This window comes from Equus caballus, chromosome 7 (genome assembly GCF_041296265.1).
Source record: "Equus caballus isolate H_3958 breed thoroughbred chromosome 7, TB-T2T, whole genome shotgun sequence".
Classification (NCBI taxonomy): domain Eukaryota; kingdom Metazoa; phylum Chordata; class Mammalia; order Perissodactyla; family Equidae; genus Equus; species Equus caballus.
In genome coordinates, this window is record NC_091690.1 from 77,443,008 (window position 1) to 77,515,096 (window position 72,089).

The following is a 72,089-nucleotide window of genomic DNA, read 5'->3' on the forward strand; positions in this document are numbered from 1 at the left end:
TACTTTTGCCTCCAGAGAGAGGGACAGTTCCCGGCAGACACTAATTAGACAGAACTCCTTTGATTTTAAAGCAGAACATCAAAAGGAATGAAGAGAGGAATTGGGGAAGGGAGAGGGTAAAGCCTATTATCTTTTGCTGACCCAGCAATTCCCAGGGCCATTTGGGAAGAAGGTTGAGGGCTAAGAGAAAACAAAGTGAACAAGACTGGAAGTGTGGGATCAAGGATATACATATGTGGGAATGAATGTGTCATTTTAACAGATACATCAAACTAGATTCTGATGATTGAAAAATATTTTCAGTTCTGGGTTCATACTATCCACTCAGGCCCCATTCCAGAGACATCTCTCTAATACTGTATTCAACCTTCCAAAATTGTTACCCTGGGGGACAGATTTGTTCTTTTTTCAGAGATTGAGGAACCAAATATGGTATCATAGCATTACAAGGCTCAGAGAAATCCTGAGAGACTGTCAAACCAATGCTCTTTAGCTAGTAGTACAGGATAGGTGAATAAGCGTTGGGTTTAAAATCAAATAGAATCTGCATCTAGATTGGGAGTTTTACCACCTGTGATTTTGGAATTTTCTCAACTTTTTTTCTTCTCATTTTCCTCACTTGTGAAGTCATTGAAGACATACCTCCCAGGGTAATTTTAATAATCAAGTGAGATAATCCTCCTAATATATTTTAGCAAAGTGCCTGGCAAGTATTGTAAATTCATTCGGTACGCTGAAAACATGTTTACATTTTACCAGCTAGCTAAACAGATGCAAAATAGTGAAGTTTAAATACCGATGAAACAGAATTACACTCATGGGATGACACCTGAGCAGAACATCTGTATGAAGTAGACAGATCTAGGGACCACACACAGCGTGATTTTAAACACTCCAGAAATGCTGACCTCAAACATTTTACAAGCATCTCTCACTGCAACAGGCAACTCATTTTCACAGTCTTCTTTGGACTTGCCTTTAAAATTCAGCAAGAGAGGAGTCCTGAGAACACTTTACTTTCACGTGAATGAAGTTAATCCTAACCTACACTCTCAAAATATTCTGCACACTGCTCTGTCTTTATTATCATTTTGTCTTATAATTGTCTTGAGAACAAGAATAATACTTAATCTCTGTGTCCACTGTATTTAAGAGTAAATAAAAGGTAAATAAGAAGAAAAGAATGAATAAACAGCACCTGGTGTGGAGGTTGGGAACATTATCTGGGCAACCGGGCAAAGAGACTCAGAGAGGACCAATTTCACCACCTCCACGCTGCTGAAATCAGAGGACCTATTTTTATCACAATCCTCAATTGCAAGGATATTGCCTCACAGCTAGTTGTTCATAACTCATTCTACTTTATAAGATTTTTTCATTCAAAACTTAGAAATATTCCATTAATGAACAGAAAAAAAAATTGTAAAAGATTAAAATAAATTTATTTTCTGTATGTAACATACAAAATCTCCATTTAAGCAAAATAATCTGCTAGAAGCCATAAATTGAACCCAGTTAAGCTGAGTTTTTCTTCCATTGTCAGTACAGTCAGAAGCTAATTTTGATCCTGACTTTTTAGATGATGAAAGGAATCTATAGAAACAAAATCCACAAGATGACACCTCACAGAAATGGCTCCACTGGGGTTTCAAACTTCCTCCTACAGTGTTTTGTTAGGTCTCCCAGCTGGCGGCTCTGGCTGTCCCTGCCCCTCAGCCTCCTCTTCCTTCTGGTCAGAAGGGCTAACACTATTCTGATCACCATCCAGCTGGAGGCCTCTGCACCAGCCCCTGTACTAGCTGCTCAGCCTCCTTTCCCTGCTAGATATGGTGCTCTGTTTCACCATATTCCAAAAGTCTTGGCCATCTTCTGGTTTGACCTCAGGTGCATCAGCTTCTTTGCCTGCTTCCTTCAGATGTACATCACGAATTGCTTCTTTGCTTTGGAGTCTTGCACATTCATGGTCATAGCCGATGACCACTATGCAGTCATCCGTCACCCATTTAGGTAATCATCTAACCTCACTGACCAATTTGTAGCCAAGGCTGCCATTTTTATTTTCGCCAGAAATGCACTTCTTACCATGTCCATTCCCATCCTCTCTGCCTGACTTTATTATTGTGGGATAAATGTCATTGAGAACTGCATCTGCACCAACATCAGTCTCCAGGCTCTCCTGTGATGATGTCACCATCAGTCGCCTCCTCCAGTTTGCTGGAGGCTAGACTTTGCTACAATCTGACTTCATCTTCATCTTTCTCTCCTCCACCCTCATACTGTAAGCTATGCTAACGCAAAGCAGAGGGTGCTGTGGCCAAGGCCCTAAGCACATGTGGCTCCCACTTCATCCTTATCCTGTTCTTCAGCACCATCCTTCTGGTCTTCATCCTCACTCATGTGGCAAAGAAGAAAGTCTCCCCTGATGTGCCAGTCTTGCTCAATGTCCTCCACCATGTCATCCTTGCAGCCCTCAACCCCGTTGTTTATGGAGTGCGAACCCAAGAGATGAAGCAATGAATCCAGAGGTTACTGAAGAAAGGGTAATAATAAGGATAACTGGATCTCTGAACTCCTAAAATAGAATGACTTCTAAAACAGTTAACAGGAAATTGGTTGTAAACCCATAGCTCAGAGACATATGTTCAAGGAGAAAAGTAAAATTAACTCAAGCAATTTCTTGTCTCTCCTTTCTCTTCAAATCCCTATGTTCTCTCCCCAAAATCTGACATTTCTGTGACCTTTAAAAAAAATTTTTATGATTCTATTTTTATGATTCTATCTAAAATGTGAGAACTCAGAGAACAAATCTACAGTGGAGAAATAAATCCTACTTAATAATGTATTTACTATTTCTGTATACGTAATTTTTTATAAAACAGAACTTCTTTACATGTGTCATGTTCTTCTAGAATCAACTCTCTTGCTCTCAAATGACTAACTTCTGTTTGTCCCATTCTGTCTGTATTAAGAATTACACCTCTTAGAAATGTAAGGAAAAAACTGTAGCTTTTTTCTTGTTACTCTTTTTACATACATGGTTAGATGCCTCTCTTTTCCATAGATTCTCTATGACCCTTAAATATCCTAAGCATGCTGCTCTTAAAGCATCAATAAAACTTTCCTATACTCATTGATGTTTCCTATTTGTCTTCCAAAATTTCTACGCTCCATCTTCCAACAATGGAATCTTATCTTTTTATGATAGCACAGAAAAAATACCATGTACCTGTTGACATAATAGGCCCTCAATAAAACCAGTTCAGATATGTGAGACTGACAGATTGTTGAAAGCATCACGATGCCTTGACTAACATAATATAGCGTCTCCATATCTTGCTCTACTATAAACCACCGGTACTCCTGCTTAACACTCAGTAAAAAGTTGAACAGGGGCTGGCCCGGAGGTGCAGCGGTTAAGTGCACACGTTCCGCTTTGGCGGCCCGGGGTTCGCTGGTTTGGATCCCGGCTGCGGACATGGCACCACTTGGCACACCATGCTGTGGTAAGCGTCCCACGTATAAAGTGGAGGAGGATGGGCACAGATGTTAGCTCACGGCCAGTCTTCCTCAGAAAAAAGAGGAGGATTGGCAGCAGTTAGCTCAGGGCTAATGTTCCTCAAAAAAAATAAAATAAAAATAAATTTAAAAGTTGAAGAAAGGAGAATGGAAAAAAAAAAAAACAATCTGGTGCTGAAGAAGAGAAAAACAACCTAGTGGGAGAACAATAAATAGAAAAGATACCTGTGCAATATCTTATTTACATGTGTATTTGGTAACTGACTGCTTTAAAAAAACAAAACAAAACTGCATTTCCCAGGAAAAGGAGAAAAAATAAGGAAATGAGCCTTCTAAGAGAGGGAAAGAATTGAAGGAATACTTAAACATGCCCCAGGATATGATGCTACCCAGCCTGGAGCTTAAATTCTCTTTGAGTATCTTCTTAACTCTCCAGAATCCTGCTGGTGAAGACGTTGCCAGGTTCTGCTGAATTATCCTCTGAAGGAAAGGAAAAATCATGTCTTGTAGATGGATTTGGGGGCCTGTTGTTGGAGCTCCCTGGACACAAAAATATCTCCCAATAAAGGTTTGGAACTGTTTTGGCTTTTGGTTTCTGTTTTTTTTCAAATACATAGAGTGGGCTTCTCATCAGGATTTTCTTTTATCTAGACCACTGGTTCTCAAATGTGAGTGTGCAGGGGCCGGCCCAGTTGCATGGTGGTTAGGTTCACATGCTCTGCTTCATGGGTTCGGATCCTGAATGCAGACCTACACACGGATCATCAAGCCATGTTGTGGCAGTGTCTGACATGCAAAATAGAGGAAGATTGGTACAGATGTTAGCTCAGGGCCAATCTTCCTCACCAAAAAAAAAAAAAAAAAAGTGAGTGTGCATCAGAATCACCTGGAGAACTTGTTGAAACACAGACAACTGAGCCCAATCTCCAGAACTTCCAATTCTGTAGGTCTGGGGAGAAGCCCAAGAATTCACCTTTTTAACAAATTCCTAGGTAATGCTGATGCTGTTTTTCCAGGAACAGTACTATGAGAATGACAGAGCTCCACTCAGTTGTGATCACTGACCTAACCACTGATTTAGACTATCCCTAATCAAGATTGCTGCCTCAATTCGGACAGCCCTCACTGTAGCTCTGCTCAGCTTCAGACATCAAAATGACTGCTTCTCCCATTTTCTTCAGTTATTTAAGCACAATTCTGACCAGTCTCTGGCCTCCCACTTTGAAAAGTATCCTTCACCATGGACCCTTTGGGAATTGTGTTGGCTCCTTTCTCATGGTTTTCTCTCTCTGCCTGGATCTATAGTTCTTAGTCATCTCTCCTGGAAAGACTAAAGCTCATTAAGGTCAAGGATAAGGTAGTCTTCATTTTTCTTTGTGACAGGTGGTACAAATCCAGATACTTACAATATGTCTCTAATAATCAAGGAAGGAGTATTCTCCAGTCAGCCTTCCTGCATAGACAGACCTGAGCAGACCTTCCATGAGCTCAGCTGACGCACATTCTAATGTGCTCACACTCTTCTGACATCAGTGATCTTCAGGGTCTTCACATACTAGCACCTGAGGGTACAATAACACTCTCTGAAATAAACAAAGAACTCAGTTTTAGTCAGGGACCAAATTCAAAGTGTCACTTATGCTTGGCTTTCCAATGTACTGTTTCCAAAATTAATTTCGGGGAAAGTCTGCTCCAAACAGCAGTTTTGACCATCCAGCTGCTTTCAGGCAATGAGTGACTCCCCAAATTCTCACTGGACTTCTGCTTGTGGCTTTGGCCCCGGACGTCTTTATGAAGATGCTCTGTCTATAATGGTCATTCTCCTGTGGCTAGAATATGAAGAGTCAGGAATCCTATTCCCATGGGCTCCTGTTTCCCTACAGATACATACACAGTTCCCATGTAAAAAGAGATTTCTGTATTTAAACTCATATGAAGTGAAAGAGTCACGATCATCTTATAGTTTCTCTTGAGATATCTGACAATTGTATAAACTGAGATATATTATTTGTAGTAGAAAGGAATATCACTCAGAAACATAGAAGATGTATCTAAGAGACCCTTTGAGAAGACAAATGCCATTAGATTTACGAAATGACTTCATCTTACATATTAGCTGTATTCTTGAAAAATTGTTTTTAACATAAGTACTTTATGATAATTTATTTATCATTAATTTTTGTTAAGTTTTAGAAATATCTTTACACAAGTTAAATATGACACTTAAAGGAAAACAATTACATGGAATCCTGAACATTCATTATATACATTTAATTGACTGTAGTAAGTCAAGGGTACACATTTTTATTTCAAAGATTATCACCGAAATAATAGCGAAAAGATTGTATAAAAATTTGATTAATCCAAAATAAGACAAGAAAGTGAGAAGAAGGAATATAAGATATGTGAGTTACAAATAAGACGACGGCAGCTATAAAGCAATCAGTAATTGCGTGTACGTAAATAGACCAAGTATTCCAAGTAAAAGACTAAGACTACCAGATTGAATATATTCATGTTGCTTATAAAAGATACATTTTAAATATCAGAACCCAGAATAGTTGAAAAGGAAATAATAGGGAAAAATATACCATAAAAAACCTAGAATGTCAGACCAGAAGAATGTCAGGTAGCTATATTAAATTGATTAATCCCTAGATTCAGTGCAACCCTAGTCAAAATCCCAGCAGTTTCTTTCCTTTTGGAAATTGACTGTAAAACTTCATATTGGTATTGAATAGGGAAAGAATAGAAAAGGCAGTCTTCAAGATGAACAACATTGAAGGACTTACATTTTGCCAGATTTCAAAATACGCATAACACTACAAGAATGTACTTTGTACATTCTTAATTCTTACTTAAGAATTAAGACAATGTGCTATTGGCACAAGGATAGACAATCTAACTAATTAAACACAATATAGAGTCCAGAAACATATCCAGACATATATGGCCACTTGATTGATGATAAAAGCAAATCAACAATGCAGGTCCCTAGGGGGAAATGGTCATTTTAATAAATGTTGCTGGATCAGTTGGATCCCCACATAGAAGTAAAAAGACCCTTCGCTCCTACCTCCAACTATATACAAAGATCAATCCAGATGAATTTTCCTTCTAATTGTTGAAAGTGAAAGTTAGTGCCTGGAAGAGAGTCTGGAGGGCATTTAATTTTGGGGTATGAGGAATATCCATGAGGGAGATAAAGGTGAGCAGCTACTTCATGGGCTCCTGAAACACAAAATTATCTCCAAGGGACAAAATTACAAGTGAAGATGTGGGTATAGATTGCACAATGAGGGAAGGGATTTCCTGAGGGAGGGGCAGAATTGACTAGTTGGCCATAAAAGAACACTTGGTGAAATGTTGAAGAGCCCAAATGAACTCAAACTGGTGCTTTATTTCTTTTTGGGTGATTCCTTGACTATCCATCAGTCTGAGTTGCTAACTCAGCCATGTTTTCCCCCAAAGCTTAGGCCAAGTGTTACCTCTTATGGAGGGCTGTTTCTGCCCACAGTTTCATTATCACCACAGCTGTGAGGGAGGAGTAGAGTCTTAAATTATCTCATTAGGAAAGTAAGTTCTTCTCTCTTTTCTCAAATGTCTGCATGTCGGTGTTGATTTCAGACTAACCCTAATCTTAATCCTGCCTCAGATAGCCCAGCTCTAGACACAACTCTACTCAGGTTTAGACATTAAGTTGGCTACTGTTCTCATTACACAGCCTCTCTCAGTCCCTGTTCCCAAAAAGTTGGACACACTCTTCCTCCAATCTATGCTTAGAGTTGTATAGTTATCCCTTCCACAATTTTATCTTTCTATCTGGAGTTGTAGTTCCTAGTGTAACTTGGTAATATCAAAGCTTATGAGGGAAAATGACACAGTCTTATACATTTTTGAACCCTCATCATTTGGTACAGGAAAAAGAAAAGCCTGATACCTATATCTCTAAGTAAAAGTTAAATAATAATCTTCTTCTCCAAGGCTCTCCATTCAGCCTCCCTTGTAGATGCAGACCAGGGCTGCAGTTTACATGTTTTGGGCTGACCTACAGACATTCCAACAAAATTACATCCTTCTGATCTCTGTCTCTTTGGGTCCTGAAAGACCAACATCTAGGGGATGCGGTCTCATTCTCTTATATATGCAAGGAATGAAAACCCTAACAAAAAGTGTTACCCTAACACAAAAAGTGTTACTTTTGCTAAGCTTTTAAATGAATTTTTCAAGGTACCTATGTAAAGTTTCCTCCAAGCTAATATCTTATTTAGTTAGTAGTCTGCAGCCAGTATGTGACTCTTCAACTTCTCATCACCTTATATTCATGGCTGGGATCCAGAAAATTGCTAAAATCATAATGTTCCCTCTCCTGTAGGTCAAAAGATACAACGATGCTTTAGGTTTCCTGTCCTTACGGTCACCACTCCCTGAAGTTTTACATCCTTGCACAAACATACCCACCTGCTTAAACTTACACAGATACCTACACAAACCTACACTCTTCCAAAGGTGAAGGAGAGATATATGCATTTAAATACAAAGAGGAAGAGACAATAGAGGCTTATAGCACTTTTCCCAGAGCATTTTAAAATTCTATGCTTTGAAATGTTTGTTTGTAATAGAAATAGATATTTAGGATGATATTCCATTATGACATATACTCCTCTCACTTTTCATTTTACTATGTACTCATTCCACGTATTATTTCATTCTCTCATTTTACTGCATTCTACATTTTATTAATCTATCGCATAAGCATTTGGTAAACATCTTTTATGTTTGTTTTTCTGCTTGATTGAGTAGAAAATGCAACAATGAGTGAACAAATACTAACCTAATAGAGCTTATAAGATGAAGGAGAAAGCACATTAGAGGGAAGTGGAAACTATTTGGAAGGAGAGTGAGCAATACCTCTTTCAGAGCTACCAAGCTCTCATGGTATTAAAAACGGAATATTGTTAAAATTAGTGAAGCTTATACTGGAATTCTAATTCACCAGATATTTTTTCTACATAGGCCCAAGGAAAAAATTACAGACAATTAAAGGGAACTTTTTAAAACTCCCAAACAGAAACAGAGATTTTCTCTCCCAAGTGCTAGAGGTATTCCTCTTCAATAGAATAATTAAAGCAAATCTTGGATGCCTATTTATCAAATATTCTTCAGCAGGGATTCCAAAAGGAATCTAGCTTTGATGAGTTTAAAATCTCCATAGATATAAAAGTCTAGGTATCCAGAAATAATAAAAGTAGTGGCCCATATGTACAGTCTACCAAGTACTTTTGTGTTCTCAAGAGGTGAATTGGAGAGAATTTGAAACTTTCTAATTTCAAAAAAATGAAACAGCGAGGCTGGCCCCGTGGCCGAGTGATTAAGTTCGCGCGCTCCGCTGCAGGCGGCCCAGTGTTTCGTTAGTTCAAATCCTGGGCGCGGACATGGCACTGCTCATCAGACCACGCTGAGGCAGCGTCCCACATGCCACAACTAGAAGAACCCACAACGAAGAATACACAACTATGTACCGGGGGGCTTTGGGGAGAAAAGGAAAAAATAAAATTAAAAAAAAAATGAAATAGCAATAGTAACATGACAAATTGTAGAGATATGTTTATTGAATTTATCAGCACATGTCCCTCATTAGCTGACTTGAGATCCCTTTTTTTTCTGTTCTCTGTTCATAGACAGCCTATAATCATTCATTACGTAGAGCAGTGCTGTTATTCTGAATCCATTCCAACCAACTGCCAACATCTGAAATGAGGCAGCAGGACTAAGATTTTAATAGATGATGTAGAACAAGGAACAAATGAGAGTGTCACAGCATAACACGATGAGCTTCAAATAGGAAAGGATTCTATAAAAGAGTGATGCACAATAATCAAGAAATTGCACTGGGGACTGAGAATGACATATAGGGCAGGACAGGGCATCTCTGAAATGCGTGGTATGTAAAATAACGAAGAGCATCTTCTTCTGAAGACATTAGAGAAAGCAGTGTGCATAGGAAAATAATAAAAATGAGTTCTCATTTATAAATTGCCAGCATGTTTTAGGCTCTGGCTGAAAAACTTTCCATAAACTAGGTCATCCAACAATCAGAAATATCACAAAACAAGAAGGCAATTGTCACTCTTCTGAAATGAAAAAACTAGATATGAGGCTTTTGAGATAAGGAGTCTTAGGTTCTATGATATATAAAATCACATTGAACTGTGAGTTATGTAAGGCTTTGTGTAAGGCGCTTTGGAGAATATATTATGTTAACAACTTGATTTGTCCCTTAAGAAGTTTTCAGAGGAAATTAGAAACAATATGTGAATGTATGAATTATTCACTTTTATTCAACAAAAGCAAGTGCAATGCGTAAAGAATTGTATTGGCAGCTCTGTATAAAATTGAGAAGATGAATAAAACTCTTGACCAAACTCAGAGGAATTTATAATCTAGTATCAGAGGGAGATATACACATGGCTTAAAATAGATTAATTCTATGAGATGAATAAAGGAAGGCACTGTGGGGTAGGTGAAGTTTAAATTAAGACTTGTGGGATGCGCATAGTTTGTTAAATGAAGACGCTGGTGTTAGTTTTTCTATGTGGAAGAAGATAATTGGCCATAGACTTAAAGAAAAAATATCAGATGACATAATCTGAAAATAATGAGCTAGGAGAAACTGGAATGATAAGTAAATGGGAAAGTGAGATATTTTGTACTTTGGTTAGGACCAGTCTTTGAAGTTGTGAAACAAAGAAGAAAGAGTAGATCAAAGCTACTACTTTGAAAGGCAATACTATAGAAATGAGAAATTATTTTATAAGTCCCCAAGAATGGCTAGCTTCATCATAGATCAGCTATATTAAGCAACATCCTCAAATGACATAAAATATTCGAAGCTCTCAGTTATTATCCAAAAAGTCACCTTGTTACCAATGTAAATTAATCCCAGGAAATATTGGCTAAGACTTGAGTCCCCATCACTTTCAGGAACGAAATAGCAAAGAGTTAAATACACTTATCCTTGTTTGACTAACCCACTAATTCTGATGCCTGGATCCTCTGGGAAGGTATGCTGACACCAGCACAGGATATGAGGACTGACACAACAAGGCTGAAAGTAGGATGAGAAAGTCAATTTAACTGTATATCTAAGATAAGCAGGAGAGAGTGGGGATGCAGATAGTGTCTGAAATCTGACAGAAAAGTCGTGTAGCATAGGATGAAGTCAGAAGTTGGTAAAGCACATCTGAAAAAGGGCACACATTTTCACTTAAAACAAAGCGCACATGCAAATGAATCATTTTAAATGTTTTTTAAATTCATTAGAAAAAAGGAAAGAATTACAGGAAAATCATACTCCAGAGAAGTGGCATTAGATAAAGATATTAACAAGATCTGAGGGCTAGAGGAGGCTGTAGAAGACACACATCATTCACTCAACAGTGAGAATCAAAGTTCTGGAGCCAACTTCGATACCTCCACAAAAGACCCATTCATGGCACAAAACCAGTTTTAACTGTGTCAGGTAGGATCAAGAGATCTAATAAATATCTAAGTATTAACAATTGAGAGGCATTGGAAATCATTGGCATAGCATGTATTCTTTATTTGAACAACTATATCACTCTAATAAAGCTCCTGTAATTATGGTTTGACAAGTCTCTCTCACATAGATGAGGCCAAGGGAAACTTCGAGGTAACTCCAGGATTCAAAAAACTAGCGTTCCATTCAGTGCAATAGAAAACAGGAGCCAAGATATAGATAGCCCCATAATCAATTGAAACATTGGAGAAAGCAAAATCCAAACTTATCTTGCCATAACTATTTAAATTTACTATGCATGTGAAAATTATTCTCCATTACTAATTTCTGTTGCCAAGATTGGCTCTCACAAATTTTACCACTTACAACCTTCTCAGAAGTTTCTAGATTCCCTGCTTTATCTCCTTGGTTCTCACACCATAAACAATGGGGTTCAGACTGGGGGGATGAGGTGGTGCAAGATATTGAGCAGGATGGGGACATCTGGCAGAATTCTCTTCCTGACCAGGTTAGTGATGACCAGAACCAGAGGACTGTGCTGAAGAAGAGGATGAGGATGAAGTGGGAACCACACATGCTCAGAATCTTGGCCACAACACCCTGAGCCTTGATCCTTAGCACAGCTTTCAGGATAAAGGAGTAGGAGAGATCAATAAGGATGAGGTCAGAGCCCAGTAGGGTCCAAACTGGTAGAGCTGACTGAAGGTGATGTCATCACAGGAGAGTTTGGACACAGGTTAGTGGAGATGCAGTTCTTGATAATATTTCTTTCACAGTATCTGAGTCAGGAAGAAAGCATTAGTATAGGAATAGTAAGAAGGCCATTGTGGGCCACAACAAAGATGGCAGCTCGAGCTACAAATTGGTCAGTGACAATGGAAGGATATCATAGTAGGTGACAGAGGGCCACATAGAGGTCATAGGCCAAGACCATGAATGTACAGGATTCCATGGTCAGGAAACTATTCATGTTGAACGTCTACAAGTAGATAGAGAAACTAATGGATTTGTTGTCAAACTAGAAGATGTCCAAGACCTTAGGAATAACAGTAAGGCAGAGTACAGTGTCCAGCAGGGAAAGGAGGCTGAGCAGGTAATACATGGACTCATGCAGAGAGGTCTCCAGCCAGATGGTGATCAGGAGGGCGGCATTAAATCCAATGGCCAAGAGGAAGAGAGACTGAGGGGCAAGGACAGCCAGTGCTGCCAATTCTGGTAGTTAGGGAAGTAGATCTGGAGGAGGAATTTGGAGACTGGAACAGTAGAGTAGTTTCTGGGTGATGCCATGTCAAGTATCCTGACCACAACTGACACCAGAAAACCTTGGAGGGTAAGACAAGAATAAGTCCGTTCAGACAATATGAATACACATGAGGAAGTAGCTTATTTTCTAAAGAACTATTGGAAAATAATAAAATTTAAGTGTCTGGTACTATTTTATGTACTTTATAAATGTAAACTCATCCATTTTGTTAATAATCCTATAAGTAGAATGATAGTAAGATGACTATTTGCCTGGGATAATTCTCGTTTATGTCCCTTTTACTCTTAATAGTTTCCACATTAAGTTGATCAGTTACATGATCATCCTCCTTACAAGAAAATACCATTGTTATCCCAATTTTACAGATGAGGAAACAAAGGCAAAGATAAGTAAAGTCATTTTTATTAAAATCACAGTGGTGAAGCCATAATCTGAAACTATCAAGTCTGAATCCAAGCTGAAGCTCTCAGCCGCTACCTGTTCTGCTTCTATAAACAAAAACACTTATGCAGGCCCTGCTGCTGGTGCAGGTAAGCCATAGGCCCCACACAAATGCCTGCACCCATCTTTTCTCCAAGAGACAACGTCACAGGCAAAGGAGAAATTGGGCCTAAGGGCATGTCTTGGGCAAGCAGTTAAGATGAGAACAAGAAATTTCAGGCATCAGTAATTTTGGTCTAACAGTATTATTCCAAGAGCGAGGGATAGCAGCAACTGTTGTCTTCATCTGACTTCACGTGGACTCTCCATCAGTCACAAACTCAAACTAAGTAAGCTCCCATGGGTTCCTAGCCCAGTACACCACAGCCAGTTATGAACAAATGTAAGACACTTATGAGGTACTTTTTTATGGTTGCCATGCTAAGGCTGATCTCAGAACATTGGCTGATATGCCACAGTGACACTTGTTTTTTTAATGCTCTTGAAGAAGTCCAACCTTAGCCAGTTTTTACCAACAGTGGCAACTAAGTCCTTAAAGAGCAGAAACCTGTTCCTCAAAGGTAAGAAGTAAGTGAATTTGAAAGCAGATTTGGAAGTTGGAAGAAACAAATTTGCCCTTCTATTTTGCCTAATACATTATCACTTTCCATATAATCTGTTGCAACACTTCCATTAGAAATACAACGCAAGCCACATAGATAATTTTAAATTTCTAGTAATCACCTGAAAATTAAAAAGAAATATGTGAAATTAATTTTAGTAATGTTATTTTACTCAATATATCCAAAATACTATCATTTTAATGTGTAATCAATGTAAAAAACCAGCAAAGACCTATTTAACAATTTTTTTTTGTACAGTCTTCAAATCAAGTGTGTATTTTACACTTAAAATCCATCTCAATTCTGACTAGCCGCATTACAAATGCTCAACAGCCACATGTGGCTACTGGCTGCTGTATTGCACAGCACAGGTCTAGAGTTTTGGAAAACTAAACATCCTCTTTTTTATTTTTCTTCATGTATGAGTTTACGCTTGGTGTTGGCAATCTGGCACCTTTGGCTCTTAGGTTGTGTATGGGAACTCCTTTCATTTGATTCTGTTTCTGGATCAGCTCAAAATTACAGTTTTTGCTTTCTTTTTCACTACTCTCCATCAAGCTTCCTTTAAATATTTCTTAGTGAAGTAATCTTTCAAACTTCAGGATGGGAATACCTCATTAAGGACAGAGATAATCAATCCATACCAAGTTCTCAACTTAGAGGTAGCACAGACACCTCCACCAGAGACTAGGACTTTCCAGCCACCCCAACCTCCTTGACTCAGACTAGACATTGTTCTTCCCCTCACTCCTACCTTAGACCAGTGAAGTTATTTATTCTTTTTAGAATCAATGTCACCATTCAATAGGAATGCCAAAATGTCCAGATATCTCCAAATGTGGTCATAGAAACACAATTCTTTCACATAAGATATATTTGGAGACTAGAACTAGGTTTTGTTAACAAAGAGTGGCAAGAGAGCTGAAGTTCAAAAGGTAGCATGTGAATTAGAAAACAACTATAGCTTCAGATATAAATCCAGATAAAAAACTGCTTATCCTGTTAGTCAGACCATACAAACTTACTTGTGGCCAGATTCCAGTTACCTTAAAGAAATAAATCTATTTCTATAAACTCATCTGCTTTGTTTCCAGGTGGTTACAGTGTTCTTTTTCCTATATCAATGAATCCAAAATAAAGAATTGAACCCTCCCCCCCCCCCCCCCAGTATGGAGTCTTCTAGGGGGCATGGTGGCTTGAGCAATGGAAAAGTTTTCTGTCCAAGCTCGAGAAAGAGGAAGGAGAACTGAAACAAGGCAGGATGAGACAGGAAGGCCAGCTGGGAGTAATCAAGGCAGCTGGGATTACTGTTCCTATCTCACTGGTGCTTCTTGGGCAATCTTCTCTAGTGGGGGCTCAGTTGCAGTTGAGAATATAAACTCCTAGTCTCCAGTTTCCACAGGCAATAATAAGATATAGATTTAATTCAAGAACACTCACCCTGAAAACCTCCATTTTCTAAATGGGTAGAACACAGCTTACACTAGAAAACCTTTGCTCCCATATGAAAGAAGTGATGTACCAGATTTGGGGAAATTGGTAGGCTCTGAACCTGCAGTACCAGACCTACTGTAGTCCTACCAGAAGAACTTCTTCTCCCTTCTTCTCTTGACTATCCGGATCCCCACATGCCTCATCATTCCCATCTTCATCGTTTTCTTGGCTCCAAAACAGACCTACCAGCCTGATGAGACAGGACTGCACTCTTGCTATTTACAGCTGTTTACTGAACCATCTGATCTAGTCTCCCAGAAGTTCCAGAGGTTATTTTCATGGCCCTAAGCTCCACTCTGTCCCTTACCTCCCCACAGCCCACAGGAGATAAGACCATTTTAGGCATCTGAACCTAGAGCATAAGGCCCATTCCTGGGAGTTAAGCGTTAGGTTGATGGGGGAAAGGAAAGGAGAGCGCATGAGCAGAGGAAATACAAAAGATGAAATTCAATATAGCAATAGTGGTGAACAGGGAGAAAGTTGAGGTAAACTGGAAAGACTTAGGGGGAAGGGCTACATAAAGAGCATATATGTTTGAAAAACAAGTGTTTCTAGACTTAGGACAGAGAGAAATTTATTTCAGACATTAAGAGTCCTCTTGGGAAAATTATGTTTAAATGAGGATTTAATATTATCCTTAAACTGGGATCGTTTCATTATAGCCAGTGTACGAAAAGCTGGGCCATGAAGCATAATATGCTATGGACATATTATTTTTCTTCATCACCCACAATGCAGTGGCTTAATTGGAAATAGGAATGGACATGTGAAACATTTGTTGTTAATGATAGGGCATGGTAAGAGCGTGAAAATCTGACTCACTCACTCATTGAGTATAGGCTTCATCCGAATATGTGCAGTGGTAAACAGAAATGCCTTAGAAAGCTTCTGGGTGCCAGAAATAGGAGTGAGGGAGTTGGAGAAGATGCTGTCTTTCTACCTCAGAAAGTCTGAGTTCCAGGATTGGGATTGCAATTGTGTTTCAGGTGATGGGGTATAGCTGAGCAAGATACTACCTCTGTTGCTTTGAATGTGTCTCTAAAGGGAACTTTGGATTGGATATCAACCTCATTTCATCTGGCCAAGCTAGTACTGACCATAAGTAATGCCTAAGGATAAAAATAATTCTGATATACTCTATTCTTCTAATGCTACCACCTTTTCATAAACAAAAGCAGAAATTCCAGGGAGGCTCCTTCTACTGCCTGGGTTATGTATTGTCAGTGTGCCAGAACCAAAGGCTTTCACTCAGGAAGAGGCAAAATTAGGAAGAATAACAAATCAAAGAAAGAAGAAATTGTGATAGACAGGAGAGAAGTAAACAAAAGTGAAGACACCAATGAATGATACCATAGCTCTTGTCTACTGAGAACACTTCAGAAGCAGAAGCAGAAGCAGAGAATAACAGCTTAGCAGCTTTTCTCACATGAAGCGCCAAGTCATAGCTGGTCCTGAGAGAAGCTGCAGGAGCTGTCCTATCCTAAGAAGGAAAATTGAACTATTGTAGGGACTCCATGAGATCTGAAGAAAGTATGTGATCAGCGTTGTGGGCTCTATTTATTTCCTACGTTGTTTTGCATGTAAACTGAGAGGTACATTCCTTTCTACTGCCCTGGGCAGCAGTTGCAAAGCAGTCTAGCATCTGCATGCTATGTGACCATAAATCAATAAGATAATTTACTAAGACAGCTGGTTGGGTGTGGTGAAAGCAGATTTTTATTTCATAATTGGTGTGTCAGACCCTGTCTTGCTCCCTTGACTACACCAGATAAGAATGTGGAGAGAATTTTGGTGGAAAGTGACAATAGAAGCCAGATAACCTGAAAGGCTGTGAGTACTGGGGTGATGTCATAGCCACATATCACCGGTGGCTGTCTTTTGGAGTTCCAGAAGATATGCTTCATAGGAAGCCTCATGGCATACCCAGACTGAAATGGATATGAATAGACTATGCCTAATCGACAGTTTTATTAGACATCCAATAGTTTGGGGTTCCAAAGTGTTAACTCTCACATAAATCAAAAAGATTTCTCAAGAAAATAAACCAGTAATAAAAATGACTGCAGGGATGGAGGAGGGCTAAAACGGAATGGATATCTTCTATGCCAAGGTAAATGGAGTGTGAGATGATGATCTGCCTTCTATTCGGAGGGCACAGGGGAAGCAGTGTGCTTAGAATAATAATTATAATAGCAACTCATTTAATGTCTATGTAATTTAATGTGTATACATTCGATGTCCTGAACAAAATTTTCATACTTAGTTTATTCACTCTTCAAAACAACAAGAAATAAGGAGAGGTTGGACAGATAGAAAATCTTAAAAGAGAGTAGGAGGAGCGGCAGAGCCAGAAGATGGCAAGTCTGCCACAGGTGCCAAAGAAGACAGTCAGGGATGTTCAGGGTAAAGCACTGGACTTCAAGAGCCAAAGACTTGGGATGAACATCTATACTTCAGTCCAAGCAACCCTTCACAACACAAAAGCCATGTAGGGATCTGCTCGGCTGAATCAGGAGACAGGAGAAGCATCTATATCCTTTGCAAATCAGGAGTCAGGCAGATCCTTTTAAGGACATCATATAAAGTTTGTTTCTTTAGTGCTCAAACACTCCCACTCTAATCCAGCTCCATTTGGCTAAGACTTGGCAAGATCATCAATTATGGATTTGGTCAGGGAAAACTCTCAAGTTTCCAATCTAGGAAAGAGAAGTTTTCTCTGAAGCAACAGTAAACAAGGATTCACAGAAGAATGTTTTCATTGTTGTCTAAATATTAAGAAGAAGGAGAATCAGAACTCATTCCAGGATTAAAAAGTGAAATTTCCTTTCCAACATACAAATAATTCCTGACTTTTGTTAATAATTCCAAAGGTGAGTCTGATCCTTTTTACCTCTTACAACCTCTTCAGTAGCTTCTGGATTCCCTGCTTGATCTCCTTGGTTCTCACACCATAAACAATGGGGTTCAGAGCTGGGGGGATGAGGTGGTGCAAGATGTTGAGCAGGATGGGGACATCTGGCGGAATTCTCTTCCTGGCCAGGTTAGTGATGACCAGAACCAGCAGGACTGTGCTGAAGAAGAGGATGAGGATGAAGTGGGAACCACATGTGCTCAGGGCCTTGGCCACAGCACCCTCAGCCTTGATCCTTAGCACAACTTTCAGAATAAAGGAATAGGAGACAACAATAAAAATTAGGTCAGAGCCCAGTAGGGTCCAGCCTACCACAAACTGGTAGAGCTGATTGAAGGTGATGTCATCACAGGAGAGTCTGGACACAGACAGGTTAGTGCAGATGCAGTTCTTGATGATGTTCTCTGCACAGTATCTGAGTCTGGAAGAAAGAATTGGAACAGGGAGAAAAAAGAGGCCATTGCGGGCCACAGCAAAGATGATAGTTCTAGCCACAAATTGGTCAGAGATGATGAATGGGTATTGTAATGGGTGGCAGATGGCCACATAGCGGTCATAGGCCATGACCATGAATGTGCAAGACTCCATAGCAAGGAAGCAATTCATGATGAACATCTGGAGGAAGCAGGCTGAGAAGCTGATGGACCTGAGGTCAAACCAGAAGATGGCCAGGACCTTGGGGATGACAGTGAGGCAGAGCACCATGTCCAGCAGAGAGAGGAGGCTGAGCAGATAGTACATAGGCTCGTGCAGAGAGGCCTCCAGCCAGATGGTGATCAGAAGGGTGGCATTGGCCCCCATGGCCAGAAGGAAGAGGAGGCTGAGAGGCAGGGACAGCCAGTGCTGCCAAGTCTGGTAGTTAGGGAAGCAGATGAGGAGGAATTCAGAGACTGGAGCAGTGGAGTAGTTGCTGGGAAATGCCATATAAAGTACCCTGTACAAGCTAGAAATCCAGAGTCTCTTAAAATGTAGTCCCTTAAAATGTAGAATATATCACTATCGAAACTATAATATATATAGTGAAGTGCTAGAACTCGGGTTTCCATTGGGACTCTTAATCTGTCCCAATGAAGTTTTCAAATCATCATCATCAATTAATCATTGCTGACATTTAACTTAACACTTACCACGTGCTAGGCATTATGCTGAATATTCATACCCATTATCTCATTTCACCCTTTTAAAAAAAAACACTTAAGAGCAGTCAATATTGTTATACTAATTTCACAGATAATGCAAAGGTACAGGTAAAGGGGAGCAGGATAATTTGATCAAAATTAAAGAGCCAGTAAGTGGTGAAGCCACAACTGAAAACTAGACAGTTTGACTCTAGAGTCTCTGCTTTTACCCACTATGCACAACTTAGCCTCACCAAGCAAGGTGACTTAACTAAGCCCTTCCTTCCTTCAGAGTGTAGAAGAGATAGCTATAGGGAAAGCTCTGTTTAGCTGACTCCATGGAAGTCCTAGAAAAGCCCTCTACTGCATACAATTGGACAAGGATTGACTTCAGGATTCCTTATTTTCACTCTTCAGGAAATATTGGATTAGAAATAGAGCAGCCCTTGACCCCAGCCGAAGGCCCTTAATTTCCTCCAGCCCCAACAGGAATTTCACCTTAAAACCATAATGCTTATCATTCTTTTACTGGATTATTTGCTGTTATTTCTCTTTGTGAAGGTTCAAAAGTGTTTTCTTTGGTTGAATCCTTTAGAATGGACTGTGAGTTTCCTATTCTGATGACAGAGACAGCCAATATTGAAGGGTACACCAGGAACTTTACCAAAGGTTAGGGTCAGAAACTAGCTAGTCAGTGAGTTTTAGATCTATAAACCTATACAGAATTTATTGACCTGGTAAGTAAAATTATCAGTGTTTCCTTGTGGTCAGGATCTAATTATCCTAGCATATGGAATCTATGTTATGCAAACTCATCTGCTTTGCTTCCAGTTGTTTCTTTTATTGGGTATCATCTTTTTACTCTCACTACTAAACAAAGAGCAGAGTAGCCAAATATAAACAAAGGTGACAATAATGGATGTCACAGCCAAAGAAGGAGGAAAGAGGCAGGGAGTCTCGGCAGGATAGCTAAGAGACATACAATCAGTGTAGCTGGGATTACTGATGCTGCTCACCTGTCCCATCTGATATGTCTCCTCCAGGAGGGTTGAAGTGTGTATGAGAAGGGATCAGACTCTAGCTGCCATCAAAGATAAGATACAAGGACTTTCACTTTGAATATCTCAGACTTTCCAAATACAGATTATACAATACACAGACACACACACACAGATACACACACACACACACACACACACACACACACATTCTACACATTGTTAGACTTAAAGCAAACCAAAGATTCAGAAGTTAAAACCAGGGTAGGGACAATTATGTTGTATATCGGTTCCGTCCTGTATTTCCATATTTAATTAGGAAAATTACCCTGAGTATGAATCAGAGAAACAAGAAGGATAGGAAACAAACCCACCTTTCTGAAAAGACTTCTCCTTTACAATAACCTCTAGTCTGGATCTTTAGAATGACTTGATCTATTTGAACAGGCAAGAAAATAGTCAGTAGCTTCTCATATCTGGTATTAATGTTGAGCATACTAATGTATAGCATGTATTAAACAAAAACCATTATCTTCTGAGAACATACAGATTAATAAAGTAAAATTAACTTACAAGCACTTATAGTGCAGTATAGTTGTGGCTCTAATAAAGATTACATTACAAACAGTGGGAAAGAGACAAAAGTAGACGAGGGCCCAGCCCAGTGGCGCAGAGGTTAAGTTCGCACGTTCCACTTCACGGCGGCCCAGGCTTCGCCGGTTCGGATCCCGGGTGCGTACATGGCACCACCTGGCATGCCATGCTGTGGCAGGTGTCCCACATATAAAGTAGAGGAAGACGGGCACGAGGTTAGCTCGGGGCCAGGCTTCCTCAGCAAAAAGAGGAGGACTGGCAGTAGTTAGCTCAGGGCTAATCTTCCTCAAAAAAAAGAAAGTACAGATGAATGGAGCAATGTGATATGGTTGAAAAGTTGGCCTCAGACAGAAATGAATTCCAAGTCTGCCTCTATACTCACTGTATAACCTTGTCAGTTATTTGAACTCTGTGGTAGCTCGTTTTCTAGTTTATGAAATAGAGAAATTATATCTAACTCCAGTGTTCTCGTGGGAAGGGAAAAGAGCTATAATTTCCTGAGGTCCTCTTAGGCATGGAGACATGACAAGCTGAGATCATCAGAGAAGGATACAAAAAAGAGGTAACATTCACCTGGAGGAGAAGGGGGACTGTCCTGGTAGTCCATGGTAAGAGAAGAAAGACTAGCCTAAGTGGATGTTCAGTAATGATCAATTATGAAGTGTTAGGGGCTGGTAGATCCTAAGTCTTTGGGGAAAGGAGGTAAGAGAGCATCAGGAGTCAAAGTTTAAAGATGTGCAGGGACAGCTTTGTGCGGTCCACCTGATAGTAGGTGTTATCATGTACACTGTTAAGAACCATAGAAGATTTGAAACAGGGAAGTGATGTGCTATTGATAGAACAAGTGGGAATCACACAGAAGGGATGGAGGGTTTTGGAGAGTCCTGAATAGTCCAAAGGAAAAGTTATTAAGATCTGAACAAAGGCCATGCAAGTGGACACAAAAGAATGTATTTGAGGGGTGGGGAGGACTACAGGATTTAGTGTAAGAAAGGATGAGGAAGCAGAGAGAGACTGGAGTCAAGAACGCCACTGAGGATCTTTTAACTGATACAGGGAAGAAATGTCCTTTTCAGACCTCCTTTACCACTGACATATTCTCCCAGGTAGTAATATACTTTCATCTCTGTTTTATAGTTGCTTTTAAATTCATTAATAGCTGGGACCATTTTCCTCTCTCTCTCTGTATTCTCCTCAGTGAAACTGAGGCCTCCTAACTGAGAAATGAAGAATCATTGTCCAACTGTGGCATCACTTTGATCTTTAATACTCCAATTCCATCAGTTTGTATTCACAGATTCATATTCATAAAGGGGTGGTCATAGTGGTTACTTGTTCTAAGTGCTAATGAACAAAACATGGTCTCTGACCATGAGATATTGACTCTGAAAAGGGCAGACAAGTCTTAAATAATCAAAATCACAACAGAAGATCCCAGCCAAGCTATGATTGCCTAGAAAAAGGAGTGATCATCTTGGCTTATAGATGAATTTAGACTAGTGCAGAAAAGATTCTAACATAGTCAGGCACAGAACCCTGGCCTCCTAGCCATGATATGGGTGGGGGTCTTTGAACCTACAGAGGTTTTGGGTGCACAAACCTTGTATGGCTGCAGAACAGCTCAGCATCAGTTCTGAAGGAAATAACAGCATTAGGTCTGTCCCTGTCACTCACGCTTATACCAGGATGTAAGCATCCTGGCAACTTCAGCATCTCCACCAGGCCCTACTGAAAGAGTTCCATCTCCTGTACCTACCAGTCTCCTGGACTCCCCTCCTTTCCTCGTTATCTCCTTCCTCATAACTTTTGTGGCCTCAACTTGAGACTCACCAATCAGAAGGCTGAACTGTGCTGTTTCTGGCTGTTGGAAAAAACACCTGAACTGGCCCATTCAAGGGCTCTAGAGACTGATTTTATGGGCTCTGGCTCCAATATGTCCCTTTGCTCCCCATTGCTCATGGAAGTTGGCATCCTTGTTGGGCGCCTGGGCCCTTGAGGCCCTCTGGTCTATTCCTCAAGACAGTATATTATAAAAGTCTTAATTCAGCATGTGGATAGAGTGAGGGCAGGAGAGTCAAAGGCTCATGGGGAGTCTAAATAAAGAAAAAGAAGCCCTGGGCAAAGAAGGGTAGGGAAATTGAGTGATGAGAATCTTCTCAGGAAAAATTTCTTTGGACACAGCTGTGGGGAAGAACAGAATAACCCATCCTCAGCACTTTAGATCTGTGGAGGGAGGTGACAGAGGAACATCCCAAACAATCAAAGGAGATGGATCTCACAGGAGCATGGGCCATAGGCAACTGAGTTGGGGGCAGGGAGTACTTTCCCTGTGAGCCCTTCTCAGTAGTGTGAGCATCATTGGTCTGGACCCAAGCAAATTCCTGGGAGTGGCCCTGTTTATGCTCATGGTCTCATGTCCAATTTTTACTTCCATGATTGTTCTTTGTCTAAACTCTGTTTCCTAAGTATGGCTGCAAAAAATGCTACTGTTAACAGTACTCACCTTCCACAGAGCAACACTTGGCATTGCTTCCTTGGGAACCAAGTGGGATTGTCACGAGTACAGCCACCATTCTGAACTGATGCACAAAAGGACCTAGAAAATAGCCTCTCTTATAAAGGTGTCTAGATTCTTATTAGGATAGGGATGCTCAGTCTAAATGTAGCATCTTTCGGGATTTGGGCACAGGAATCTTGGAAAGAGAAGACTAAGTGTAGTCTGGTTTTGGATCTCACACGTTCCTACCCACAACTGCTGGAAAAGGAGTCATCAGGGCAGAAATGTAGATGGAATGCAGTCTCGATCCCTCCATGCACTAACTCCTCTCTTGTCCCTACTGCTCCATTGCTATGTAGAGTCCTGAATGGAGCAAGAAAGCCCTTGGCAGCACCAAAAAGAGTTGATAGTCATGCTAAGCGAAGGCAACTATTTCATCCGTGAATCAAGGTTCAACGAAAGTATCTTGCTAAGAGCGTGTAGTCTACTCTGGGCAAAGAATCTTGGACCTTAGGGTTTCTTATAAATGAATAATCCCTCTCCACTCTCAAATCATAGGGATGTTGGGAAGAGACAATTGGACTTAAGTTCGAACCCTTGTCCTACCACTTCCTGCTTGCTTGCCCTTGGACAGCTTTCATAAGCTCTCAGAACCATGATTTCCTCATCTGAAATATGGGGATGATGAACCTTCTGACAGAGGGTTGCTGCAAAGATAAAATTACTTTTACATTTTCATTGAACAAACATTTTGATCCTACTTTGTACAAAGCACTATACTACATGTTAGAAATATAGTACATGAAAGAATGGTTTCTACCATCTTAGGTAGGGACCCCAAAACTTAACATAAAGTCACACCAAGGATTATGCTAGTAATAATAATAATAAATCTTCGTTGAGTTTTTAATGTGTCATATTGTTTCAATTATTACTTGATATTTCATTTAATTCTCATAACAACGTACAGAGATACATATTGTTATAGGCAATAACTATAGTTAACAATTCCTGATGAGGAATCAAAAAAATGCATGCTGTGGGTTGAAATGTGTCCCTTTAAAAATATATTGAAGCCCTAACCCCCAGGAACCTGCAAGTGTGAACTTCCTCAGAAATACAGTCTTTGAAGATGTAATCAAGTTGAGAGTTACCAGTTAAGACAAAGACTGATGAACTTTAGTTCAACCACGAGCTGAGAGCCTACCGCAAGTTTCCAGTTTAAAATGTGTGTGTGAAGGATGATTATCAGACTCTATTGATGGATCCAGGTTGATTTCTGTCTCCTCATGCCAGGAAATTGCCAAATTTTTCTCCATTTTATACTTATCTCTCTAGAATTAGCAAAAGTCCTCAGAGCAGAAGTAGTTTTAAATTGTGGGTTTCTCTCTGGTTCTACTTTCTCGTATATTTTGGGGGTTTTTTTAACTTTTTTTTTTTTTCCTTTTTAACTCTTCAATGCTTTTAAACAATGTTTCTATTTTATTAATTCTAGCAGGTTTTTTAATACAATTTAGCTAGGTTACAGTTTAAATATTGACAAATATTTAGAAATAGAAATTGAACTACATATATAACATATATGTTAAATGTATAATTTATCTATGTTTTATATATATATATGTATGTATATATATTTCCACAGCCCTCTGACATCTATTGTAGCTGTTGAGAAGTATCTTGTCAGTCAAATTGCTGTTCCTTTGTAGACAATGTACTATCTCTCTGGCTCTATTCAGAACTTTTTGTCTCTAGGGTTTTGGAATGTTAGAAAATGTATGAAGATTTTTCAGAAAAGTTATTCTGTTTTTGATTAATTAAACTTCTTGAATCTGAAGATAATTTAGTCATTATCCTTTTGAATATTTCTCCTCCCCCCCCCCCCATTTTCTATATTCCTTTGTACAAATCCAGTTTGGTATAGTATATTGGGCCTTCTTATTCAATTCTCTTTGTCTTTTCACCTCTATTTCATATTCCATTCTCTTTCAACTTATACTGCTTTCAGGTTAAGCTCTTCAACTTTAGCTTCATTTTACCAGTTCTCAATTTAGCTGTGCCAATATCTTGTAATCTGTTATTCTTTTCTTTATATCAGTGACTACATGTTTGTGATTTTCCAAAAAGTATAGTTATTGTTGTTTTTCAAATATACCTGGCTTTCTGATAGGTTATTGCTCCTTTCTCATGTTTTTGAGCTCCATCTTTTTTTCCTTTAACCATTTTAAACATAGCAATAATATAACTTACATCTGATAATTCAATTTTTCAAAGTCCTTGTATTTAATTATGCAGAATATTGCTTCTGTTTTGTCTTTTGGAGTGCAAGCTCATGATCAACAGAGTTATTTCTGTGAGATCACCTTATGGACACTTTATATTAATTTCTTCACTTGGGATATTCCAGCCCACATAGTATAAATGTCAAATCAAATATACCTGAGGAAAATTTGTTTTATTCTCTCTAAAGCCTAGTTGAAGACAAAATATGTGTGTGTAAGAGTGTGTGTGTGTGTGTGAGTGAGTGTGTGTATGTGTTTCTTGTCTGCTTCTTCACATAGGTTAAGGCCCTTCAAGATCCCTGGCCCTATGGGGATCTATGTGTCTTAATTCTACCTCCTATCCTTATGAGTATCCAAATTCTTGTGTTCTCCATTTGTATGATCATTTATAATGCAAACCCCTTTGTTGTAGAAACTGATAAATGTTCCCATTTCAGCAATAGATTCAAGGTCTATTTGTCACTCTTATTTTCATCTCCCAATCCTTTTGGACCATTAGCACGTTTCTTCACTTTACTTTAAACATGTGCATTTGAAGAGGTTTATTATATATTACTTTGTTATTTAGCACATGGAAGTCAGAAATGTTCTTCATAGGGAGGACAGGACTTATTTACTTACATAGTGGTATGGAATAAACTTTCAGTATGGATCATGAGAACATACCCTTAAATAACATATGTTTGCACTCTCAACCTTGTTATCTCTATTTAAGTAATTATTCACTCTCCTCTGGATCCAGCTGTACTGGGAATTAGGCCAGTTACCTGTCCTTTATCTACCTGAGTTCAAACATGTGCTGAGACTATTCAAAGCAATCAATTGATCCTGAAAGTCTGTGCTACTGGTGACCCATTTTGGAGGATGAGATTATGAAAAGACAAAGAAAAGGCCTGGAGTCACAGTCTAGAGCAGAAAAAATGTACCTGAGCTTCTTGTAAAAAGAATACAAGGAAGGAGAAACTGGAGGAAGGCACAGGTTAGATAGAGAAAAAAGGAGCAGAGAAAACCAGAAAGAAGGAAGGAAGGGAAAAAAAAGATCAGAAGGAAAGAGGAAGACAGTGCATAAGGAAGTAAAAATAACAAATATATTGGGTGATTGTATTTAATGTTTTTTGTTGTGGTTGTTTGGTGAGGAAGAGTTGCTCTGAGCTAACTTAATCTGTTGCCAATCTTCCCTCTTTTTGCTTGAGGAAGATTAGCCTTGAGCTAACGTTTGCGCCAAACTTGTCCCTTGTATGAGGGTTGCCACCACAGCATGGCTTGATGAATGGTGTAGACCCACAACCAGGATCCAAACCCATGAACCCAGGCCACTGAAGCAGAGTGCACTAGACTCAACCACTATGCCACAGGGCCAACCCCGTAGTTAATGTTCTATATATATAATTGATTTTAAAAATCAAACTGAAAATTGCTCTCATTCCTGTTTTTGAGACAGTGAAACTGAAATATGGAGAGTTTAAATTATCTGCCCAATTCATACAGCTGGCAACAGCTTAGCCAGGATACTAAACCTGAATTCCAAACTTAAAATCCAAGTGTCTTTATGCTGAAAGTGAGTGTCAGAAGGCTCTTTCTCAGGAATATTTAGACACATTGATCAGTCTGTCACTCTGTGGAGACTACGAAGAACAAGGTATGATGATCATTATAACATGTTTATTATTGTGGTGAATTATGCAATCCATCTGACTAAGAAAAAAAAGACTATGGTGCAAAAGGAAAGTGAAGTTGATGACAGTACAGTAAGGTACTATTTACCCCAAAACAGGAAAAAAATAAAGAGAAAGGTAATTTTATAGTCTCAGAAATATGTTCTATCTGATCTTATTTGGCTGGATAACTGTAGGAGTTCCTCAGTCTTCTCTTAAGTCAACAGTAAACCTGAGAGGTCAAGGAGACCGATCTCCCCCAGCTGTGAAGAAGCAAGACACATGGACCCACAAATATCCCCCCTTTGGCTAAATTTACAGAAAAATCAACATTTACTTTTACAGGAGTAATCATAGGTCTAAGAAAACTCTCAGCCTCTTTCTCAAACAGGACACAGTTCTTAATTCTGTTACAAACATCCAAGTAAATGCAATAAATTCAGTAACTTTATTCAGGAAATCCATAAAGATGTGTTCTCCCCTAGAATATTAGCTTATCTATTCCCTCTTCCCCACTATATCCTAATAACAGTAGCTCTTGACAGATCATAAGAACTCTGTATAAACTCAAAGGATGAACACAAAATGCATTGCTTGTCTAAATCAAATACCAGGCTCCTGACATCACCATAGTGGAATGTCACATCAGGTTTCAGGAATATGTTTGGAGAGTCCTGGCTAGGGGCTGGCTCTAAGTGGGATTCAAATCCCTGCACCTCAACAATTTAACTTCTACTCCTGAGATGCAGCTTACCAATGTTCCACCCAGCGGCCCTCTCTTTCTTCTACCACAGATGATGGGAAAGACTGGAAATATGGGTGGATCTAAAAGAGCCTTTTGCCTCTCATTTATGAGTTTAAAATCAAACCTGGTGATCTACTTAATAAAGCATCTGGAGGAGACGAGCAAGAAGCAGACCAGACTCTAGGACTAACAGTGTCTCAGAGACACTAGGAGAGCCACAAAAATCTCCAGAGTTTCTTCTACCACTTCTGCCTCTTCCTACTCCACAAATTGGTTTTCAGCTTGAGAATCAATGTATATAAATGACAGAGACAAGGCTAAGTTCACCAGAGTTTTCTTCCTCCTAGACATAAAAATGAATTTATATTTTCCAGGCTCACTTGCCTAGTAGGGCTTTAAGACTAAGTGTGGCCAAGGAAATGCATGCACCTCTTCCAAGAATGGCCTTTACAAGCTCCTAGATGTCATCTACACTCTCTCTTTTCCTCCTCCTCTGGCCAGATACAGATAACCCACTGGAAGACATTGAAGCCATAGAAATGGTAGAACCACACAATGGAAGGAGGCTAGAGCCCTGAATGACTGCGTGGAAGAGAGCTTACATGCATTGGACTGGATGTCACCAAAAAGTAAAATTCTATTATGTTAAATCACTGACAAATTGGAATTGTCTATTTCAACAGCTGGCAAGTTATCCTGACTAAGGCTGCAGACAGTGAGAAAATTGACATCCAATGCTAGACAGATCACATAACAAGGAGAGCTAGCATGCCTACTAAATGGTACCTCTAAGGAAAAGGGTTGGAACAATTCAAAATAATAGTGTGTGTTTGCAAGGGTTGGTTCCTTTGACAAGCCGTTATGAGAAATACATGATTTTAGAAGAAAGTTGGCTGGGTTTCAAGCAGAAATTAATGATAATAGAGAAAGTTCTTGTATAGGGAGTCTTGAAGAATTGTCCTACTGCTTTGGAGTTCAAAGGTTAAGAGAAAGTTTTAGAATGCCTGTGAGTAACAGAGACTCATAGAAACCAGCCCTGAGAAGAGACTAGATTGCATGGATACCTGTCCTATGAAGTCTGATAGCCTTGGACAGACACTATTACACAGATAAGGAGTGACGTGGGGAAAAAGTAAAGACATAAAGAAAAGAAAGAAATCTTAAGCTATGCCTGAGAAAATCCTTTGGATGTAATTACTAGTGCATGGAACTGACCTGCTACAAATAGATCAGACCTGTTAGGTTTTTGAGGGGGTTCATTGCCGAAGAAACATGAACTTGGATTTTAAAGAAAGGTTTTTTTTCCCTCCAGTAATTTTATTGAGATCATGATGGTTTATAACATTGTGTAATTTGGGGTGTATGTTACTATTTATCAGTCTCTGAATAGACTTCATTGTGCTCACCACCAGTAGTCTAATTGTTGTCTGTCACCGTACATATGTGTCCCTTTACCCCTTTTGACCACCACCCAACCCCATTCCCCTCTGGTAACCACTAATATGTTATCTTTATCCATGTATTTGTTATCTTCCACATATGAGTGAAATCATGCAGTATTTGTCTTTCTCTGTCTGGTTTATTTTGCTTAACATCAAACCCTCAAATTCCATCCATGTTGTTGTAAATGGGACGATTTTACTACTCAGCCATCAAAAAAAGACAAAGTTTCTGATTAAGAATTAAAACAATTCTTGATCCTAATATTTTACAACAGTAAGCAGGCTCCAAATGCAGTATCTGCAAAAGAAGCTACATTCTCCCACACCTGCTTCATATGTCTCCAGTCACATTGAAGAACGCACAAGCCCCCAAGGGGAGAACAAAGGCACATAGAAACAATGGCCAGGAGAGTTCCTCCAAGAGAACATAACTGGTGTCTAGCCAGGGAACTTCTCCCACTGTCAGGAGGTAAAAATATTGCAATGTCTGCCCCCCACGTATTCTAGCATTACCACTGACAGTTTACTGTTAAACGTATTCCACACTTCACTCCCAACTGGGAACCTTTGTGGCTGGTACCAAGATTCTGCTCCACCATTGACTATGTGGTGGGAGGAGAAAGATAACTGGTCCGAGAAGAACCCCATCATGACCTGATGAAGAGTACCACACACTCCTGGAGAACTTGGACTTTGTGCTGTGTACAGTGACTACACGAGAGTTGGGAAAAGGTTAAGTATGTTTTACATGCAAGAGTCTCTCTTATGTCATTTCTCTTAAGAAATGAATATTCAGTGACCCAGTCTCTCCTGTAGGCAGCTGGATCTATGTGAGGATTTTACCCAATGGAATAATAGAGAAAATGATGTAAATCTCTCCCCGATTGAGCTTCTCAAACCTCCTACAAGATCCTGCACATTCTCTGCCTTTGCTCCCCTGACAGCCAGATTCAGAAGCACCAGTGAAGCTCTCTAAGGGCCTAGAACCTGGAGGATTCACAAATGGAGGAAGCATGAGTCCTTAAATGTTGACATGAAGCAAAGCCCCCATGGATTAGAATGGGATGTGGATGAGAAGTAAACTTACATCGTGTTAAGTTGCTGTGCTCTCTTTGTTGTAGTAACTAACTTTATTTGCATCGACTCATTCAATATATGATAGGCTGTGATGTGAACTGCCTCTGCTATCTATAACCTAGGGTATGAAAAACTTCAGAAAACTACAAAACGATCCAGTGGAAGTCTACAAATGCAGCTCACCCTTAGACAATGCAATAGGAAAACTGGATTTGTATAGCAAATGCGCCTAATGTCTCACTCTTGACTCTGGTCACTGTTAGTTGAATGACCTTTAGTCATTTATCTGTTTGTTCAGTCCCCTAATCTGCAAAAATGGGAATAATAATAATTTGTGGACTGTTTTGAACATAATCTCTCTGAAAGTAGTTTCTCTCTTGGTAGCTATTTATACTAATCACTACTGTGTTAAACACACATAAAGCACTCAGTAACTAACTTCTGGTTGAGTAGACAAAGAAATGAATAAGTGTTATTATTACATATAACACTAAGCCAAATACTGCTAATGTAACATCTTATTAAATACTGAGACACATTCTACCCTTACGAATACCTGACACAAGTCGTTGATTTGAGATTGAGTCCTAAATGTCACTGAAGTAAAGAAAATCAGAGTATAAATCGTTATATCCCTTTTATTTCTAAATTAATCTTTCAAATCCCCATGTGCCCCATGAGCAGGAGGCACAATATGTTCTTCTTGAAACCGTCTACTACCCTCCTGCTAAGTGTTGGAGATCCCGGGGGTTTTCTGAATACGGAGTTGTCAGTCCCCTTTCAAACACCAAGCAGAGGCTGAGAACTGAATTCTCCCCGGTATTGCTGTTCCCCTTGACAGGCACAAGGTGGCACTGTTGACTTGCCAGCATTGAAGCGTTTATAAACCGGCAGTAATGCCGTGCTGTTTAGACTCCCTGGCTGCCCAGCCTTGATGTCCCACGCGGGGCCTTGGAACTCACAGCTCTCGTTGTTAACAACTACATGCTTAGAATATATCCCGAAGCACAATAACATATCACGGTGACTGTGTACTAAGAGGCTCCCAAACTCCACTTTATGATAGTGGAAAACGTAGTTTTCTTCCCTCAACAATATTTAGGTCTTTATTTGGGACATTGGCCACGAGCATAAATTCCCTTTTTACTCCAGCTAATTTAATTCCAGCGGACTTGGTGCTCTCTCTTGCCGCTCTGTTCCTGAATAGCAGTGCTCAATGCTTTCAGATCTTCGTTCTCAAAGGCTCTGTGTTCCTCATGCAAATTCCTCATGCAAATGTGACTAACTCTCAAACCAGGGAGTGAGGGGAGTGGCTGTTGGTAGGCCCTTCTCATGTTCTCAACACACCCTCTTCCGGTACAGGTGGATGACAGTTAGCCCATGTTAGCAGTGGCTCTTCAAAGATTTTTTTCAGTTAAACTGACAAAACATCTGTACCCTACCAATTTATAATAATTCTTTCAGTTTTATCGAGATATAATTGGCATTCAACACTGTATAAGTTTAAAGTGTACTTAACTTACAAATGTTGTGAAATGCTTACCAAAATAAGTTTAGTTAATATCCAACGTCTCATATAGAAACAAGAAAAGGAAAGAAAAAAAGGTTTCTTCCTTGTGATAAAGACTTTTAGGATTTGCTCTCTTAGCAACTTTCAAATATACCATCTAGCAGTGTTAACTATAGTCGTCATGCTGTACATTACATCCCCAATACTTATTTATCTTATAACTGGAAATTTATACCTTTTATACCCCACCAATTTAAAATGCCTTTAGTTTGTGCTACTTCATTCTATCCATCCACTCAAGACAGTGTTCAAAGATTTCTACCAAGCACATTTTCTTATGCTATGGCAACTTCACGGCACAGCTGTGTCTGCCCTTCAAGATCTGGCTCCTTGAATTACCCTGCCCCCCCATCACCATTACGTGTAGGTGGACTCACCCCAAAGCGTGTCTTAGGACCATTGTGTGCAGTTCCTTGAACCACCTGCACTGGATGTGACAATTCTGTGAGAAGCTTGGTCCTCTCAACTTCTCTCCTTAGAACCAGAGTGGAGAGCCAAGCTTACATACATGACTTGTCTGTTTCTTATATTTAGGGCTTTATTACCATGGAAACAGAGATTCGCTGTAGACATTATTTGTCAACTCTTCACTTAGCTGCTTTATATCATCGGTAAGGAAATGTTTATGAGCACCTTGATGTGTCATTATTGTGCTAGCAGTGAGTACTGACAGTAGTGAGGAATGACAACTGGTGTGTTTGTCCCTACATCCTTTACAAATCTCTATGAGTTGGTAGTTTCTATCCTGTGTACACCTAGTTTGAGTCAAGCTTCTCATAATTATGTTGGCCTTTTGCATTGATCTAGAGAAGACTGGTTCAATAATTAAGATCTGAATTTTGACCAACCAACACACTCCTTTTTCAGTCCCCTCTGGGTTTGCACCTGTGTGAAAGTGTAGCTGAGGTAGAAAAAACTCTCCGAGGGAGACCATCAGAGTGGATCAGATGTTTGAAAATATCACCTGGATAATATGTATCATGTTTCTATGGATTATATCCTTTCTGCTAGACTTTTTTTTAAAAAAAACTCATTTTTATAATCATCCACAGAAAGCTCTTATGAAAATTAAATATTATCATGCACAGACACTGGTATTTTGCAAGAGCTCAAAACATTTGAGCTTTTCATTTCATTATTATTATTATCTTTATTATCAGTATATTAGGACATTGAGGTTATTAGTATCATTTTAGGCAATCAGTGTTGAAGTTGGCCCTTCTGTCCTCTGAGGGACAGTAGGAAGATGGTTGTGAATAAAACTGTTCTAGCAGCCATGAGTTGGAGAGAAGCCCTCTTAGAGAATTTCCTTCTAAAAATGACAAGCACACCTGTGGCTCTGGCTTGAGAAAATGAGACCAAAGCCTGAGGGTATTAAGAGCCCCTTCCTGTAGGCAAGTGGATGTCATTTTCTTTCCTGCTGTTAGTGAGTGTGGCTTTGGAATAATCTGCCCCTGGAGCCCCCAGCAGCACTGAGTTGCAGTTACTCTATCTAATCCCCAGAGTATGGGACAGTCAATCTATTCCTGCCATCAGTTTTATGCCAAATTCTTTCATGGCTATGAAAGCTGCCCCTATAACATTATGTCATGTCTCTTCACCTACCTGCACTGTCTCTGGTTCCCTGGGAGCTACTGTGCACTGCAGGGTGCTGTTATAGCTGTCCCTCATGTCCTCACAAGCTTCAGACACAGAACCAACTGGAGCTGTGCTGTCATTAACTATCCTCCCTCAGCCCTAAACTCACCCATCCATACTCTGCTTTGTGATGCTGGGGTTTGGACTCTGGGACTCTTCTTTGTCAGCTGGAACCCTTTTAGTTCCCACCAACAGAGAGCAAAAGAAAAAGACTGGAAGGTTGAAGCAGGGGAGGGGATACTTGTTCCTTTCTATCTGTTCCTGTCTTGCCAGTATCCCTCAGCAATGACTCTTCATCCTGATAGTGGAGCTGATTCTATTCTCCAGGATTTGTTTGTTGGTTGGTTAGTTGGTTGATTCGGTTTTGAGTTTGGGTTTGGTTTGGGTTTTAGAACTCCCAGGATCAAATCAGCCTCACTGAACTAACCTCCGATGGACCAGTAGCACAGCAGCACGATATAGTCCCATCCTCAGAGGTCTCCGTCCCACCTCTAAGGGCACCTCCTCCGAGCTGCTGTGATGCTGGTACCAGTTAGAGGTAGCACCTTCCTCAGAGTTGTGAGACCCAGATCAATGGGCTGCCTCCAATCTTGTGATTCTGATCACCCAACCTCTGCCCAAGTGCAAGGTTCTTCCTGCAGGAACACTCTCTGTGTTACTTCAGCATCCCCTATTTCGCTTTTCAAGTCTTCAATACCCATTTAATCAATTGTTACATTAAATTCTCTAAAAATAACCATTCTGATTTCTTTTCTCTTGACTGGACTCACTGTTATCCTGAAACCTGACACTATGCTCTGTCTTCCTGCCTTCAACTAGAGCTCTTGGGCAGAGTCCATAGATCGAATAAGACATGACTTTCAGTTCACTGCATGCATAGCTTCAACCTATAGGGGAAGTGGCCAACCCACTGCCCCGGTCAATTTCCCCATTTCCTGGGAAATGGTATCCCCTCTCTTCACCCTTCTCTCAATCTGTTTTCTCATTTTCAAGACTCCCTGAAGGTAGTGAGCTGTGTAGGATAGAATAAGAAGCTGGCGTTTCTGCATATTATTTCTGTACAATCTTATAGATGCTTTGTCAGGCAGGACTCTGCCGTCTCTGAGAACCTCCTGGTTCTCAAGGAAGCTGATACAGCCAGGGAATACCTATGAACAGCTAGAAGGACAAAACACAGGCAAAGGAGAGTAGGATAGAGGCCTGGCCTCTAGCTTCAATTGTACTTGAAGGGTCATTTCTATAGGAGCCTAGGCTCTTGAATCTGGATTTGGATCTCTGTCACTTCCCAGGTATGTGATCATTGGTAGTTTCTTCTCCTAAAAGCAACTTATTTTCTGCTATGCAAAATGGAAGTACCTGAAGGAATGTTATGAAAATCAAATTTACTGAGGTATAATTGCCTAGGCTCAAAGAAGTTATTCAAGAAATATGAGTTTATTCCTCTTGCCTCCCTCCACCTGAACCAGGTGAGAAGAGTAGAGGAAGGAATCTGGGTCAGTTATGAAGTGAACTTCAGTGTGCATAATAAATACTCACTTACCAGGCTTTTCTCCATCTCACTGTGTAGGCAAAATAACTGAGGGGAAAGGAGAAAAGGAATTAGAAATTTTACATGTTCGTACCCCTCTCTGCAGCAATTTCTGAATTCCTTGTTTTATCTCTTTGGTCCGAACGCCATATACAATAGGGTTCAAGGCAGGGGGTATGAGATGATGAAGGACATTGAGCAGGATCAGGATGTCCATGGGGACCCTCTTTCTGGACACGTTTGTCAGCACCACAACCAGCAGGATGGTGCTGAAGAAGAGGATGAGGATGAAGTGGGAGACACATGTGCTCAGGGCTTTGACTGCAGCCCCCTCGGCCTTGAATCTAAGCACAGCTCTTAAAATGAAGGTGTAGGAGAGGAAGATGAGGATGAAATCTGAGCCTAGTAAGGTCCAACCAGCCACCAATTGGTAGATTCTGTTAAGGGTGAAATTGTCACAGGAGAGCCTGGACACAGACAGGTTGGCACAGATGCAGTTCTCAGTGACATTTTTCCCACAATAACGGAGCCGAGCAGTGAGAATAGGAATGGGTGCAGTGAGGAGGGCATTCCGCGTGACAATGAAGACACTAGCCCTGGCCACAAATTGATTAGTGATGATGGATGGGTATCGCAGTGGGTGACAGATGGCCACATAGCGGTCATAGGCCATGACCATGAACGTGCAGGACTCCATGGGGAGGAAACTGTTCATGATGAACATCTGGAAGAAGCAGGTGGAGAAGCTGATGGACCTGAGGTCAAACCAGAAGATGGCCAGGACCTTGGGGATAACAGTGAGGCAGAGCACAATGTCCAGCAGAGAGAGGAGGCTGAGCAGATAGTACATAGGCTCGTGCAGAGAGGCCTCCAGCCAGATGGTGATCAGAAGGGTGGCATTGGCCCCCATGGCCAGAAGGAAGAGGAGGCTGAGGGGCAGGGACAGCCAGTGCTGCCAAGTCTGGTAGTTAGGGAAGCAGATGAGGAGGAATTCAGAGACTGGAGCAGTGGAGTAGTTGTTGGATGATGCCATGAAGGAATCTTGAGCTGAGAAGGCTCCTCTTGACTGTTTGTATGGGCAGATACAAGAGGTAATTTTGTTTAATTGACTCCAAACTTTACCTCTCACTTACTCTTTAGGACACAAATGATATATAGGATACTCTTCCCAAATAAGGCAAATTCCAGTCAATAGCCTAAAGGTAGACTTGTGAGACTTGACAAATCATGCTACGGTCTATGAAGAAAAATGAATCCATGGAAAAACTAATATTTGAAAACTGAATAATGACAGGTAAAAACCTCACAACATTAAAAATGTACAACAAATTAGGTCAGTATAGTACCAGAGTAAAAAAAGCAAAATGTTGATAGCATAAAGAAGATAGGCCAACAATACATCTAGTTTTACAATAATCTACATGTGATGAAGGAGGCATCAAACCTATGGTGGATAAGAAGTTTTTTAATAGATGTTTTTGAGACAATTGTTTACATTATTAAGGGGATAAAACCTTTAATTAGGTCCTCACCTACTACCATACCCAATATAATTTGAGATGGATAATTTTGTTGTATCGCTTCCTCAAACTCAGGTATACTAGAAAAAAATAGAATGTAGGATTTATTAAATTAGTATTTTGCTAAACTCTAATCTTATTTGAATATAACCATTCATTTTCCAAGGCCTGCACCTGACCATCCCAGTGCTCTTGGAATAAGCCTAAAACAACAGAAAAGTCTGCTTTTACTATAAGTTTATTGTTACCATCTTTAAATGGACCCTCAATATTGCCTGTCCATCTTACAAAACTTCCCTGATCAAACTTCCCCTCTTGCCAAGACCCTTTTCAGATCTTCATTCTTTTCAAATCTTGAACTTTACTCCTTCTCTTGGAGGATGATATCAACTACTACCTCACAGAGAAAAGAGGTGTCCAGTGAGATTTTCTTCAACTTCTCAAGATAAAATTTACAAATCTACTTGTCTATTCTCCCAAGTTTTCCTTGTCTCCTCCCATTACAATAGAATCTGCCCATTCTCAAAATGTCAAACATTCCACTTGTACATTGAATCCTAGCCCTCCTAGCCTTGTATCAATTGTTCATTTGAGTTCCCTAATTTGGGGCCATATTGTCTTCTATACTGGATCTGCCCTGTCTTTCAAACATTCTCCAGTATCTTTCATCTTTAAAAAGAAAAATAAGAAAGCCTCTTTCTTGCCTTCCAGCTATTTCTCTCTCTCCTTCCCTTCACAACCAAACTTTCTCACAAGCACTGCTAGACTCCTTGTCACCATTTCCTCACCCCACATTCATTCCACAATGCACTTCAGTGCGGTTTCCTTCTCCATTAGTTCCACAAAATGTCTCTCAAAAAATGTCACCTTTAGAGTGTTGAATCTTGCTGAAACAATTGATCAAATCCTCTTTCCTGAAACACTCACTTTGGTTTAATTTGCATCACGGTCTCATAACTCCTGGTCTCTTTCTCATTTTCTCTTACATGTTTTTCATCCACAATCTTCATCAGTTTCAAGGTTCACTCCTGGGCTCTCTTTGATTTTCTTTTCTCCTCTTTGCTATTCTGTTCTGCTCTTTCTTCCACTTTTTTTCTCTTTTCCGTATCCTCAGCCAATTACCTTCTCTATGTTGATGATTGCTAAATTATCTCTCTTACCTAGAACTCTTTAAAAGCCTACTTGATGTATCAACTTGTGTCTCAAAGGCACCCCAAACTCACCATATCCAAAACTGATTTATAATATTTCTGCCAAGCCTGTCTTTTTCTAACATCTCCTATCTCAGTGAATGGCGAAAAATCTAGATGGTTCCATAAGCCAAAGGCTAGAAACTATCTTCAACATATTCTTTATCTGTACCACCCATTACAAACCCACCACCAACACCTGTCAAATTTCCCTTTTAATTAGTTCTTGAGTCTATCTACTTCTCCATCTCCACTGTCAAGAATAAAAGATTATTATCTCCTGAGTGAAAACATAAATTGTCTCCTAATGCATTCTAGGTTTCATGATAGAATCATTCTCTACATTGAAACCGGAGAAATATTTTAAAATATAAGTAAGATCTCACCACTCATCTACTTAAAATATGTCATTGGCTTCTCATTGTTAATAGAATAAAAGCAAGATCTTTAACTTGAACTTTATTAGATCGTAAGTTAATGAGAGAGAAACTACACCTGTTGTTTTTTCATCGTTATATGTACAGTGTATAGGTAGATTCCTTCATAGGTATTCATAGTCAATTGAAAAAATTATTTAACAAATAAGTAAATGAACGAATGAACAAAAAGTCATATATCATTTGTCTGCCTCCTCACTTTTCAATGTCATCTGACATCCCTCTCTCTCTTGAGCTCCAGCTATACTGTCCTTCTTTCAGATCTTCAAATACAACGCGTACTTTCTGCTCCCACTTCTCTTGGAAGACTGTGCTTCCACAATACATCCGCTTACTTTCTATTTATCCTTTACATCTAAGTTCAAAGATTCCCTTCTCTGGGAGGTTTCCTCTAACCCTCTCCAGACAAAATCTAAGCCTTCTATTTTATGTTCTCATAGTACTTTGTTCCACCCTCACATTTTGTAGTTATATACTTGTGTGATAATTTGGTTAAATAAACTTTCCCCCAAGTCCTATTAGGCATTTTATGCCATGAAAGTAAGGACCATGCTCATCAATTAGTATAGTGCTTGGCATGAAGTGGTGGCCAACAATATTTGTAGAAAAGATTCACTGCTAGGTTTATGAATAGAGTGATAGAGGATAACAAAATAAAATTTTCTAAATTAGCCTGAGAAGAAAAAGGAAGCCTTCCTAAAGTTGCTAACACCTTAGCTGAGTTTTAATGGATGTGGAAGACTTATAAATGTGCAAAAAACTATGGGTAATATATTTGTAAAAGCATGGAAATGAATTGGAGAAAAACTTTGGTAGGAAATTCTATGTAATATTTAATCTGACTGGAGCCAAGAGGATGGGAAGTTGGAAGAAAGAGCAGAAAATGGAATTGAAAAAAAGAGAAAGCCAGATCATGAAGGACCTTTTCTATGCTAAGGATTTTAGAATTAATCTTATGGATAAAGAGAAGACAAAGAAGTGTTCCTGTTAGGAGAGAGAGAAGACTAGATATGGGCTACACGGAGATAACTCTGGATGCAATGCTATGGATTTGGGTAAGAAGAGAGAGCAGAAGCAAAAAGAATGAAAGTTGAATAGTCCAGATGAGAAGTGGTGAGTGTCTGAACAAAGACTGAAGTCCTGAGGATGGGAAGAAGGTGCATGTTCTAGTGGTAATGTAGACAGAACTTAATGACAGATTAATTATGAAAAAAATGGTAGATGAGAAGCCTAGGATGACATCCTGTTTTCTCACGTGAGTAAGTAAATAGAATCACTAAGATATGAAACACAGGCAAATGAGTATGTTTAGTATATATGGGTATATGTCAAGGCTGAGGTTTTTATAATCTCCACATAGAGATTCATCTTAGGCTGCTGGAAATGAAGTTTTAATAAATTAGAAGTTCCTGGTTTATGATAAAAATTCAAAAAGCATCAGCGCATGACTGATGTAGGGAGAATAACATAAGGCTGAGATTAGAACACTGGTAAATAATAACATTAAAAGGGCAAAAAAAAAGAGAGACACAAATGGAGGGTCTGGAAAGGTATGAAGAAAATCAGAAGTGCCCAAGGAAAAATTAAAGAGAAAATTTCAAGGAGTGTATGACCAACTTGTCAGTTAAGCAGAAGTCCAATAACTTGAGAATATGAATAGCCATTAAATTTTATCATAAGCGTGCCGTTAGTGACCTGGACAAGAGTAATTAGTTGGGCTGCTGGCAATAGAAACCAGAATAAATGGAAGTGAAGAGTTAGTAGGTGAGGAAGTATAAGGAGGAAGAGTTGACTATGTAGCTAGAGAGCCTCTTTCAAGCTTGTGAGTGAAGAAAAAAAGCAAGACAGAAGTGAGACATACCGCAGCATGCTTCTGTGTTTAGGGAAAGGTTAAAGATTCAGAAGGAAAGTAAGACACTTGAAGTAGTTAGTTCATTAAGAAAGCAACCTCTATTGTTATTATCATTTTCTTTGTAACCCTTATGTAGGGTCTGGACCTTGCTTGCTCAGCAAAAGCCCACAAGCCGATTACAACCATGTGTCCTTCTGGCTTCCTTCTGGGCAGGACACCCAACTGGGTTTGTGAAAATCCGGGGCCTGGTCAGCCCAGGTACTACCTTATCTTGCTTAAAAAACAGTGCATCTTAAAGACATACAGAGCCCCTCCACATGAGCCACTATTCCTGGGAATGCTGGTGGTACCAGGGAGAGCCTTTGTCCAGCATACAGCCTTTGTGTCCCCTGCTTATAAAAGAAATCCCCTCCCCACTCACGGTAGCAGGTGCATGTTGCTGTCCAGCCAGCCACCACTGGACCTCTCTGTAAGTAACTCCCAATGAAACTATATGTCTCACTCACCATCTCTGGGTCTTTTCTTTGGTCTCTCTGCAACCTATCCCACACTGCTTTCCTAACTGGGCATGCAGCCAGACACCTTAACATATAGCTTTTGCACCTCTCTCTCTCCCTCCACCCTACTGTGAAATATGTGAGGACAAATAAAGTGGGCTTTTCCATTTATACATACCAACATTCTTTAACACCCTATAGATTGTTAATAAAAGTCCATTGAAAAACGTTTTGAATTGCTGGGCCTTGGCATTTTACATTGATGGAAATTTTCAAGGAGGGAAGGTTAGAGGGGAGAATTAAACAGAGTTTCAGTGTGCTTAAGAGGCCTCTGAGAAGGGGACAGGAGAAGTTCTGATCAGTACTATGAATGGTGGTCACTGAGGTTCGTGTGGCAGTCTGCAGAGGGCTGGGTGGGGCACAAAATCCATGTTGGAACTTGGAGCTTATTCACGCCACTGTTTGCAGGTGTTTCTTGAGAGCCTGCCCCTTGGCTAATGGTAAGACCCTGTGCTAGTTCTCTGATTTGATAAGTCTTTTGCCCTTGCCCTAAATACAAACACCAACAACTCTATTGCTCCTAATATGTTGATAAGAATTTTCTTCAATGTCTCCCAGTCCAAATCATTACCAAAATACTCATTTAAAATCTCATCTCCTTGCACCAGTCTTTCCTCTCTTCCTTGACCCTTATCCTCCCCGTATCCTATATCCTAAGGAGGGCACTCTCCTTTTCTGGTATCATTTGACATAATCTTCACTCCTGTTCATGCTCCTCCTCAAAGGCCACTCACTGTTCCAATTCTCCCACGTATCTGCTTCCATTCATCACATGTTGGCTATTTACTTGTAGATAGGCTTTATTGGCAGAAACTCATCAAGCTCAGGACACTTGTCTCGAGCCATCCGATGTTATCACTTAAGCTCTAAACCGCATTTCTTCACTACTTAACATTTGAGAAAGGGGGGGAAAGGGGTGAGGAGAGATGAGAAAATCTAGAATAGGAAAGAAGGAAAAGGGAACAGATTCCTAGATGTTCTAACAGGTGGAAGTGCATACATGAACATGTCAATAATGTGGTACATAGAATAAATATTAATTTAGGAACTCTGAAACTGGATTGACAATATTAGCTCATATATACCAAGTTTGTAGTATGTACCAGGCCTTCTTCTAAGTTCATTATATGTGTTAATGTCAAGAGCAATGTCAAGAGCAAAGTAGTTGAGAATCTTTCTCAATACAGTTCTGGTTAGTCCACCTGGAGTATCTTATCCAATTCAGGACACTATGTATTAAGAAATTCCTTGTCAAACTGAGACATAGTCATAGAGAGTTACAGGATAACAAAAAAAATTGATCCCTTTTGGAGGTGGAGATCATTTTTACAAATTATAGATACATGGACTGCAAAAAACAAGGACAGCCACGATAACTTCAAAATATATGAATGGTTGTTTTAGGGAAAAGAGCAAAGATAGGATATCAGAAAGAAATCACAGAGAAACTGAGTTGCATTAAATATGAACGCGAGCTTTCTGTCAGTCTAAAGAAAGGTACCCATCTGCAGTTTAAACTACTCCACTGGGACAGAGTTGGGGCGAATCTCCTTCATCAATATTTTTTCTGACTCTATGTCCCAGGGGACCAGTGACAAACTAAACTCAGCATCCCTAGTACTTTTTATCCCATTGTAGGATTTATAGACTTCCTTTCTTTCCTGGTCAGTCAAGATGAAGCCCAATTCTCTACTTGCACTAAGTCTCTTAACAAAGCAAGGAAATGGGGCCCTCTTGTAGGAAGGCAGAGGGAAGAAAGAGAAACTAGGATGCTCCTTAGTTTAGAGGTGCTCAGGATTTCTGGGTGCTAATGCATCCAGGTTCACCACACCTTCCACCTCCTTGTTGCCTTTTTCTTCCCATTTATTGAAGCTTTCCTGTTAGTAAAGGATCCCTGCCAGCCTTGTTACTCTTCCTATCTAGATCCAATATAGCCTGTGCTTCCCTCCCTTGGCCCTGGAACTTATAGAAGATGTAAAAGGATGTGTCCTTTATGATGGATTAGCTGTAGTGTTAACCATGCTGGGATTTTGCTGAATAAATCCTGAGAGTTTTTTGAGCTCCTTATTCCTCTCCTACCCCCCTTCTTAGACCCAGATGAGAAAAACAGCTTGGGAAACAGAGACTTGGGGGATGAGGAGCTGAGTCCTTTTGGAACTCTGTCTCTTGCTGCTCTTGCAGGTAGGGAGTTGAGATGTAAAGGATGAGTGATTTGAAACTGAAGTGAGAACATACCTAGAATCCAGCAGCCAGGGATCTGGTGCACAAACACAGACAAAAATGCAGCAAAAGAGGCTATAGAACAACCTCTTTATAATAATAACTCCAATGTTTTAAGCAATTTCTGAGTGACCCAAACTACTTAAATTCTTTATATAGCTTTTCTTACTAATCAATTCCCTACTCTTTGGAGTAGGAACTATTATCCCCACTGTGTAGGGATAGATGGAAAGATGAAGCCTTGCCCAAAGTCACACAGCCTACATTTATAGCCGTGTCGGTCTGATTCCAATGTCTGTATTCTGAATGACTCTACTGTCTCCACAATACTGATAAATGTGACTGTAGGTATTGCTATCCTAAGAAAAAATCCTAGCAAATCAAGTTCAACAAACTTTTAACTGAAAAATACATTTATCTCCTAAAAAATGCAAAGAGAGCTCAATATAAGGCAATCTGTCAACCTAACTTAACACATCAAGGTTGTGAATAAGGTCATGAGAAAAAATCACTCAAATCACAGTAGATTAAATCTTAGTTCTGGTGTTTGTTATTTGTGTGACTCATCCATTAAACAAATGCTTATAAACTCCACAAACTGTGTTCAACATTGTTTACAATGGGGAATAAAGCAAACATAGTTTTTGTCCTCACCAAGAGTTCACTCTAATTATGTGATTGTTAGAAGAAATTAGGCATCTCTAAATGTATTTATTTGAATAATTTCTAAGATATCCTTAGGCAAAAACAGCACATAGAATGCTACACAAAGTAATTTTGTAATGCCATACAAAGAATACGTAGAAATAAGTATATATATATATATATATATATATATATATATATATATATATATGCATACTTTAGTATATATATTCTTCTATATAATCAAATTACCTCTGAAAGGACACATGAGAAACCTGTAAGAGTATTGCTTCTGGGAAGGACAAATATGTGTTTGGCAGACAGGAATAGAATGGTATGTTAGAGATTGCTAGTTGCTTTTCCAGTGCCCCACATTCTTCCTTAGTAACAAAAACCACGATTCTATTTGGATACTCATGTAGACTGCCAAAATACTAAATGTCCCAGATTCCAAATGTTAGCAGATGTCATTTGGTGGGGTTTCAGAAGACTCTTTAATGTGAACTTACTCAACTGAGAAATGAAGGTCATTAGCCCTCACTCCTGCCTCATGGAACATGCATAGGATCGATGCTTGAATTTCTAGCAACCACCTTAAACTATCAACAACTTTGAGGATGAAAGTCAGATTTTAAGCATGGTAAAGCAGAAAGAGATAAACTGGTGAAGCTCTGGTTCCAGTCCTGGATATCCACCTTTGAAACTCTTACATGGAAGGAAAATAAATTCTAATTTGTTTAGGTCATCATTATTTGAATTTCATTTTAGATGCAGCCAGAAATAATATTAACTGATACAGAGAATGAGTTACTTTTACTACATACTTTTGTTAAATTTTTGAACCCAGTGCATAATTGTCTATTTTTAATTAAACATACTTTTAATTGTATTCTTTTGATCATATAGATGAAAATATAAAATAAGTAAATGCAGAAAGCTTTGGTAATTATACAAAAGAAAATATAAAAAGTCCTGTCATTTGCCATCATAAAGCATTACCATAGGAGCATTACTTTCGATAAGTGGATCAAAAAGGCCTCAACTAAAAAATGTACGAATAAGAAAGAAAACAAGAGTAGACGCAGAGGGGCCAGTCAGAAGACTATTACGTGGTCCAGGCAAGAGATGGTGGTGGCCTGGACCAGAATGGTTGCAGAGGAAATGAATCTGAGTGGACAAATTTTGGAAGAATAGTCAAGTAGATATACTGATGAATTAGAAATGAGGTATTCAATGTATAAATCAAATATGATTTTTAGGATTCTGTCTTGGACAACTTGCTTGATAGTAGCCCATTTTCTTCAATGGCATAACACAGTAAGATTTCTGGGCATTGTTGAGTTTACATTTGAAGTCTGTGATGATAAATTTAACATGAAATCAGTAAGTTTACTTATGAGATTTCTTTCTAGCAAGTTTCAGTCTTTCACAGAGGAGACACATAGTTAGATTTAAACAAAGTTTGGGCTTTTTTGAAGAACTACAAAGGAGGTTAGATTATTTCCAAGAAAATAAACTGGTGGGCCATAGAATCTAGCTAGACAAGGAATAAATTCAAGACGAGAGAGGGATGAGTAATAGTATGAAGGTGATTCTGCTAATGGCTTGGTTGTCTTGATGTCTAACAATTGGGACCGTGCTAAGGATACTTGAAAATTTGAGCCTGAAGCTAGAAAGTGATAGCCATAAAGCAGGACGTTTAAAATCTAAATTTTAGAGGTGGATTAACCACAAAAATGAGATAAATCAAAAATTGGGAATTAAACCAGAAAAGTTAAGTTTTGAGTACAGGCTGAACTAAGTATTCAAGCATTTCCAGTTTTCTCAGTAGTGTAAAAACTGCATGCACATGACATTCTGATGAAAAATAAATGCATATAAATGACGTAATTAATAGTTATAAGAGGAGCTTCATAGAGTATAATTACTTAAATTAGGGATAAATCTGAAAAGAGACTGAGAGAGGTTTAGACTTCAGGCAAAAAATATGTTCAACAAAGAAATAATTTGAGACTTGAATTTTTAGCCTGTAGTATCTTCCACTGATTTTAGACAAATAATTTAGTTAGGTAATAAATAATTTATTTAATTTTCTTGTTGTCTCACCTGATCCACCTGTAGGCATCATTGCCTACAAGCTACCTTACATTAGAAAATGGGCAGAAACGTATTCTCCTGGTGCTGTTTAGAAATTTGTCTGGGATTGGTGTAATTGTAGCAGTCTGCTGCTTAGATGGAGCTTCCTATCCCTTTACATTGCACAGGAGGATGGGGCCCATCCATAATAGATACTTTAGGAGAACAAGGAGATACCATCTCAGTGGGCAAGCAGGGCATGAGCTTTGTCCACTGGGAACTTAGTGACACAATTCTATTCACTTGTGCTGGGAGGTATGCACCTGGAACTGAATAGGGCTGTGCAAAGATAGCACCAGGACTGACTGACGGCCAAAACTGAAATTTCAAAGACCATGCTACTATCAAGCCAATAAAAAGTGAAAGTGCTGCTTTGTAATTTCCACTTCTCCCATCCTTATTTCTTCTTTTTCTCCACAAGTTCCTAACTGGTGACCTTTAAATGTATCCCTGAATTCACTGACTTCTATATTTACGTTCTACTTAGAAACACTGATACATTTTTCTTGCCAATCTAATACTCATCCTTTGATCTCTCACTCTAAACAATACAGCCCAATCAATACAGTTTCTAATTTCTCCTATGATTAAAAAATAATACATTGACATTTTAATATTTGAATTATATGATATTGTATATTATTTAAAGTTCAGCAAAATCTCATCCATTAGAAATAACTGGCATAAACAATCTACTGTGTATCTTTCATCTATGTTTCTCTATGTGTATGTCAACATTTCATATATAAGTAAATGACATTATTCCATATCAATTTAACTTACATACATGGGTCTGTTATAATCTCTTTATTATATCCCATGCCTTTACACTAGGCAACAACCATTTTATATACTATGAGTTTGTAGTACGTTTTATTATCTGGCAAGGTGTGACTTGAATCTCTTTAAAGATCTTCCATTTTAAAGAATCTTCCATTGGCAAAACTTTCACCTTCCGTATACATTTTAGAATAACTGGAACAAATGTTCCTCTGACAATCTTGCTGGAATGTTTCTTGAAGTTGCATTGAATTTATCAATTAATCTGAGGAGAACTGACATCTTTAAAATGTTCATGTGTCCTTTCCCTGTACATGGTGTATCTGTACTCTTAATCAGGTCTTCACTTAAATACTTTAAATGTAATTTTAAAATGATATCCTTAAAGGTCTTGTGTGTTAGTTAGGATGCCAATTTCTACATATGAAAAAGTTTTTTCCTATTGTAAATAGTATGTTAATTTCTAATACTTTTGGATGATTTTTTGCTAGTATCTCATATCTGAACATCTTACGAAACATAAAGTTAATTCTAAAAATCTGTCTATTATTTTTAATGATTATATCATATAGAAACAATGATAGTTTAACCATTTTTATTTTGGTTCCTAAAACTCTTCTTTCTCCCTTGACTTATTGTGTTGATCAGGACTTTCTTTACATTGAACAGTAACAGTGATAAGGGCATTCAGCTCTGTTCCTCTTGGTGCATTGCCCTTGGCATAAAGGAGGTGCCTCCTCCAAGGTTATACCCTTCCCTGGGGCAACCCCCATCCCATGACTAGTTGATGAGAGAGGAAAAAGGCCTGGCACACACACGTCAATTTAGACTACTCTGAAAGGCCATCCCAGAGCTCCCTATGTGATTGTGTGAGTTCTTGTTCTTGTTTTCGTTTTTGTTTCTTCAAATATTTTTGGATAGTTTTCGCACATGCACGTGCCCATCAGTACCCTGCTGAATACTCAAGGGGGCCCTCTGTAGATCTTGGGAATTTTCTTTCCATACAGTTCTCTCTCCTCCAATACTCTAGCCTGTGAACTCTCCCTACCTTAGACTCCTCTGACTCCCATGTCCTTCTCCTCAACATAGGAAGACTGTCAGGCTACACCTAAGTTCACCCTTCCTTTGACACAGCCTGGAATCTCCCTCCAATAAGCTGCCACAAGCTTTCTCACTAAACAGAACTCACCTCATTTGTTTCTTGTCTCTCAGAGATCATTGTCCTCCATTGCCTGATGTTCAATGTCTTCAGAACCATTGTTTTATATATTCTGTCTAGTTTTCTTTGTTGTTTCAAGTGAGAAGATAAATTCAGTCTTTGTTGCTCCATTTTGAGAAGCTATAGTTCTTCTTGAGTGTGTAAAATCATGCTGGACAAGCAAATGAAAGCACCATCCAACTTCTCCATCCAACTGACTCCTCCCTGGACTCAGGGCTGGATTTGGTACTATATAAACCTCCACCCTCCCCACAGTCAGGAGAGATCTGTTTTACAGCTGAAGTCCTAGTATCTTAGGAGAACTATGTACAATGATAAAAAGAGTAAACACCTCTGGGGGAACCTGAGGTCAGAGTGATTCAGGGACTCCAAAATGTATGTAAGGAATTTGAAGAAAATAGATTTTAGGACTGGAGGAAGGGCAGTGGTGTACAGAAATGGGAAAGTAAGTGAAATGTGACTAATTCAGGACCTTCAACACTAAGAATGGCACTTAGATTTATTTTTAAGTGAGGAGTCTATCAAAGTTTTCTTCTTCATGTGTGGAGACAATAGGATGTGTACCCAGAATTAATATGAGTGTCTCAGGGAAGAATATGTAGCTATGAATCTTTTTTGCACAGGATTACGCAGGGATAGCTGCATGACCAGGCCTCCAGGTTAATTATGTTCAGCTCTGGGGAACCTAATCTCTGTCTTCACCCATAAGAAGAGAACCTTATTCCAATATTCCCTGAATAACCAAAGACTGGAGATGACAAAGCCACAGAATTGTCAGCATGAAAATATAGTCATCTTTCTCTTCCTGTCACACATCCAACTGATAATCAAGTCCTGCTCACTCTTTAAAGAAAATCCTTTAAAATACTTTCCAAACACATTTTTATGACTTTTCCATTAAAAGAATCAAGCAATTCCCAGCCTCCATCTTTCACCAAGTTCATGACATACTCTAATACAATATAACATATACCATTGGATACACCATATCCAATGTTTGCAATTTACCAGTCAAGAGACATTTTAAAAACAAAGATCATATTTGTTGAAAACAAGGGATTAGTACTCTCTACATTTCAAATGGCTTAAAGAACTTTGGAATCTACTCACCTTAATCAGTGCTTAAATACCTCTTAATAGAGAGGTCCTTGCTTTCATCTTACTGAAGTTTGCAAATAAGAAGTATGTCTGACCTTTGGGTAAGTTTACTGGATGAGCCTGAACCCTAAATTACCTATGACTCATGTAAATAATGACATCACTGAATACCAACTACAATAATATATTATGTTTCCTCACCCATTTACACAAGATTGTACCATCCAGAAGTTTAACCATATGCCATATTTACACTCCCCTCATTTGAGGCACTTGGGTGAAGCTCCAGGCCATGTGGGGCATGATTTTGAGTAAACAGACTGTCATCTATATCACCCCAGTCAGTTTTACCACTTCCCACATTACTGATCTTCTCATTCCCCACCTCTACTTCCAAATGGGTCCTCAGTGTTCTGGATTTTCCATAAAGAGCTTAAAGGGAGATGAGGCTTCTGCTGAGCAAAGGCTAGTACTATTATGAATACTATCCTTTTGTAACAGAAGCTTGAACAGTCATGATCATAAAAAGATGATGACCTCTCTGAGTTCTGTGCATCTGCTTAGTTCTTCCTGACTCTGAAGGGAGAGGGTAGAGAGAGAAGATGCCTATTGGCAACAAGAGGTTCAGAAAAGTGACACAGAGATCATAGCCTAAAGAGTAGAGATAGGGCTCCATTTGTACCTGAGGAAGGAATGCTGTGTCATGAAAAGGCCCTGGAGTCAGATAGACCTGTACATGAATTGATGCCTCACCACTCACCAGATGTGACCTTTTTCAATATTTCTCCATAAATTTTTGTTTTCTAATGTACAAAGTGGAACAATAATCCCTGCCCTGCAGAATTGTTATGAAAGTGAGAGAATTTAAACATATAAATGTCTAGACACAGAGTTAAGTACCTAAGAATATTAGTTACCTGAACCAGGCAAATGAACTTTGGTCAAGCACTAAGAGATCCACAGTAATTCCTGATACTGGAGGGACAGAAAGTAGGTAGGAAATATTCACTATTCAACCACTATTTCACTGTGTAGAATCACAGATCCTGAAATAAAAAGAGAGGAAATAGTAATAGGTGTTTCTATAGAGAGTCCCTTCCATGTGTTTAAAGCCCTCTCTGCAACAACTTCTGTAACTCCTGCTTTAACTCTTTAGCTGGAAATCCATAAACAATAGGGTTCAATGCAGGGGGTATGAATGATGAAGGACATTGAGCAGGATAAGGATATCCATGGGGACCCTCTTTCTGGACACACTTGTCAACACCACAACCAGCAGGATGGTGCTGAAGAAGAAGACGAGGATGAAGTGGGAGACACATGTGCTCAGGGCTTTGCTGCAGCCCCCTTGGCTTTGAATCTAAGCACAGCTCTAAGCATGAAGGTGTAGGAGAGGAAGATGAAGATGAGGGTGAAATGCGAGCCTAGTAAGGTCCAACCAGCCACCAATTGGTAGATTCCGTTAAGGGTGAACTTGTCACAGGAGAGCCTGGACACAGACGGTTGGCACAGATGCGGTTCTCAGTGATATTTTTCCCACAATAATGAAGCTGGGCAGAGAGAATGGGGACAGGTGAAAGCAACAAAGCATTCTGAGCCACAATGAAAGCACTAGCCTTGGCCACAAATTGGTTAGTGATGATGGATAGGTATCGTAAAGGGTGACAGATAGCCACTCAGGAGTCATGGCCCACGACCATGAATGTGCAGGATTCCATGGGGAGGAAGCTGTTATTGAACATCTGGAGCAAGCAGGCTGAGAAGCTGATGGACCTGAAGACAAACCACAAGATGGCCAAGACCTTGGGGATGACAGTGAGCTAGAACATGATGTCCAACACGATGCTCAGAGAGAGGAGACTGAGCAGGTAGTGCATAGGCTCATGCAGAGATGCCTCCAGCCAGATGGTGATCAGAAGGGTGGCATTGGCCCCCATGGCCAGAAGGAAGAGGAGGCTGAGGGGCAGGGACAGCCAGTGCTGCCAAGTCTGGTAGTTAGGGAAGCAGATGAGGAGGAATTCAGAGACTGGAGCAGTGGAGTAGTTGCTGGGTAATGTCATGAGATAAATCCTAAACTGAAAAGATTTAACCTGGGTTTATTTATGGTGAGACACAGGAATTAAGTCAATAAAAAATGAAATTGTAAAAATATTTACTAATCCTTACTCATCCAGAAAACTGATGAGATATAGAAGAACAATTCCAAATGAAGGCAAAGTTCAGTGAAGATAAATATGAATGTGGGTAGGGCTTTGCAAATCATTTCTAAAGTTAATCTGGAAAAACAAACAAGACAGACTAGCCACAAGGTTTAGAAGGAAAATAATAATTATCTCATTAAAATATACTGTAAAGCTAAAAAAAAATCTTCCAAGTGATACTGACAAAGAAAATTGACTAATTATAGATCCCATAGGCCAGAAATGCTCACTGAATTAGAGAGTAATCTAGAATTAATAAAAATATCTTAAAATCATATTTAATGGTATGTCTTCTCTGTGAGTATGGCTCACATAATTTGTTAGTGGTAAAAAAAAATAGTTTTTCCTCACTTTTTTTTGTTTTTTTTTGAGGAAGATTACCCCTGAACTAACATCCATGTCCATCTTCCTCTACTTTATACATAGGACGCCTACCACAGCATGGCTTGCCCAGCAGTGCAGTGTCTGCACCCGGGATCTGAACAGGCGAATCCCAGGCTGCTGAAGCGGAATGGACACACTTAACCGTTGCACCACCGGGCCAGTCCCTCCTCAGTTTTTATCACACATCAAAGTAAATTTGAGATGGAAAAATTCTATGACACTCCCAATCTAATGATAAAATAGAAGAAAATAAAAGTAAAACTTGATTAAACATAAAGAAGATCCCCCAAACTCCCCTATCATTCTGACTTATTGTACCTCTCGCACAGCACTTCCTGGACATACTTAATTCAAGCCCACACAAGAGGAGTTCAATGTTCCTATAGAAAGTTATGCTCAAAGGCAGGCTGTTTTCATTAACATTAATGACCGTCAACCTCGAATGAACACTTAATAGGCATGTCCATTATAATAACCTTTGGCTAATCCACTGCAAGAAAGTTTTCGAATTTTGTATATTATTTTCAAATGCTAAATCCTCTCCTCTCTCAGAAGATGACTCTGCAGCTGCTTCACAGAGGCAGCAGAGGCTATCAGATGCAAGTTCCTCAGTTTCCCATGACAGACTCATAAACCCACCAACACCTACACCCTTGCTCTCTTCTTTGCATCTAGTAGACTCAAGGTTCTATCCCTCCTCCTAATTCCAATCCCCCCACCTCTGATTTGGAGTTTATTCACTCTGATCTTCTTAGGAACATAGACCTACTAATTATCCATTCCATTTCCTATATGTTCAATCTCTTCCTCCATAGAAGGTTCCTGTGGATATTCAAAATGCTCAAGTATCTCATATCTTAATAAATTTCTATATGTATTGCATATCCCCATTTGGTGTAAAGACCATAAATTCAGTTTTGGACAAAGATACCGAGTGTCTCTCTCTTCTTCCTCTTTCTTTCATACCCAAACTTAAGGAACCATAAGAGGCAAAGAACATCTAAAAGTAGACAGGAGACTGTTGGCTTCAATAGTCCAGTTGAGAAGGGATCAGTGTTTAAACAAATGGCTCTGGAATGGCTCTGAGGATGTAGCAAAGGGATGTCTTTTAGAGGTGTAAATATAATGATATTGACAGAGACTAGACTGAGTAGTCTTAGAGCAGAAGAGATGTCAGGAAATCTAAAATTGTGTTGTCTCTTCTGGATTAAATGTCTAAATTTCACCAGAAAGACAACAGGCTTTGAAAAGATTTGGTGTATGTTGTAGAGGGAGAAATGACGGATCCAATTCTGATATTTTGAGTTGATAGAGTCTGTGAGCTATCAAAATATACATGACTATGAACTGTTGGAGAAAAGAGTTGGAATTGGAAATCATCAGCACATAAGGTATAGTTCAAAACATTGCTGTTCTCATTTCTCACCTTCCACTCAATCTCTTTTCCTGTCTTATTCTTCTATCCCTGAAAATCCCTTCCTTGGCTCTTTGTTCTTTTTCTTGCACCTTATGTGTAGCTCCTATCTGTGATCATGCTTCACAAATCCCAGTCTCTGATTCATCCACCTGCCTGTTCTCATTCTTTCTCACACTGTAGAGAACTATTCTAAGTAAGCTTATTCTTCTGCTACCTAGATTTCACTAAGAAGAGTGAACTCCATATAAAGGTTAAAAAAGGAGAGGATAAAAAGGAATAGGTGCAGAGAAAAGGGGGTCAATTGTCAGGTGGAAGTATAGACATGAATATGAGCCAAAGTGTTGATATATTCAGTTAGTAAGAACTGTTATAAACTTACTCTACCAGAAGAAGTAACAACGATTAGAAGGAAGGTGATGACTCTTCTATATTCTGCTTTTCTCTGGTTCAACCATGCTTGGGACATTGTGTCCAGTTCAGTGCACCTTGATTAAAGGAACATTTTTGAAACTGTACCACCTAGAAGAAGGTGTTCAGGATAAAAAGTGTCCTGAAAACTCATAATGAGGAACAATTTAGGAAAGTGAAGCTATTTTACCTAAGTGATGCCTTCTAAATATATGACTGACTTTCAAGTGGAAGAGCCAAAACCTAGGTCTACTAGGAGAAAATCACAGATAGATCTGTTTTTGTTCAATATGAATCCTGTATAATCATCAGAGGAGACTTTCTCTCTTGTTAATACTACACTTCTAGAACATGTTGGGGGAAGGCAATAACCAAATTTCCTCACCATCTCTCTCCCTGAGCCTCACGGCCCTGGATGCCCCTGAGTGCCCAGTGTCGTATTAAACACAAAATGCTGTCCCTGTCCCACTATCATCTTTTCATTCTCTGGAATCCCTAGACTGCTTTCCAGATGGATCTTAATCACATATTTGCATAAAGTTCCCAACAATAGAAAACATGGGATCCCTTGTATTCCATGATGTGGGATTGTTGAGACTGTAGAAGATCATTTTCTTCCAAGAGGAACCTATGATTTCTGAATGCTCATGCACACAATACCACCACTCATGACCTTTTGCTTCTTTTACCATGGGAGCCAGTATGAGAATGAGGAGAAGTTTTCCTGTTCTGAGTCTTCTGGCAATTTAGGTGCTGTGCATCCAGCACAGCATTTTTCCCCTCCCTTACCCATAGAACTCACCGACGATGCCATAGATTGGGTCCCACTTAAGGAATAAGCTGCCTGCATCCAGTTACCAGAACTGGAACTGCTTCCTTGGCTGTCATGAAAAAATCTAGAGGATTTTATAATCTGTAGTCAATTCCTCTCACAGTCCCTCCCCCTTCTCCAGCCATTTGGGAACAGTAGTAGTTTGAAATACTGGGACCTAAAGGCTGATGAGCTGGATCTCATGGGAACCTTCACCTCACCTTATTTTAAGGTACTACTGGGTGCCAGTAGTTGAGATGTGAGGGACAGGATTTGAAACTGACTTGAAATTCAAATTCGTATCTACCTCCTTGACTACACAGAACATCCTTTTAAACATAATTTTATACCACTTTCAACTTCCTGAAATGTTATATTGAAACTTTCCAGAATTTCTTAACACAACTGTAGTATTTCCTGCTTTGTATATTATGCTGAATTCAACTCTCATTTGATATCCGCATGATTTGGGCAGCTAATTTACCCTTTGTAAATATCAGTTATTCAACAAGTAGGTTTTTTTTTTTTTTAAGATTTTTTTTTTTTTCTTTTTCTCCCCGAAGCCCCCCGGTACATAGTTGTATATTTTTCGTTGTGGGTCCTTCTAGTTGTGGCATGTGGGACACTGCCTCAGTGTGGTCCGATGAGCAATGCCATGTCCGCGCCCAGGATTCGAACCAACGAAACACTGGGCCGCCTGCAGCGGAGCGCGCGAACTCAACCACTCAGCCACGGGGCCAGCCCCAACAAGTAGTTATTTTTTATCAACTATATGTCCAACATTAGATTAGTCACAGGGATAAAAAGGTAAATAATGTAGTTAAGATCTCTGTCCTCAAGATTCCATTATAGTAATTACATTACATTAAAATATCAGGAACTTCCCATTGTTCGAAAATAAAACCAGTTTTCATAATATGCACTACTCCAGACTACACATGCACTGGACTGCTGGCTTCATGAGCATTACACCCATGTCGAGTTTTTTCCTCATCACTATGGTGTCTCACACAGTGTTTGGAATGTAGTAGAATCAACACGTAAAAATTAATTTTTACAAAATTAATTAAATCATGGTCATAGATAATCTGACTCCTTTCCACCTCCACAGTGTATTTAGAATTTCTGAATGAGTGATTATGCCAGTCACAGATATTATTGAATGTCTCTTGGGGGTTTGTAATGATGAATTTAAAGTAAAAACCATCAGATTCATTGTGTGATTTTCTTTTTCCTTGCCAAGAGAAAAAGAAGAAAAAGGGAAGGGAAGGGAAGAAAAGATTTCTGTTTGTTTTTTTTTTCAACATTTCTATTTCTTTGTTAAAATTCTCATTTGGCTCATGCATTGTTAACCCAATTTCATTTGGTTGTCTGTCTATGTGTTCTTGTAGTTCACTGAATTTCTTTTTAAAAGGATTATTCTGAATTCTTTGTCAGAGAGTTCATAGGTCACCATTTTTTTAGGGTTAGTTATTGAAGTTTTATTAGATCCCTTTGGTGGTGTCATGTTTACATGATTTTTTGGGATCCTCATATCCTTGCAGTGATATCTACATATTGGAGTAAGCAGTCTCCTCTTCCATACCTTATAGATTTGCCTCAGCAGGGAAAGACCTTCATCAGGCAGCTCAGTTCGGGATACTGGACAGGTCAGCTGGTAAACCCAGTGGCCAGATGGGCCTGCTATCATGATCTGTAGTTGGTCATGTCCACTGCCCATGCTCTGAGCTCAGGGGCAGTGAAAGGTCCTGTTCCCTGGCCTCTGCATTCAAGCAGGGAAGCTAAGTGGGCTCACTTGTCAGGTGGAGCTGCTGGCTGTGCTCCACTGTTGGGTGAGCCCACAAGCTGGGCTCTGCAATCACCTCTTGTCAGGTGAGGATGAAGGCTGTGTTCCCCGGCAGAACGATGGCACCGGATGGACTCTGTAATTGGTCCGGCCTGTGGGTTGTGCCCCAAATTTGGTAAGGCCACAGGGTAGGCTTTACAATCATGTAGGCCACTGGCTGTGCTCCACTATTAGGCAAGGTCACTGGCCAGGATCTCTGGTTGAGTGAGGCATTTAGCTGTATGTCTTATCTGGATGAGGCCTGATACTGTGATCCTTAAACTGGCATGGCAGCTCTCCAGGTTTCCTTTTTGAGTGAGCATGCAGGCTATGTTCTGCAATTGGGCAGGGTCACTGGTTGGGATCCCTGCCTGGGTAAGGCCACAGACTGTGTTCAACAATCAGGCACTGCCGTAAGCGGATCAGGATTATAGGCTGAGTTCCAAGGCTGCCCATGGTAACTGTCAGGCAAACTGGTAATGCAGGGCCAGAAACTATGCTCAACAGTTGGGCAGGGCTGCTGACTTGGATCCCTTCCTAAGCAGGACAAAGCTTCCTGGTCAGGCACAACTAGAAGCTATGCTCAACAGTGGGTGGGGCTACAAATTTGTTTTCCTTCCCAAGTGGCCTCATGGAATGGGATCCGTGGCTAGTAAGACCCATTGCTTGGGAACCAACTAATAATTTAGTGAAAGAAGAATTGAAGAAGTTAAAGCTTGATGCAGAGATGGGAAATACTCTTATTAAAAAATCCAGAGAATCTTCCAAGCTTAGAATCAATAGAAATAACAGAAATTGAAAGCAATCCTTTAGTGAATTCAGGAGGTAATTGTTCTTGTATTGCTAGAGCAGCTAGATCAGATTTTTATTCTGTGCACACAAATTGACAAAGAAATCAGCTCCCTATGTAAAATGAAGGCGATTCCTCTATATCTCCAAACCCTGTTATAGCAGTGAAGCCAGAGAAGGAGAATCAGAGTCAGTTCTCCAAGATAGACATAGAGAAAAAGTATAGAAAAGCAGCTCCAGAGATCAGCAAAATACATGGTAGCATCTCTGGTTCTTGGTATGAAAGCTTCTCTATTTCAGCAAAGAAATAAGGAACCCAGCTCACCTCTTCATTTTCCTCTTGACAGCCTGAGGGGAATTCTGCCTGTTAACAAATTCCCACACAATGACCTTCGCAGTCCTACAATCAGGGCATAGGAGCTGTGACCTTCACGCCTCTGAGGAAACTCCCACCAACTACCCAAATCGATTAATTCTCATCTATGAACAGATAGATGAGAGTAAGAATCTACAAATATTGGAGGAAAACTAGCGAAAAATGGAAGGACCAAGCTAAACGAGCAGAAAAACACACCCATTAGAGAAAAGACTGAATATAGAAAAAAAGCACATTTATTAAATCTATAGCACTTAACATTGGTGATCAAGGAAAATAGAGACAGCACACATAAGCATTGCTAGAAATGAAATAGGCGATATACTGGAGGCACAGTAGAAAATAAAATATAAGAATAAAATAGCATAACTAATTTTCTGATAGTAAACTTGAATGACAATAAATATATTTTAAATAAACAAAAATTGCAAACGTTTTCAAAGGAATCTAAAAGGCATACATCAGGCAGAATACATATCCCACTTGGAAGATCTGAGATGGAAAACACACTTTTTAGGCAATAGGTCAATCAGCTGCAACAAAGATTCCCCAAAATACACTGGCTTAAATCAGATACAAGTTTATTTCTGGCTTGGGTTTAAGTCAGGATTGGTGGCCCAGAGTATATCAGGAACACAGCCTCTTCCACAGTGTTGTTCTGCCAACTTAAAAACACATTTTCATCTTGTGACCAAAGGAAGTTTCTTCAGATCCCACCATCATATCCACATTGCAAACATCAGAAATGATGTAAATGGAAGGAGAGAACACACTGCTTCCTCTTATAACCTACTCAGACTAAGTGCCTCTAGAGTCAAGAGAGTGCTTGCCAATGGACAGGATAGACCATAGGCTGGGCTTCTCCAGGACAGCTTACCAGAGTTTAAGCCCAAGAGCTAGAACCAAGGTGATGAGAATGTGTAATTCCTCCTGCAATGAGAACAACTAATACCACACCTCCCTAATTCACCCACATATGCCAACCAAATTAAAGACTTAATTCTCAGTCTCTGCAACAGAAAACAATTTATTAACAGTAAAATTTATAAAGAAAGAAGAAATTGGAAAAACTAACCATCCACTCCACCCCTTCTACCACTACAGAATCCCAGTAGGATCCTCTCATCACTTGAGCATCCTACCTCAAGGTAGCAGTGACTTGGCTTAATCTACTACTGAGCAAAATGTGTTACATTTTAGGAACACAACACAATTAAGCCAGATCTTAGGGTAACATCCAATAAACCGGGTGCAATACACCAATTGTGACAATCTTCTTGTAAGTTTTACCCAGTTCCTATTAGTAAAACTGGAGGTTCTAATTGCCATTACTCCATATCCACATTTCAGAAAAAGAAATTCATTTTTAAGTGGTATACTTGCTTCTACATTTATTAACAAAACTATGTTTACCAATACCAGACTCTAGCACATTTTCTGTTTATTAGATACTGATAATTACATGACTGCTTTTCGTTTGTCAAATTAAGATTTACAAGACATACATATATTCAATACTTGGTCTTATTCTCTCTTTAAACAAAAATGTGAAAAAATTAAAACATACAAACAGACCTTTTTAAAAAGAAATCCGCTATACACATATATATTTCTTCTTTGAAAATAGAGATCATATCTCATTATGCTAAGGACCTATTAAAGTACCTCCCCCACTTAAGTTTATTTTACACACGAGTGCACTCATACTGTGATGAAAGGTGTTTTCTGACATTGTGGCTGTCCCAACTGCTTTGAGAGAGACCCTATTGCTACACACGAGCCCAGTGACGTAGAGCTCACAGCACACAGTCTTTAAAGACATTCTAAAATTAAAAGCAAGCAAAATTTGGGACTTCCCATTCCAATGCCAGATGATAGCATATCCACAGCTATCATCTATTTTTCCCATACCCAAGTCCCTCCATCACAAGGAGTAGAAAAACATTAGGATCAGGAGCAAAAGAAAGTATGGGGAAAATATTTGCAAATCCAGGTATCCAGGTACTTCTCAATAAGCTATGGAGTCAAGTGCCTATGGGTGTTCTTTGACAGAAGACCAGTAGGATTAGAAGGATTTTTTACTGTGGGATGGCCTCTGTTCATATAGCCTACAGCAACCATGGCCTCTGGCAGTGTCTTTCATGAGACTCTGAAGAAAATAATTGGGACATGTTCAGATCCATCCTATTATGTAAAATACCCTGAGTACTCGCTGGCGGATCTGCTGAGTCTTCACCCCATAGACAAGAGGATTGAGTGCAGGTGGCACAAGAAGGTAGAGTGTGGCCAGAAGAACATGGACATGATGGGGTACATGGTGGCCAAAGCGATGAGTGAGGAAGGAGAACATTCCAGGAATGTAGAAGACCAGGATGACACAAATATGAGACCCACAAGTGCTAAACGCCTTAAGTCGGGCCTGAGCCCCCGGTACCTTCAGCACTGCCTGGAGGATGAGGGCATAGGAAATACCAATGACCAGGACATCTAGCCCAACCACAAGCAGTGCCACTGCCAATCCATATGCTCGGTTCACTGTGGTTTCTGAGCAGGCAAGTTTTACCACAGCCATATGTTCGCAATAGGCGTGGCCTATGACAGTGGTCTGGCAGAAGACAAGTCTCCGCAACAGGATAGGGAAAGGGAGGAGGAGGAGGAATCCCCTCACCAGCACTGCCATGCCAATGTGCCCTATGAGCCCTGGATGCAGGATGGTGGAATGGTGCAGAGGGTGACATATGGCTACATAGCGATCCAGAGCCATGGCCACAAGTACACCTGACTCCATGGAAGAGAACGCATGGATGAAGAACATCTGGATCAGACAGACAGTGTACCCAATCTCATGGGCATGAGCCAGGAGCACTGCAAGAGTTTTGGGTGCAGTGGAGGAAGCCAGGACCAGATCGATGCCAGATAGCATGGCCAGGAAGAGGTACATAGGCTGGTGCAAGGATGGGTCAGTCCAGATGATGAAGATAATAGTGACATTGCCCACTAGAGCGAGGAGGTAAAGGACACACAGTGGCAATGCTATCCAGTGCTGGCTTTCTTCCAAACCTGGGATGCCAATCAGGAAAAAAGAAGGCTGGAGTAGCCTCCAGCTGGAATTACTAAGGGCCATCATCAATAGCTCAGAGACTGAAGAGGGAAAAGAAACCAAAATCACGACTGCTTTCTTCCTGCATTATCACATTTTCCAGATCTGGCTACCATCTTCATGAGAAGAGGAAAGAGGCTTAAACTGCAACATAAGGGAATAAGCTACATACAGGGAAGAAAATTTCCTTTTGTTGAGATACAGTTTTTTAAAGATGAGACATCCACACGTATGAATTAGGCCAGTCTAATTTCATTTACAGATAAGAGTAAGCATATGCTGCCTTTAGAGAGCTGTTTAAACTCTATCATTCAATTACTTAGAGTTTGGAATGTCAACTTGAAAGAATAGTCTTTATTACCTCTTGGCATACTGAACACTATAAATCAATCTGTTATTTTTTAAATGAGTCTCCCTCAGTTTCCAGGATACAGTACTCTACAGTACTTCCTCCTATGTCCCTTGTCCCACCACGTTCTCCATCAACCAGCCTTTATCTATTGTTGATTCCAGAGTTCCATCCTTTCCTCTATTCCCTATTCTGTACCTTAGCTCTGATGGAGTTCATTCATTTGCATGGTTTTAACTACGAGTATACTTTAATTTCTTACAAATCTACTTTTCTAAGTCAAATACCTTGCTGAAACACAAATACTTTTTCCATTTCTTCCTAAATATCAATACCACACACTCAACATATTGAAGACTGAATTAACTCACCTGTCCTTCTCAAATCTGATGGATCTCCTTCTCGTCCATGTCTTGGTGCATTACATCACTATCTACCCTCCAAAAGCAATACCGAAACTTGGAAGAAATCCTTATTCATTCTTATCTCTCATCCCTTTTATCTATTCACCGGTTCCTGTTGACTTTACTTTTAACTCCTTTTACATCCACTCATTTTTCTCAACTCCCAATGTCACTACCTTAGTGCACACTCCCAGTATCCCTCATCTCAATTGTTTCCCTTGATCTTGCAGCCTTTGCCATTATACCCTTCAAACCATTCTCCATCCTGAAGTCAGAGGGTTTTTCCTAAAATATAGATGTCATGTCACTTCTGAGGTTAAAATCTTTTAATGAATTTAATCCATGAATAAAATCATACATTTAAGACTGGCATACAAGGTTTTCAAAGGTTATCTTATATAAATTATCCTAAATCAGGTATAGTTATCACTACAGTTACTATTAATAACAAAGTATCACTGAGTATGAGATCAGTGCTCTCTTTCCTTTTTCTTTGTCTCCGTCAATCTGCTTATGTTTCAAATTTTTGCTATGTCTGTCTCTTATCACGACGTGATGATGATTCAGCGTTTCTGATAATCCCATGTTAACAAGAAGTATCAATCATATACGTGCTCTACTTTACCTTCTCCACGTGATTCATCTTTCGAACATTAAAACAAAACACTTGAAACCGGATATGTTTGTGTCTGTATGTTTGTCTTATAAGACAGACATAGTCTGAAATAATTGTATTTTTCTATATAAGGGAGGGATGCACAAGAATACATATATATAAAAGAGTCAGGAATGATTCAGTTCTTGTGGATTATGCATCTATAGATCACTCTGAATGTCTTTTATATAAATCAATGATGACTGCAATATGGCCCCAAAACTCTGAACACGGCAGCTATGAAATCTGAAATGACTGTTGGACACATATCTCCCAGCCTTTGTTTTCCTTTCAGATTTGAATTCACTTATAACTTCAGGTAACAGTGACATGTTTTTATTGAGGCCTTCAAGAGAATCTCATAGTCTTGCAAAAGCTCACATTTCAGTGCTTAACATTTTACATAGAGAAAAAATTAATTCTCTTTCTTAACTACTCCCATTCGACTGCAAATTTCAGCCCATTCTCACCTTTCAGCCAAGGAGTCAGAAAACAGCTGTGCGTCTTTTGGAAGGCCACCCATCATTTTGATAGGAGCAGCAGAGCAGTGGAAAATGAAGCCAAACTACAGTGGGTGAAGAAGATTCATGTGCCTGAGTATAACCTGCCTCTTCTTTGTGCTGCATAGTCTGTGAGTCTAGAGGAAAAGCCTAGAGCTGCTTTTTAAGCTGCTTTTTAATTACTAAAGTAAACAAGAGGTCCCTCAGCGATTCTTAGAGGAAAAGCAAAAGGGACTTTATTCCCATGAACCTAAAAGGGAAGATACATTTAGCTCTCTGACCAGGAAGCAGAGGACAATTAATAAAGAACTAAAGCTGTAGATTCCTATTTATTCATGTAAATTCTGTCCATGCAACCTGCCTTCTATGAAGCTGTCCTCAAATTCTGTAAGGCAGTATGCATGTCTCCTTTTCTTTCCTATTAAATCACTTTACCAGTCGTGTCACTACGCTGAATACCTTGCACTGTAAAACCTGTCAGTGTCGGTCCTTAAAGAATAAGTAGGGTCTTTGCCTTGCTTGTGACAGCATTCCCAGGGAAAATTCCAGAAGTGTCAGAATCTAATTGGAACTCAGGAACATTTGCTAAATAAATAAATAGCTATATGATTACTTAAAAATTACTTAAAAATAAGATGAGTCCATAAAACAACCAGGAACTACGGGAACTTGACAAGACAGACACTAAACTTAAAGGATAGGAATGATATAGCAGACAGTGAGTGTCTATGGGAGATGGACTGATCGAACCTCCATGCTCCTCACCCGAAGTGATACACTGGGTGCTTCATGGAAAAAGGAATCCCAATGAATCTCTCTGCCAAAAGAGGTTATGACAGAATTCTAAGTGTGTGTCAGAAATGAGGACTGCTGTGGTCACTAGTGGTCAGTTCTGCCACAGTGTCTGTCACTGGAAGAAGGGAGGCTCCTCTACGGGCTGTGGCCTGTCTCTTTCTCCTTAATTTCCTCCTTAACAGTGGCACAGACTTTATGATAGTGGTAGAAGAGAGATACAGGGACATAGACAGAGAGAAACTAGGGAAGGGCACAGAAATAGAGGGTTCATTGTGATGAGCTACTAGGAGAGGGAGAAATAGAAATCAAACACCCAGAGGCAGAGTTCAGGCGTCAAATCTGAGACAAATAAACAATCAGTAAGATATCTCCAGTACAAGGGCACTGTTTTCCTGGCCCTGGGCTGTCTTTGAGAATGCATGCTTTAAAGTCTTGAGTCAAGGCTGACAGAGACTCAGCAACATGGAGAGAATTTAGAAAAAGGAAAAAACTCCCAGGCTCAGGAAGTTTCTACTATGGTCCTCTCTCAAGCTGCAGAAGCACCCTGAGTCCCCAGTTCAATCTCCATGACAACCTTTTGTGCTAGCTTAGGAGTAACAGTGATAAACAGGATTTTATATCCAGAAGAGCTACACAGCAATCTCTGAATACCAAAGAGGAAACTAAACACATCATTCAAGGTCAGTGCAGCCAAAGTTTTCCAAGGATATGAAACATGAGTGCTAACTCTGGGAAGACTTGGGTAAAGTAGGCAAATCAATGATTCCTACATGTATCATATGTGATGACTATGATGCCAACCTAGACACATGCTAAAGGCCCCTGTGAATGCCTGAGTTGACCATGAAGGTTTAATGGGATTGGTAAATATTTGAAATTCTCAGGTTAGTTTGCAGCAAGGTGTGTTTTCCGAAGGGCGGAAGCTAAGGGCAATTGAAAAGAAAGGCTTGGTTTTGAGGAGTCAGACCTGGGGAGAACAGCTACTCTGAGACAAGGGGAAATAAACTACTAAGATGTGTTAGACCAGAGGTTTGGAGACGTGGAGCCATAGTAGCCAAAAGAAAATAACTCCTGTCACAGGAACTATGGGAAAGGCAGAAGCTGTCTGTCTACAGCCTTCCCCAAAACCATTGCAAAGAGATATGAAGGGAAGATATATTTTGGTATGGAATACTTCAGAACTGTCCTGTAATGAATGGCATTATTCATCAGAGAAGAGTGACTGAAGCCCTGGGGAGTCTGGAATGCAAACCTGTCCAATCTGCTGGGATGCCCCTGGGATTAAGGTTGAATGGCTCTGCCCCAGAAATTACTTGGCTAAGCACTGACAGCACTGGAGGACTTTTCCCATTTCAGTGTAAAAAGCATTAGACTCTGGAGGATGCTTGAAATAGAGTGGGGAGAGCTTCTAGAACAGCACACCAAAGCAGGGCATCTCAGGGATCTAACTTATTCTAAAACCCCAAATTCCAAGGAGGTCAAGCAAAGTCAGGGATCTGCTCTGAACAACAAAAGGCTGAACACAAGCAGCTGAAGCCAGGAGAGCAGAAGCAGCTCCGGAAGGCATTGCAGCCTGAGAGCCTCATTTATTAGCTATAATAGTTTTTTTGGTGGATTCCCTGGGGGTCTTCTACATACAAGATCATGTCATCTGCAAATAGAGATAGTTTTACTCCTTTCTTTCCAATCAGAATGTTTTTTATTTCAGTTTTTTGCCTTTTCCCTGGCTAGAACCTCAGTATGATGTTGAACAGAAGTGGAGAGAACATCATGTTTATCTTATTCTTGATCTTAGAGGGAAAACTTTCAGTCTTTCATCATTAAGTATGTTGTTAATTATGGAATTTTGTAGACACCTTTTATGAGCCTGAGGAAGTTCCCATCTATTCCTACTTGGTAAGTATTTTTGTCTTGAAGGAGTGTTAGATTTTTTTCAAATGCTTATTCTATATATTGAAATTATAACTTTTTTTTTAATTCTATTGATAGAATATATTACATTAATTGATTCTTGGATATTAAAGAAATCCTGCATTTCTGAGATAAATCGCATTTGATTATGATGTATAATCATTTTTATATATTGCTGAATTTTGTTTCTAGTATTTTCTTGGGAATTTTTGTGTCTAAACATGTATTTTGAATGCCCAAATTATAATATTTTATAACCTCTTGTTCAAAATAGTCTGTCAATTAACCAAATGCAAGTAGTCTTTTAAAACAAACTTATCTTCAAAACTGCAGAGACATAGGACCCTCAGACACAGGATCTTTACAATTGGACTTACCTCATGGCTGAGAGCCAAAGAGACACATGTTCCAGAGACAAGAAGAGAGAAAGGCACTGAGCTCTACATGCCTTCTTTGCCTTTACATTAACCACTCATATAAAGACACTCTTTCTACTCTGGAGAGTAAGTGAAGGATGAACAGAAGCCAGGAGTGTTATGACAACAGATTGGCCTGAACAAGATCAAAACATCAAGAAGAGGGAAAATGTGCCTCCCTAATCTTAGTAAACAATCAAGTAAGATTGTGTTTAGCTGTGAATAAGAGACACTAGATTATAGTGGCTTAACCAAATTTATCTACCTTACATACATACACACACAGAATCAGGCATTTCAGAGCTGTTAAGGCAACTCTGTTCTGCCATCAATAGACCAGGATGGTTCTACTTTCTGCAGCACTATCCTAAACTATGGCTACCATCCTCCACATTCAACTCCATGATCCAGACAATAAGAAGGAAGAAATGGAAAGGGAGCCTCAATAGACTTTTACATCTAGTTGGTCAGAAATGAGTCTGATGTTCATCTCTAGTTGCAAGAAATTCTCAAAAGTTGAGTAATTTAGCTTTCTTATCTCTGTAATCATGGAAAGTTGTAGAAAGATGAATTTGAATGGATGTTGATTGCTCACTCTCAGTAAAAACAGACAATACACATCATGTTCTTTTCATGTATTATTTTCAGAAATGACAAAATATTGAGCCATGAAGAAAGTCTCAAAAATTCCAAAGAGTAAATAAGTTCCAAAGATCTCTGAATCACCATGACAAACTCAGCACTCACTGCAGCTTCCTCCTCTCAGTCCAAAACCTAGCAATACTACAAGATATTCAATAGTAAATCAATCCATAACATCATAAAAAACAAATGGAGAGCCATTTATGAAACATAAAATGTGAGGAAACTCCAAAAGATGAAGGACAACTGTGATGGAATTATGGAAAAGAATGGAAGCCCAAAAGGTTCATGGAAAGGACTGCTACAAAATTAATGTTGATTCACACTCAGAAATGTCTGATACTAAGAGAAGCAGGAGAAAACGAACCTGGTGATTAATGATTAGTACAGTAGGAGTTACCAGGCAGGTCTGTCCTTGTGCACATAAACTCTCGGACCAAGAAGTGGAACAAAAGTCAAGCACCAGTAGTGAGTGTTCCAGAATATTGGAGATTAGTTCAGAAAACAGGGCAGTGACACACATGGTAAATAAACTACCATGCCCCATGAGGCATGAGAAACAAGCTCAATGATAAATCAAGCTTTTAGCACATCCCCTACAACAGGTTGCGTCAAATAAATACAGCAACATTCTGAGATTGCCTATTAGAAAGAAAAACAATCAACCAGAGACTAAGATGGCTAACCTTTAGACAGGTTTCTTCCTGACTACAGGCCCCTGGCCTTCTGTTTTCTTAAAGCATTTCCTTGAGAAAACTTGTAATTGTAAAATTCGTTCTCTGCCCCTTTGCAGTGTGTATACAGCTTCTTCTAACCTCTTGCCTCTTTTATAACCTAGGAATGTCTTTCTCAAGAAACTAAGAACTGTCTCTTGAAATATAAACACCAAAGGAAGTGACATTCCATCTCCCAATCCCTATGGACAGTAGGAGCCTAACTTTTAAAAGCACCAATTAGCAACACAGATCACCTAATCAAAGACAAAAACATTTGCAATCTCAGGAATAATTCAATGTGTTTGACACATACCATTGATCAACTTCCCAATAAAGTCCTTCAGTACTTTTCCACTAGGTCATCCTAGGGATTAAACCCATTCCACCTGACACTTTACCCCAGCCCAACACTGCCTTCTGTTTTAGCAGAACACAGTATTCAGACTTCATCTGTGCACTCTTCCCCATAATCAGCAATAGGATCAGAATAAAATCAACTTCCATTTGGTCATCCTGTCCACTGCTATTTTTCTTTAATACCATTACAGGCTTTTTCTTTTTTTTTTTTTTTTTTTGGTGGAAAAGATTGGCCCTGAGTTAACATCTGTTGCCAATCTTCTTTTTGCTTGAGGAAGATTGTCACTAAGCTAACATCTGTGCCAATATTCCTCTATTTTGTGCGTGGGTTGCCACCAAAGCACAGCTTGATGAGCAATGTGTAGGTCCATACCCAGGATCCCAACCCGTGAACCTTGGGCTGCCAAAGAAGAGCAAGAAAACTTAACTACTACACCACCAGGCAGGTCCCCCAAATAGAACCATTTATTTGAGCAAAATCAAGGGGAAATAGTAGATTAAAGTTAACAAACATAACTCACACTTGAAATAATAGAATAAATTCAATAACATCAAACAAAATCTCCTTACAAAGTAACTTTCTCTATGCCAACTCTCTACTTGAGAATTTCTGTCACTCATTCCTTCATGTCTAGAGATGGTGGCAAGTGCTGTTACTAGCTCTATATAACTACGCTATCACTTAGAATTTCTTAGTGACCACACCCTATGAATAGTTCATTTGTAAATAATCCCTTCTCAAATTATTCTAATTTGAGTGGCCCATCTGTTCTCTAGTGGGACTCTAATTCAGTGTTCATTCAATTATGTAGTATGGAAGACATTAGCAAGAACAATTTCAATGTGGTGATAGGACAGATTTTGGTGGCCATGAATTAAAAAGATGAGGAGTTGAAGACAGTATACAAAGATGACTCTTACAAGATGATGGATCAGTGAAAGGCAGATCCTGAGGATACAGGGCTACACCCGGGAAGTATCGTGGAAATATCTAGGAAGAAGTATGTGGAACAGAGATATTTTTTGAAGCTGATGGTCCTTGGAATCTTCACATATTAAGGTTCATGATACAGGGGAGAGGAAGACTGTTAACACAGGAAACAGGAGATACAGTCAGTGCTGATCTGTCACTTGGTCTGAACATACAAACATGTTCCAAAACCAATGATATATTACAAAACAATTTGAGGATAGCTGAATTTCACATTTGCTTTTGTGCAATTTTGTCTCCTACAAACACTGGTTGAATGCAGAAAACTGCATTAAGCTGAAAACAAGCTGCATGGGAATATGCAGAACACACACACACCCCCTAATATCTGGAAGCTACCTTCGTTCACGTCCCAACTTTCCATATGATTTCAAGTAAATGTCCTTCACCCACTTCACAGTAACTCATGAGCTGCAACCTTTCTGCTCACTTCCAGTAGCAAACTTCAAGTCTTTTTCAAAGGAAAATGTTGTACTCATTGTAGGTTTTGTATTTTTCTTAATCATTTAATGTGTAAAACTCAGAAACTGTTTGTATAAATTTTCTTTTTTATGTGTCATTGATGACGTTTTTGAGCACTGTGCTCCTTACTCCATTTTTCCATAAGTGCAGCGGTTTTTCTAGTGGCAGTTTGCATAGCACAGTGATTATTAAGAAGTGACTGTAACTGCCAGAGTGAGTGGGGAGGAAACCAAGCATAGATAGAAAGAACACATCTCTTCCAACCGTTCAAGCTGGCAGAGACATCCATCTGGTGGACCTGCCTCCTGAGACTAGGTTTGAATAGGACTCTTCCCAGAGTGACCAAGAAAAGCCTCCAAAGTCATAGGAAGCCCCTCCTGCTGGAACGAGACAATAAGCTACCTGGGAGTGGTTGAATGAGACTGAGGAGTGCCCTGAGCTAGGTCCAGGGAGGGTCAAACAGAGATCAGGTCATTTCACAGCCACGATTTATAACCAAAACCCAAAGAATGGTAGGGAGAGGCATAGATCTGCTGGGAACACCAAAAGTCCAGGCACAGGCAGCAACAGCCAGGAGATGGGAAGAAGCTCAGAAGGAAGTGCCAGCCTGAGGGCATCTTCATGGTTGCTCCTCAAGTAGTAAGTAAACTAGACAATGACATGGTCTCTGGGAGGGAAATGAATGGAGGCCATCTACCCACCTCCCTAGGATTCTCCCTGGTTTGTGTATCTAGCTCACTATCCTTGGATTTCTCAATTTGCCTTTCTTTACCTTCCTTCAGGCTCTTCACTTTGTAGGAGTTAGTAGCTGTATCTATAAACAAAGCCCGAGAGATGAGGCTGAGCTCCCATATGGCTATATTGGAGATGATGGGGCTCTCCTGTCAGAGGAATATGCAAAGACCTCTTGTCTATCACAATGTTAGGTACACTGGAGACTCAGTAAAAATGGTACAGGTTGTATGAGTCTATTCCTCACACTACTTCACTCCCTTCTCCAAGCCAGCTGGGAACAGTAGTAGCTTGGGATACTGGGACCCAGTGGCTGATGAACTGGATTTCATGAGAACCACCTTATGTTAAGGTGCTGCTGGGTGCTAGCAGTTGAGCTGTGGGGGGGGCGGGGGGGGGAGGGCAGGACTTGAAACTGACTTGAAACTCAAGTCTGTATCTTCTACTTGAGTACACAAAGCATCCTTTAACCTGTAAATTTATACCACTTTCAATATCTTAAATGTTACATTGAACCTTTCCAGAATTTCTCAATGAAACTCTAATATTTCCTTCTGTTTATATCATCCTGAATTCAACTCTGCTATTTAATATCTGCATGATTTGGGAAGCTAATTTACCATATGTAATATCAGTTGTTCAGTAACTTTTTTTTTTGGTGAGGAAGATTGGTCTTGAGCTAACATCTGTTTCCAATCTTCCCCTTTTTTCTTGAGCAAGATTGTCATGGAGCTAACACCTATGGCAATCTTCTTCTATTTTGTATGTGGGAGGCCACCACAGCATGGCTTGATAAGCGGTGCATAGGTCCATGCCCAGTACCTAAACCCACGAACCCTGGGCTGCCAAAGCAGAGTGCATGAACTTAACCACTATGCCACTAGGCCAGTCCCTACTCAATAACCATTTATTTTTTATTATCAACTATGTGTCCAGCACTAGATTAGTCACAGGGATAAAAGGTGAATAAAGTAGTTAAGCTGCATACCCTCATCAAGATTCCATTAGTAATTATATTAGATTATACTATCCATCACTTCCACTTTTCATAAAATAAAACCAGTTTTCATAGAATGGCCTACTCCAGGCTGCACATGAACTGGACTGTTAGCTACATGAGAGTTAGATCCATGTTGATTTTGTTCCCCATCAATGTGGTGTCTCACACAGTGTTTAGAATGTAGTAAGATCAACACAGTCTTAACTAATTAGATCAACATCATACATAATCTTATTCCTTCTTAACCCTCCAGTGTACTGAGAATTTCTGAGTGATGATTATTCCAGTCACAGATATTATAGAATATCTCTTGGAGATTTGTGGTGATGAAGTTAAAGTAAAACCCATCAGATTCACAGTGTGATTCTTTTCTCCTTACTAAACAGAAGAATAAAAAGGGAAGGGAAGAAAATATTTCTGTATTATTTTTAACATTTCTACTTCTTTGTTGAAATTCTCATTTTGTTCATGCACTGTTAACCCAATTTTAGTTGTTTGTCTGTGTGTTCTTGTAGCTCACTGAACTTCTTTAAAAGGATTATTCTGGATTTTTCGACAGACAGTTCATATAACACCATTTTTTTAAGGTCAGTCATTGGAGCTTCATTAGATTCCTTTGATGGTGCTGTGTTTACCTGATTCCTCGGGATCCTCATATCCTTGCATTGGTATCTGCAAATTGGAGTAAGCAATCTCCTTTTCTGTACTTTATAGGTTTGCCTCAGCAGGGAAAGACCTTTGTAAGTCAGCTCAGTTTGGGGTACTGGACAGGTCAGCTGGTATATCTGTGGCCAAGTGGGGCTTACTATCATGATGTCCAGCTGGGCAAGGGCACTGCCCCTGTGAATGCCTCAGCTGACTGTGAAGATTTAATGGGATTGGTAAGTATCTGCAACCTCTCAGGTTAGCTTGCAGCAACGTGTGATCTGAAGGGGAGAAGTTAAGGGGAATGGAATAGAAAGGGCTAGTTTTGAAGAGTCAGACATGGGGATAATAGCCATTCTGAGACAAGGGGAAATAAACTTAAGTCTACTGAGAGGTGTCAGACCAGAGATATTGGAAGACTTGAAGTCATAGTAACCAAAAGAAATAGCTCCTATCAGAAGGACTGTGGGAAAGGCAGAAGTCAGCTGTCCTTCGTCTCCCTCAAAACATCAGATAGAGATATGAAGGAAAGATATATTTGGGGATGGGATACTTCAGAACTGTCCTATAATGAGTGACATTATTCATCACAGAAGGCTAAATTAAGCTCTGGAGAGTCTGGAGTGGAAATATGTCCATCTGCTGGGATGCCACTGGGATTAGGGTTGAATGAATCTGCTCCAGAAATCACTTTGGACCCTGGAGGATGCTTGAAATAGAGTAGGGAGTGTTTCTAGAACAGCACATCAAAGCAGGGCATTCCAGGGATCTAACTTATTCTAAAACCTCAAACTCCAGGGATGTCAAGCAAAGTCAGGCATCTGCTCTGAACAACAAAAGGCTGAACACAGGCAGCTGAAGCCAGGAGAAAAGAAGGCATTGCAGCCTGAGAGCCTCTTCCAAACCCCTCCTGAAATAGTAAGTAAGCCAGTCAATGACCTGCATCCTGAGAGGTGAGGGGATGGATGTGTCCCATGTTCCTGTAATTCTGTCCTGATCTCTGAATTTGATCATAGGCCATGTCTTGGCTTCCATGGTTGGCTTTCCTTGTTTGATCCTTCACCTTTAGTGCCTCCTGTCTCTCAGGGTCTTCACTTTTTAGAGACTAAGGTCTGTGATCAGGAAATAGGAGAGAAATGATTCTGAGCTCTAAGATGATGGGACACCCTCAAAAGGATGGGACTTTCCAGTCAGCAGACCATGTGAACAAAACATAATAAAACAATGCATTCAAAAGCCGGGAACAAAAGTATGCATTTCTGTCACATAAGAGACTCAGTAAAAGTGCACTGAATAAATGATAAACGAAGAGCTTTAGAATAGTAAATTCTAAATCCAAGATTCCTGGAAGAAAAGGTAATTTCAAGAATCATTAGTATTATATAAAATACAAATTAAAAACAAGAAACTCCTCCTTTACATCTGATAAAAGACATATAACTCTAAATACAAAAGACATAATATTTAATGAAAATTATAGCTGAATTTCCAACAAATTCAAACAAATAATTAAAGATATTGGCCTTCATAATTATTTTACACTGATCATGAATTTCCCTTCACTTCATTGCTATATAAAACAAAAGTTAAGAGATGTTGTTATTTGTAAAGAGGGAAAACATCAATATTTTGAAGGA

General features: G+C 39.6%; 3 protein-coding genes and 3 pseudogenes across 3 annotated transcripts; 1 reads left to right on the plus strand and 5 right to left on the minus strand.

The window, feature by feature from the left end:
- On the plus strand, positions 1,616-2,517 carry OR56A46P (olfactory receptor family 56 subfamily A member 46, pseudogene; annotated as a pseudogene).
- Positions 11,440-12,334, minus strand: OR56A45P (olfactory receptor family 56 subfamily A member 45, pseudogene; annotated as a pseudogene).
- OR56A4 (olfactory receptor family 56 subfamily A member 4) lies at positions 17,751-18,692 on the minus strand. Its single transcript, NM_001391421.1, has one exon. It carries the CDS (start codon positions 18,690-18,692, stop codon positions 17,751-17,753), a length of 942 nt encoding a protein of 313 aa, NP_001378350.1.
- Positions 18,693-34,940: 16,248 nt separating this feature from the next.
- OR56A1 (olfactory receptor family 56 subfamily A member 1) lies at positions 34,941-35,945 on the minus strand. Its single transcript, XM_001499466.5, has one exon. It carries the CDS (start codon positions 35,943-35,945, stop codon positions 34,941-34,943), a length of 1,005 nt encoding a protein of 334 aa, XP_001499516.2.
- OR56A44P (olfactory receptor family 56 subfamily A member 44, pseudogene) lies at positions 49,673-50,626 on the minus strand (annotated as a pseudogene).
- OR52L2 (olfactory receptor family 52 subfamily L member 2) lies at positions 58,951-59,904 on the minus strand. The gene has a single exon (NM_001391423.1). It carries the CDS (start codon positions 59,902-59,904, stop codon positions 58,951-58,953), a length of 954 nt encoding a protein of 317 aa, NP_001378352.1.
- Between the last annotated feature and the right edge of the window lie 12,185 nt (positions 59,905-72,089).

Bases quoted from the DNA above. Each gene is read 5' to 3' on its own strand.
- OR56A4 (NM_001391421.1), bottom strand. From the start codon at position 18,692: ATGGCATTTCCCAGCAACTACTCCACTGCTCCAGTCTCTGAATTCCTC.
- OR56A1 (XM_001499466.5), bottom strand. From the start codon at position 35,945: ATGGCATCATCCAACAACTACTCCACTGCTCCAGTCTCTGAATTCCTC.
- OR52L2 (NM_001391423.1), bottom strand. From the start codon at position 59,904: ATGATGGCCCTTAGTAATTCCAGCTGGAGGCTACTCCAGCCTTCTTTT.